At 41.5% G+C, this 60,948-nt stretch overlaps 2 protein-coding genes across 4 annotated transcripts; one reads left to right on the top strand and one right to left on the bottom strand.

The window, feature by feature from the left end:
• Positions 1-9,005: 9,005 nt before the first annotated feature.
• On the top strand, positions 9,006-21,603 carry elapor2a (endosome-lysosome associated apoptosis and autophagy regulator family member 2a). 2 transcript variants are annotated; one of them, XM_029522486.1, is made up of 22 exons: positions 9,006-9,303; positions 10,648-10,768; positions 12,157-12,346; positions 12,428-12,575; positions 13,408-13,497; positions 14,420-14,525; positions 14,622-14,774; positions 15,852-15,940; positions 16,030-16,210; positions 16,325-16,453; positions 16,691-16,781; positions 16,875-16,977; positions 17,068-17,205; positions 18,245-18,508; positions 18,578-18,751; positions 18,868-19,054; positions 19,262-19,358; positions 19,443-19,544; positions 19,645-19,771; positions 20,052-20,230; positions 20,522-20,690; positions 20,786-21,603. In XM_029522486.1, exons 1-22 carry the CDS (start codon positions 9,208-9,210, stop codon positions 20,852-20,854), a joined length of 3,003 nt encoding a protein of 1,000 aa, XP_029378346.1. In that variant the 5' UTR covers positions 9,006-9,207; the 3' UTR covers positions 20,855-21,603. The 2 variants fall into 2 exon arrangements, with proteins under 2 accessions (XP_029378346.1, XP_029378347.1); XM_029522487.1 differs by lacking the exons at positions 9,006-9,303; positions 10,648-10,768 and adding an exon at positions 12,021-12,038.
• Positions 21,604-26,939: 5,336 nt separating this feature from the next.
• On the bottom strand, positions 26,940-45,374 carry grm3 (glutamate receptor, metabotropic 3). 2 transcript variants are annotated; one of them, XM_029522495.1, is made up of 11 exons: positions 45,057-45,374; positions 43,815-43,958; positions 40,489-40,758; positions 39,571-40,180; positions 31,711-31,953; positions 31,390-31,579; positions 30,446-30,755; positions 30,140-30,333; positions 29,804-29,936; positions 27,735-27,916; positions 26,940-27,006 (listed from the first exon to the last, which is right to left on the bottom strand). In XM_029522495.1, exons 1-11 carry the CDS (start codon positions 45,372-45,374, stop codon positions 26,940-26,942), a joined length of 2,661 nt encoding a protein of 886 aa, XP_029378355.1. The 2 variants fall into 2 exon arrangements, with proteins under 2 accessions (XP_029378355.1, XP_029378354.1); XM_029522494.1 differs by having other exon boundaries at positions 26,940-27,016; positions 27,739-27,916.
• Positions 45,375-60,948: the final 15,574 nt, after the last annotated feature.

Here is a 60,948-nt window from a genome sequence, read left to right as displayed (position 1 = left end):
CCTGGACAGGTCGCCAGTCCATTGCAGGGCCAACACACAGCGACAGACAGAGACAAACAACCACTCACACTCACACTCAGACCTACAGACAAATCAGAGTCACCAATTAATCCAAACATGATTATGCTAATTGTGGGACAACAGTGCTAAGAGAATATAACACCACGCTGCCCAAAATGTAAATAATTGGACATAATTTTAGCGCAGTATGACCTACTTCTGAATGACCTACTATGACCTACTTCTGAATGACTGGGAGTCTACACACTTCATTCACCGTGTGCTGAAGTAGTGCCTGTTCAAAGCACGTGTTCAAAGCCTGGGTTAGACTTGAGGTACTTTTTGAAAAAGTGTGTTTTTTAACTGTAAGCCTCAATTTCCTTCTTTCTCTCTTACTTCCCCCAAACTGACTTAATGCATTCTTTCCACTCTACTTTCTCCCACATGTCTGACCCAGCATCAGTTCAGAGCTTATAACCTCAGAGCACTGGTGGAGAAACCACAAGATATAACTGAAAACTGAAGCAATAATTCTGCATGTTTTGGAAGAAATTGCCAATTAGGTCACTGTAAGTTTTTGTGAATTGTCCATATGTGGTTGATTCCATTTGTGCATACCGTAACGAGGGTTTGTGAAAGCTGTTTGAGTGGCTTTAATAAAGCTGGGGGCCTTAAAGAAAATGTGGGCAACAATATCACTGTCAGTCTGTCTATCTCTGAGATGTGTAAAGCAGTTCTTGAGGTAACGTAATGCATTCAGCTTCGTCTGCTTTTCTCTCTTTTCCCCATCAGTGTTCAGACACAGTTCAGTTAATTCAATCACTGCTGGATGACTCACACCAGTGTCCCTCTCTGCACACAAACACAGACACACACATTCCGACACTTGTGTATGCCCCATGGTGGTCGCTGTACGAGATTTGAGACCAGTGCAGCGTCAGCTTCTCAGTACACTTATGAAATGATATGGAGCTCTCAAGCTTCATTAGCCACTTAAACTCTCAGTCTCTGGATTTTATCATCAAGCTTTGGCAAGCTCTTGCTCTCTGTAAATAATTTTATTTGCCACTACTTACTTCCTAAATTTGTTCCTACATTTGACACCATCCCAGATGTTTCTTGCGTCATTAATGTAGCAGGGAGTAATTATGTACAAGTCTGAAATAACAATAATCCTGATGGCAAATACAGTTCATTTTCATAAAACATTTATCCCTACTTTGATTTTTACTTGTTAATCATTTTATCTTCTCATCTGTCTGCCACCAACCATGTGAGCTGAATTTGAGCACAATTCCATTCAATTCACATGAAAAATGATTCACTCAACTATAGCAGATGAATAAATTACAGACTGCATGCAATCTCCTGCATTTGCATGCCAACATGAATCCATGTTTGCATGTGCTTAAACGTCTTGCATGGAAGCACATGCAAAGAGATGAAGATACAGTAATTCAATGGCAGTTCTCGGATATTGTCGCTGAGGCTGTTATTTCTGGTCAAGCCACCCAGATTTATTGAGCATTACTGTATAGAGCCTCTCCACTTAGCCTAATGACTGCCAAGAGAAATGAAAGCAGACGGCTTGGTCATAGTACAGTATGGGATGAAATGTCCACACTTTTTTTTTTTTGAACTAAATTGTGCACACCTTACCCAGTTGTTTTTTCACCTACACCACACACAAAAGATGTTAATGTGTCTCTTGGATATTTGTCTTTGTTGTCCTCTTAAGAATTGATTCATTTCACTGTTCAAAGTATTATGAACACTTTAGATACAAGTGAAGTAATTCATTACTCCCTGAAAAAGCGTTCAGTAGAGGCATGAAAAGCTCTTTTCATATTTGGGAATGTGCACATGTGCAGTGCAAACAAACTCGAATATTTCTTCGCAGAACTACAAGTTCAAAGGTTATATAGAACTTTGAATGCTTCTCTAGTTAATCATGAACAATTAGGGTGCAGAACTGAGGCCTAACGTGGAAGTTGAACAGGTTAGTGTAAATGGGACACAGTACAATGGAGAAACATGTCTGTCTCTTCTAGTGTCTGTCCTCTGTCTGTGTGTCTGTGTGTCTGTCTGTCTGTCTGTCTGTCTGTTTGCATTTTTGTGTGAATAAGCTGAATAAGCGGGATTTCCAACATAGAGAGCAGGAAGGCCCTTCCGCCATAACGCACACACAATGACCGGAGGAAATCAAGGTCAGTGTGACAATTGTTTGCCTGTGTGTGTGTGTTAGGGAGAAAGAGACAGAGGGAGGTCTGTACATTACCCCCTGATGCATCATAAGCTCTCCCATTTTATCTTTGGTGGAGAAGGGTGCCAATGTGTGCCTGTATTGTGTGCAGTTTTCTCACTGGAATAAAGAGAATTATGTTGGAGGGCCTACAGTGCTGATTGTGTTGAACACTACTCAGATAACCACGTGTAAAAGATGCACTTTTGCTACATCTTTATATTTCTCTCTCTCTCTCTTTCTCTTTCTCGCTCTTTGTGCTTATGCTTGTTAATCCTTTAAAAGCATCAGCAGCACTGGGCTGGGTTAGCAAAGCATTAAAGGCTGCACTCTAGTTTGGTTAACCAATTCTGCTTGTTGATCCATCTCAAAAACAAGAGAGGCGAGCTGCCTGGCTTTACCATAAATACTCAAATGTTATAAATATAGGCAATGGAAAAATAACAGGAACACCCTTCAATATAATGCAATCAAATGTAATTCAGAATCCTAAAACTAAAGTTTTTGGTGTGTTGTGTGGCATTAAATTGTATTGTGATATCTGGAGCTATATCATACACATTATTTTTGGGTACTGATTTTAACTTCCAGCCTCCACCTCCAACGTCCATTCAGTAATGTTATCAAAGGGAGTTTGAGAGATTGACTGTTGGTGAAGTAACCTTGGTTTGTGCGTGCGAAGGCTTTGTTACACGCTTTTGTCTGCAGGTCTGCTGGCGCACACTGTTACACACACAATTTACACACCCAATCACATTATTAATCAGCCACTCAACTCAAACCCTTTTACCCATTTGTAGCCATCAAAGCTTTGCCCCAGGACCCATCACCAAGGTAACCGCCAGCACTCACCTCCACCCAGACATCCTGGCAAAGTGAGGAATACGCGCACACAGACACACACAAACACAAAATGCCCATCCTCTCCTGTGGATCAGTATTTATTACAGCTAGACAAAGAGAAGTTTCTCTAATCGCTCATAAGCTGGAAAGTTATGGAACAAAACATTTTTTCATGACATTTAAACACAATGAAGGCAGACCTGTATGGCCTTGATCATTTCCTTACGCGCAGAATACTTTCTTTAAAAAAAATCTAAACAAAACAACAACTCAGCACATAAAAATCAAAGTTGTTTTTCCATCAGACAACTGGAGCCATAATCTTTTCCATTTTCTAATATCTGTGCCCAGCAACTGGCAGCAGCTGGAGGTGGAGAAGGGAGCAGAGAGGAAAGAAGAGGAAGCTTGTGTTGTTTTCTATACCTGATAACCCTCCATCCTCTGACTGTCTCCTGTCCGACCTGTCGGACGCCATTTCCTGGAATTCTGAGTCCTGGGGGGAGTGCATAGGAAGGGAATACAGAGGGATACTTTCAGTGAATGTAAGGTCATCACTGAATAACAAACACATTAATCTAATGTGCATGACAAATAGTAACTAAATCCCTACATGAAGATGAAAGAAAAAAGGTGACGTAATGGGGCATTTAAAAAGGGGGGTTAATTGGGACAGAAGCATCTTCACCAACATTGTGATTTCTTCTACAATAGTGACTCTCAACTTTTCCAACCTTTTCACTTGAAAATCTGAAACAATTGCCAGTGGTCCACATTTGAAGCCCTAACAACATGAAGGCTAACTATAATAACTTAAGGGTCAGCCAGGGATGGAGAATTAGTATCACTGATCTATCAGGACTATAGGCCTTGACGCATTATAGAAAAAAGAAAAGAGACATAAATACATATTTCAATATAACATTTCATCAAGAATACTGATTGAAATATTCATTATTACAGACATTTCTATTATTGATTCATTTTTGTACTGCTCTGGTAAACATTCGCTTAGAGGGCTGCAGCCCAGAGAAAATATCTGGTCTGTACCGTATGTGGTCACACATAAAAGCCTGTAGTCACACACAAGCAATACCTCCTCAGTTTTATTCTCATCTGTGACACGCTGAAACCTGCTTTTACAACCTGACTGTCATGCCATGTGCCAACACAACAGAAAATTACTGTGTAACACTGTATGTAAATACCGTACAGGTGGCAGCTTGTAGCCAGTGTTAGGACAGACAGTTATTGTCCTATAGGCGAATGGTCATGTTCTTAGTTAGCTGTCATCCTGTTTAAACCAACCCCTCTATTTGCCAAAGAACAGTGTTTAGTCATCTTTTATTACTGTGTGTGGCCACGCATATGTGTACTGCAGAGTTTGTCTGATTGTTTTCAGTAAGCCATTCTTTCATGAACCGTGTATGTATGAACCTAGTGATTGTGTTTGTTTGTATGTGTGTGTGTGCATTTGTGTGTGTGTGTGAGTTCAGTTCTGGATAAAAAAAAAAGTGCCTCAATAAACATGTTCACCTTCAAGTGAGGGTTTCAAAGATAAAAGCAACTAGTGTGTTATCACACACTGATACAGACACACACAGACACCAGTGCTCACACAAAGATAAAGCTTCCGGGCTGAGGGTATCAAAGCTACATCTGTTGTGCTGGATATCTCAACAGGACACTGACGAATTACACATTGTGGAATGAGACATAGAACTGACACATAGTGACTCAAAGTCATCTGTTTGTCATCCACAAATACTCATTTTTCTTACTTGACATAGGCAACAAACTTTTCCTATCACGCCTGCCATTTACTGCCATTGTCGTCACATTCATTCCCCTGAGGTCTACAGCTGAGGGGGCATTAATATGTGCCTTGAAGGCAACAGTGACTAAAGCTTTTGACTGTGATTTACAAGTGGTCAGCTGATAAGGGATGGGACAGCTGCAAGGGTTAATGCACATGCTCAGATCATGGCTCTGTTCCCATGGATCGATTATCTCTTTTGAACCAGCTGTCACCATCAGAGTTCAATGAGGAAGTAGTTCTGGGTTTTACACGCTATTAACATTTACTTTGTTAAGGGAAACATTGTGAAACATTTTCTTATTTCACTAAAAGAAGGAAACCTATACTGGTTTCTAAAAAATTATGATGCAGCAGAATTATGGTTGATGATTCTGTACTTCCACGGACAGTATTTTGCTCTTCTGGCCAGTGAGCTGCTCTCTTGTTTTCAGTTTAATTGTGAAACTATAAAAATGTTGTTAAAAAAGCACTTTTACGTTTGAGTGACTGTTATATTTGCCACAATGTTTTACTTTTTTAAGGACTTTAATATTCTTATTCTAAGCTTGTATAAGGCTGCCATGATAAATCCAGGTGTTAAATGCAACATCTCTTATTTAATTCAGCCACATCAGAGTAAATTCTGTACATTTTCTGTCTAAACATCTGTTTTTGAGCTGTCTCCCTTTGGAATAAGTAGTCTGCAGTGTTAACTCCAGTACTGCCATTTAAACCCACCCCTCCTCCCTCTCATTCCTCTGCATTTTCCACCACTGATCAGCATTATTGATCACAAGACAAGCCTTACACAGTCTCTCATCGTCCTCTTTCAGTAAGAAGGAAAATCTTGTGGGTGGACTTTAGGCCAAGACTAAATACAGAGACAACTGTCTCAGCATCCAAAAACACACGTACAAATACACACACACACCAACAGAGAAACCATTGCGTGTCTTGGTGAGGGTTCAGGAAACACAGATCATGTTAAACGGGAACTTAGCACGTTTCACTGACACTCGATCTACAGTCACAAGCCAGACTAACCACAGAGTGTCAGTGGGAGTGAGCACATGTGTGTTTTCAATTCAAAGACAAACAAAGAATCATAGTGTGATGAGGAATAAATGAATTAAATCCAGCCACAGGAACATGAGCCTGCAAATCCTATGAAGAATATCAGAAATAACTTACGATGACTTCTACACCCCCTTGTGGTTACATACATATACTACATGAAATGTAACAGCCAATTGAAAACATAAAAAGGTTTTACCTCAAATTTCATAAATAAAGTTAGAACAGAACTTACCTTTGGTTGTCTGATGATAATGGAGGGTCTTGGGATTTGAGGACATTTTAGCTGCTGCTCTGGGCTACACTCCAGTTCCAGCTGATCATCCTCTGAGCTGTGGGAGATGCTGTGGGAGGGTGGAGGTGACTCAAAGCATGCCTCATCAGCTTCGTCCTGAAGGTGGCAGGTAGAGTTTGAGTTGCTACCATTTATTTTTCTGGATCTGGTGGAGTGGGCGGAGATATGGCTGACAGTCCTCTGTGGCTGTTTGTGCTGCTTATCGTCCTGTGGGGCTTCAGGCTGGGAAATAACTGGATCAGCAGGAAGTCTGTGGTTATTTCTGCTTGGGATGTTTGGCTCCTGAGGAGGAGACTGATCAGTGTTAACATCAGATGGATTCCCAAAACAGTGGCCCAAAGACGAGCAAGGTAGTCCATGCATGCTGGTGGATTTAAAAGTTACTTAGACGGACAATAAAACAAATCCTAATTGGCATTAGGTGGATCTGGGGTCTCCCAGTCTGTGGGGAAACAGTAGGTAGTTAATCTTGTTAAACTTCTTGTGCGCCAGTAAATGCTGGAATAGAGTCTGAGCCTTCCTAATGAGAGATACACATCATTACCTTTGTGTGAGATGAAAGACTTCAAACGTGTACCCAATAAAAAACAATGAGCCAATCTTTTCCATCTTTAAAAAGTGAAAACGTCTCTTCACGCCAGGAGAAAGTTGATGACTCTGATCCATGCCAATAAATATTATGAATAGTTGTCTTTTATTTCAGTAGGTTCCTGTCTGTTTGTCCAACAGCAGCTTGAATCATTAACATCATCAATAACACCGTTCAACTCTGGAGTCTTTCAACATAGCTTGGCCAGCAGGTCAGTCTGTCAGACATTACTCTCCCTTTCTAAAATACATCCCCAGGCAGGCTGCTTCCATGTGGCTTCAAACAGTCTTTCTTTGGTGGCGTTCAGGTGAGGGTCAGTCTCTACTCAGCTCTTCATAGTCCCTCGTGTGCTTCCCTGACATGTTGCATGCGTGTGAGTGTCTCAGGGTTTTTGTACAGTGTGTCACTGCAGGGTGTCTCATTACTTCACCAGGTAGTTCCTGGTCTGTTGTGAGTTTGGAGGCTGGGGTTGGGCCCGGTGATCCAGCAATTCTCCAGTTACCATCTGACCCAGGGTCAGTCGCTAATATGCTTGCCCCCCGCACTTCACCAATGTTAATTAATGAACTCATCTGATCGCAGAGCAGTAGCCTAGAGTGTAAAGGTTACTGCATAGTTACAGATGGTTGAATATGAGAGTTCAAGTTACAGGCAAACACCGTAAGTGATAGGCCTCAGAAGAAAAAGAGAAAGGAACGGAGGGAGAGAGAGAGAAAGACCTGGTTCCCCTCCTCTCAGGATGTGTGAGACTGGAGCTGCCCAGCTCCCCTCATGTGATGCCTACTTAAATATTCATACAATCACATAAAGCAGACTTGCATCTATATTTTATCCAGCCTGGTCTATTGGTGAATATGCTTTTTTCATAATACAATATCAGGTGTAGTGGAAACACTTTGTTATGTTATGTTTGTTCAGGTTTGGACTGGTTCTCTGGGTATTGATCTGGTCTTAACCTGACTGTTTAAAACAACAGTGTTGTTTCTCTGTTTAAACAACGTTTAATAGGCTGAGATGGACTCTTTTTCTATAATTGACATAATATTTAATCAGCAGCTGAGCACATTCTATAAAAACTTGAATTGAAAAATGCTAATATATGTATGCTCCCAGTCTGACGTAAGTCCCTGGGTACTGAAACAAAAATCTAAATTGTATCTAAGCTTGGAGATTGGATTGAAACTTTTACAAATGTTCAAAATGAAGGAGGTAATTTATATAAAAAAAAGGCAAGGCAATCCAGCAACATTATTTATCCTCTTCTGGACATAAACATTGAGAGTCCTTTATTATTTGTTGCACAGTTGAGTTCATTTCTTTGTGCCTTCAGGCAAACCCAAACAGGTATGGGTTGCTCATTGGCACCAACTATTTATGTCTGCTCCATGACAGACCAGGTCCTGGACTTTGTAGCTGAAGATGTTGTGCATGTGGTAACAAATGAGTCATTCTTGCCGATCAAAGTTATTCAGTTTGGACAAGGTAAATAACAGATAAACAGATACCACCCAGAGAAGCTCCCACATGATCATGGAGCAAAGACAATCAGGGCGTAGTAGGACAATGCCTTCCTCTGGTGGCCATTCGTATGCACTACAACAGTAGAAATTCAAGAATAATATGCTGCATTTTCAAGATAAAAATGCAGTTAAATTATTTCGAACCCCCCCCCCCCGTTCTGATCTTAAAGAAAATATTCTGTCAGAGCACAGTTATTAATTGATCTCATAATGTAATCCATAAATTTTACAATCACATCGTGCATCAATAGATTGTTGTTTTGTTACGAGCGCCAGAATTTTTTTTTTCCTGAGTGACGTCACAGGGGGGTGGTGGTGGGGGGGGGGGACCCGGTGGACAAGAGGGAACGCATCTGCGTCAATTGAGCACGTACAGTCGTAAAAAATACTGCTATGCTTTCAAATTAAAACGACCAAAGGGTCCACCTTTGGGAAACCGAGGCCTATCTGCGCACAGTCGATACAGGTGTGGACATACAGTAAATCCCGTGATAATAAACTGGGACATTTTAACGTTAAAAAACAAAACAAAACAAAAAAACAAAGTGGTGACAGATCTTATCCTCACAGGTGCATTGTTTTACTTTGAAAGGCTTTAAAGGAAGCGCTTCTCCGTCGTGTCTGCCTTCAGTGTGACGAGGCAGCAGGAGCGGACAGTCAGGGATAACCGCAGGTGGTGAGGCAGGAAGCGGCGACCTCAGCAGGTGTCGTCCAAGCGGTAATCTGGCTCAGGTTTCTCATCCATTCATCTCTCTTCGATCCAGCTAGCTGTTGTACGTCTTTTTGTTTTGTTTTTGTTTTTTTTTTTTTTTCTTTCTTCTGCCTCCATCCTCCCGTCGATGATCCACGATGCGGTGCCCGGCTTGGTTCGTGGCCAGTTGCGCTCTCATCCTCTGCACGCTCCGGCGGACCGGCGGATCCAGAGAGCAGCGGCAGTGCAGCGAGGTGAGACATAAAAAAACGCGAGGGCGAACATTGTTGCCGTCGATTTAATGTCATCCAGTGACCACGTAAGATACGGTCAAAAATTGATGACACACTTCCGGATGGGTTCATGGTGTGATGTCCAAATGCAATTCCTTTCCAGTTGATTGCAAAACAAAATGAACAGATTTTTTTTTAATGCACCGATTTATTTTTTTGGCCTTTCTTTTAAAGAGGACATGAAACCCTCTCTGATGTGGTGTGGCGTGTCAACCCTCAGCACTCACTCTGCTCCGACTCTTATCAGTTTCCTACATGAACTGGTCCTTTCCTTCCCTCTGGTCCGGCTCAGCTCAACACCTCCTCAGCTCAGGATGGCAGCACAGTCACTCAGGCGGCCCTAAGATAGATGAGCAACATTCCTATGAATTATTGGCTCAATCTCTCTTTACCCCCCCCCCCCCCACACACACACACACACCCCAGCTAAGGACTACAGCACACAGTGTTGGCTTTAGCTTTCTTTCTGGGCTATGATACTCTTGCGGCATTATTATTGAAAGTCTGCCATATCAGTTATTGACCACAGCTCTTATGAGTATGTTAAGACATAATGAGGGTTTTGTCCAGATTCCACTCTCAGTCTATGTAGATGTCAACAGCGTTATTGGCCTCTATCAAGCAGACACACACTAAAACAAACACTGAAGCAAACATAACAAACGCTAAAGAAAATCTTTCCACACCCATGTGCCTTGATGCCAAAATCTGATTTGACTCAAGCAGTGCCATAATGGAAATTGTCAGAATTTAGGCTCCCCTCATTGGTGAACTGGCAGGTAGGGAGAAGTTCTGTGGAAGAGATAATGTCAAGATAATGTTTTTCACTTCACTTCACAGACTACAAATTAAAATGATTATCTGCATTAATCAAGTACCTCAAATACCTAAGTGTTACTCATGGAAAAGGAGAGAGCTGTTGGGGTTTTGTCCCTGCCCACAGCTGTTGTCACCCTTGTCCCCATCGCCGTGGAGATGGTATGTTGTGTATCCAGGGACTAAGAGTAGGTGAAGCTTGAGCGATAACGCTGTAACTGGCCTCCTCGTCAAAGTCTTAGCAGCGGGATGCACACATTAGGTGTAGTATTAGTTTAGTGCTGCTAAGGCAGTAGCCATCCATCTAGTCTGCTTTCATTTGCAGAAATTCTCACTCAGTATGCGATAACTCAGGATTCTGGTCTGGATATAGGCCTTATGTGGTTTGGTCTTTTTTGACCTGCCTCAGGCTCACAATAGTTGAATATTTCGCACACAGACTACGGCGGCAGATTTCTAATGTAGATGTTTTGTGTGTGTGATTGGCAGACAGACTACTACTATGAGTACACGGAGTGTGACAGTACGGGATCTCGGTGGAGAGTGGCCATCCCTCAGAGAGCTGGGTCCTGTACTGGACTGCCAGAGCCAGTACGTGGCACAGAGTGCAGTAAGTATATGCCTTTGTGTGGGCGTGAAAGTTGGTATGTGTCTCCTCTACTTATCAGTCGCCTAGAATTTCCACTACTTCAACCTGACCATCTGTTGAAATACCCTCAAGTGATGCACAGACCAATGCCAAATGCCAATAACGTCTCTTTCCGCCGTCCGTCAGTGCAAGCCGCACCATCAACAGGCCATGTTGTTTTTCAAAACTATTGTATGTCTCCAATATGAGTTGCCAATCTTTTGAGATAGTGAATTCTATTTATTTTCCAGGGAAAACAGATCTGCTAAGTAAGAAGTGACTCACGGGGAGTGTTAAATTCTTCATGTTGTTAGGGGTGGGAGTGAACCCGTGAATGCTGACTGATAGGAAAACGTCGGCTCAGCACAGTGGATTTTAGTTGTGTAAAAACAGACTTGTGCTTACAAGGTGGTTATACAAACTCTTTCTTTGGTAATCTTCCTCTAAAGAGGTTTTCCTTGTGTTTTTTTTATCAGCCTACTTCACTTCCCTGATGAAGTCTGTGTAAGATCATTTTGTTCCCCGAAAGGTCACTCAATTGTAATGTGCATTGATGTTTTCTCTCTCTGAATCTTGACTGAAAGCAAATATTTGCTCACATAGACATGTTGCATATTTAAACCTTTCCAGTTTGAAATAATAACACGAGGAATGCTAATTTCCCTTCATTGTTATACTTCAACAACAATATGGAGAATTCCTTCCACGTAGCACGTGGCCGTTTACAGCATTGTGTTGCATACCTCTGTAAACCTGAACCATCTCAAGAATTAAAGAGACAAAAGAACTCTTATCTCCTTTTGTTTTTTTTTTTCAGTTTCCCTCTTCCTGTTCAAATGTCTCATTTCATTTCATCTAGCTTAATTCAGGTTTTACAGTGGATAGCATTTCGCCATCCATTGCATCCTGTTACATTGCTCAGTTGTCAATAATTTCCCCATGAAAATGAGTGCCACATCTGTCCTTAAATCACATGCACATGTAGTTCGTTTTGTGGAAGCTAACCCACACAATTTACATGCAGCATGGATTGCACTAACCTCATACCCTGGCGCTTTTTTTTTTTTTTTTTTTTTTTGGCTCTGGTTACTTCGAAGTATGCATAGGTAGTCATAAGCAATCTGACTAGATCAGGTATGAGGAAAAGCTGACAGTGTCAAAACTTGAGCAGATACAGAAGGCCCTTGGGTGCAGACAGACACAGTGTGTAACAGGATGTAAGGATTAAATCCCTCAATCACAATGACTACATGTAGGTGAACGTGGCTGAACGCTGCAGTGAGCGTCGATCATCACTGTCATTTTTATTCTGTTCTTCTTTATTCTTATTCTTTCCATCCATTTGTATCTCTTTTGCTTTGCTCCCCAAGCTTTCTCTTGCAAGGCCGGGGAATTCCTGGAGATGTCAGCTCAGGAGTGTACCCAGTGCGCAGCAGGAAGTTACTCCCTTGGTAGCGGCATCCGCTTCGACCAATGGGATTCCATGCCTGCTGGATTTAGTAGCCTGGCAAGTCCCCTGGAAAGCAGCCCCCATGGCGATGGCAGGCTCACCTGTAACAGGTGTGTGTGAGTAAGATGCAAGAGAGACAGTTCAAATTTAAATAAGTCATAAAAATGATTGGTGCATATTTTTCCTCCCAGTTCTTCCTGGGTGCCTCAAGGAAACTACCTGGAGTCCAACAGGGACGAATGCACAGTGTCTCTCATCTACGCCGTCCATCTGAAGAAACAGGGCTCTGTCAGTTTTGATTACCAGTATCCAGACAACAACCTGCTGTTTGAGTTCTTTGTAAGTTTCACAATTTCTTTATCTTTTTACATTTTTGCTATGAATAATCTATGAAGATTATTTGTAGACAAGTTTTGAAGTAAATAGTGATTGTGTTGACATAATCTGTTGGCATATCCGCTGTCAGTAAAATGTCTCTGGCCTGTCGTATGGGTAGCTTCAGTATTTGTCATCATAATGCACTAAAAACTCAATATCCATTATGTTAATGGCAAAAGCTTTTTCTTCCTTTTATTTTTCAGTGTACAACAGCTCCTATATATTTAGTTGTAAGCCGACATCTCCCATGCCACGTTGGACATGTCATAGCAGGAAAAGTGATAACATTATAAATGGCTCTGTTCCATGTGGCTGTATCCTGCTATTGTGCAAACCCACCGGCACGGGTTACTGTGGGGATAGTGACTTGGAATAGAGCCACAGTTAGATTACCTGTGTACCTTTCCAACTGTGGTAAATGAGTCCTAATAAAGGCTTAACTGAAGACAGACGTGACGATTAAGAGTTTGTGCTTTCTACTACATGTATGAATAGCAAAAGAGAAGAAAATGTCAGCATGAATCTGTACCGCAGTTCAAATAATAATATAAAATCAAAAAAGAAAACAACCATTATTAGATATACAGTTCAGGGGTGGATTACATGGACTGGTTGAGGTAGAATTAAGGACTTCTGTCTGTAGTAATTTTGTGTTATGATAAAATTACTTATGGGTGTATGATCTAAAGGTGGATATTGCCGTTACACGTCTATCCTGTATCAGTGCAGGATTGCACATTATAAATGTTGAAATGAGTATCAGCTAATGGACAATTCAATTGTGCGCACCCAGATCCAGAATGACCAGTGTCAGGAGATGGATCAGTCAACTGATACCAAGTGGCTCAAGCTCACTAATCATGGTGAATGGGCAACCCATACAGTAAGTACTGCATGCTGTCAGATGAACTGGTTTACATCAGCAATAAATTTGTTGGGTTCACAGCGAGCAGCAAGAAATGGGCGGATAAAACCAGGAAACGTCCTGCAGAAATGGCGTTGTTTATTGCTGTCTGCTGTATTTTTCCAGACGCCTTATGAAATTATATGTGTCCTATTTTATGGGAAAAAATACACATAGCTGTAACATGGTGGAGGCAGATGGCTGCCCACCCTGAGCCTGGTTGTGTCTGAGGTTTCTGCCTTTTTAAAGGAAGTTGGATTTTTTTCCCTTGCCACTGTCGCCAAGTTCTTGCTCAGTAGGGGTTTTGTTGGGTCTCTTTAAATAATCCAATTAGAGTTTTGTCTAGACCTGCTCTATATGCAGAGTGGCTTGATGTGACTGTGCTATGATTTGGCATTATTTAAATAAGTTTGATTTGATGCCAGGAGGAATCTGTGGATCCTTTCTGAGAGTATATAATCAAATTTTTTTATTTTTTTTTTTTTTGAGCTTCATAAAGTTAAAAAAAGGCTTTGTTGTTGGCAAAAGTTTGAGCAATTTAACTTGCAATAGGTTTCCAATGACATAACATGTTTTACAGTAGCTTGATTTAGTTTCAGCGAGATGTCATTTCTTTTACAAGCAATAAGATTTACAACATAGACTAATAAAATTTACCATATAAACTTAAACTACTTGTAATTTATTTATCTGTTTTCAGATAATGGAAACGCAATTTCCTTCATCCTCATTAGTTTTTTTTTTTTTTTTTTTTTTTTGTCTGAATTATTGGAGGCCTCAACTCTTCACATTCAGCTTTAAAATTAATCTCGCTGTATCAAGTTTTATTTTGACTCACTTTGTGTGATTTGTATTTGTTTCATAGCATGACTGATGATACACAAAATGACGTTTTTACTAGGTGGACTTGAAATCTGGCACCAACATCCTGTACTGGAGGACAGGAGGAGTCTTGATGGGGGCCAAAGTGGTGAAACCCGTTCTACTGAAAAATGTCCAAATAGAAGGTCAGTCTCATGTTCTCATCTTTTTTTCAGTAATTTCTAATTTAAGTAGTCAGTGACTTATTGATGCATGAATTCTCTGTAATTTCCTTCTACCAGGAGTTGCCTATACATCAGAATGTTTTCCATGTAAGCCGGGAACATTTAGTCGAGTCCCAGGCTCCTCCACATGTGAAGCCTGTCCTCGGGACACCTATTCTGGCCACGGTGCCAGCTCCTGCACCCCATGTAACAAAACTACTCAGTATGCAGGTGGGAACATGCTCTGACACACAGGAAAAAAAGGTGCATGCAAATTGTAGTATTCAGTATAGCTTAGGCAGCCAGTTCATAACATGCTTGTGAGTTGATTGTGTTTGTGTGATCATAAGAGATGTTTTTCCAAACTGCTATATATCTTCCATCCATCCATCTTCTACCGCTTTTCTGTTTCCGGGTCACAGGCGCTATATTTCTTACTTTTAACAAATAATCTTTGCATGCTATTCATGAGGATGAAAGAAATGTAGCTTTTTTAAAATTTTCTCATAAGGGAGAACGAAAACAACTGATATACTAAAGCTGTAGAAAGTCTTTGACCTTTAAATAATAGATCCGCTAACTTGACTTGGAGATGGTGAAATGACTCGAGATTTGCTTGTGACTCGAATTCCGATGACTTGAAATAAATCGCAATATTTATTGCTGATGTAAACCGGTTGCAATCACAAAAATATCTTTTATTGATCTTTTGTCTGCTCTACTGCGCTCTTTGACCAGAGCTCACTGCTACACAAAGGCATCAATAAATGTTCCCAGGGCCATTGCCTTTGGTTTAAAAGATTTCAACACAGAGAACCACAAGAAAACAGCAGATTTCTTCCTCAATTTGTTTTCATTCAAGAAAATATGGGTAGCTATAGCCCTGTGTAAACCACGTTGAGTGTTCTGAAAGGTGTACTATAAATAAAATTTTGTTAATTACTATAAATCTAATGAATCATTCAAAGAGGTTATTTGAATTATTTCTAAATCTTACTGGTATTTAAATATCTAAAAATAAACTTGACTTAACTTGACCCGACTGGATTCTCTTCTCTTCCAACTCTGCTCAAAGTATTGTGGAGACTTTTTTCTGGCCCTTTTATCCTTAATTTAAATTCACATCTTGTTTTGCAGAGTAGTTTATTAGAATTTTTGTCTTATAATGAGTTAGATGTCCTTTTACAGGGGGGTTTTGTCATTTTTCATCATTCTTTAATTTACTAAAATATTTGAGTGATAATTTTCTAATGATTTCCTTTTTTTTTTTTTTTTTTTTTTTCCTTGCTCTATCACCACTTATTTAAGACGAGGGAGCAGCTATGTGTAAGCAGAGACCTCCGTGCTCCAAGAAGGACTATTTCCAGATCCATACAGCATGTGATCACGAAGGGAAGGTGAGAGAAAGGCCAGAGCATTCCGAGGAACTCCCATCCTTTAATCACAGCGTCCACTCAATTCTGTCACCTTCTGTCTCTAATTTCAGACACAGGTCATATATAAGTGGATGGAGCCTAAGATCTGTCTGGAGAACGTGGCTGGAGCTGAGACTTTGCCTCCAAGTGGAGAGCGAGAGCAGTGCCCCCCTTGTAACCCTGGTTTCTATAACAATGACACAGCCACCTGCTCCCCCTGCCCACCTGGGACGTTCTCTGATGGGATAAAATGTACTGAGAACTTGAGTTTTTGTTTTTTGTTTTTTTTCCTCTCTGCCATTTCGATTCTGTTACTTCTTAGCCCTTCTCTGTATTGTTGTGTTAATACTTCTTGATATCCTCCAGCTTGTGCGCCATGTCCAGCAGGCACTGAGCCCACGTTGGGCTACGAGTATAAATGGTGGAATGTTCTTCCTACAAACATGAAGACGTCATGTTTCAATGTGGGCAACTCCAAATGTGATTACATGAATGGTGGGTGTTTGTTCATCTCAAATTATAGCATGTTAGGTCGTGCTTGCTTTCCGAATCTTGGTCTTTTACGTCTCTCTTGAAAGAATAGGGAAACATTCTTATAGATATCCTTATTTGTTAGTTGAGAAGATTAAAAGCAGTCTTATTTCTTTACGATAGATTTGAAGTTACCAACAGCCAATGATCTATATTGGATTATATAATGAAAGAGTATTATGGATTTGCTCTGTCCTTCAGGCTGGGAGGTGGCAGGTGATCACATCCAGAGTGGAGCAGGAAGCTCAGATAACGACTACCTTATCCTGAACATCCATGTTCCCGGCTTCAAGTGTGTAGAGTCATGCTATGTCTCCGTTGCTCTTGCCACATTTTCTTTCCAACATCCTCACCTTCTCCTTTCTCTGTTTGCATGCTGTGTCAGGCTCCCTACATCGATGTCAGGCCACTCGGGGACAGAATTCGGTCGCATCACGTTTGAGTTTGAAACTTTGTGCACAGCTGATTGTGAACTTTACTTCATGATGGTGAGAGCAGCTCCTTACATATTTTCCACTACATAATTCCTTAAGTATACAGATTCTTTGATGGAAAACAAGTTGAATTAATCTTCTCAGGATGTAAACAGGAAGAGTACCACAGTTGTGGAGTCGTGGGAGAAAACCAAAGTAAGGCAGACCTACACCCATGTAATGAAAAAGAATGCCTCAGTTTCCTACACATGGGCTTTCCAAAGGACTAACCAGCCTTCAGATGTAAGTGCGACACATTATATACAGATAGTAAACGCATTACTATGTGAACACCATGTTGAACTCTGATAATTTATGACCGATCATAAAGCTGTTGTCGGATTGTCATTAGAACAGAAATTATTGTGTGACACATCTCCTAGACACTAAATAATGTCTCTAGTCACACAGTTTTCTTAAACCAACCTGCACACTGTAAAGTCATGTTTATATCAGTGTTTTGTGTTCTAAAAAGAGATACAAAGCGCTGTGAACGTGTTTTTAATCTTCTTAAAACACGGTGTCCTTTCTATGAATGACTTAAATACCACCTTCACCGCTGGTATATGGATGTTATCGAGGCTTTACACAATGAACAGCAGTTTAAAAGGCTTTGTGCACTGGGTGAGCTGAGAGAGCATACGTTAGTCTGGGAGCCATTGGTAGTTTTCTCTTGAGGTTTAAACCAATATATCTTTGTATTGTTGCTCTGCTGGTGCGCTGTTGGGCTTCATAAACTCAGGGAACCTGTCGACCTTTGGTTGAACCCTCATGTTTGTCATGTTATGTCCAGAAACAGGAAAGCTCTGAGAAACTTCCTGACGGTTTTATCACCCTCACTCAGTGTTGAGGAGGGTGCCCCACACTGGCACCCTCAATAAAAGACTCCCTTCACTTAGGTTTTAAAGATAATTGCTGACGTGGTACTTAAGATATGAACCTTAATCTTAATCAAACAAAGTGACTTTATTATTGTGGGCACCAAGTACTTAAAATAATATGAGAACAATACGCAAACATTTTATAGGGTAGGGCATTCAAACCTGGAGGCTTCCAATGTCACTTGCAGTCACAGAACTGAGACTTGAATGATTAACTTGCTTCCTTAAACCACATATTTTGCAGGAATGTCAGACTGTGAGGGTAGGGCTGGCTTCATCTTGTGTAAAATAAATAAATAAAAATAAACGAATAAATAAAATAAAAAATTGCATGCTGCTATTTACGTGTGAGAATGATATTGGTATAAAAGCTTCTGAAAAACTCTTTTTCTGTCCTTCAGGTGCGTCGGTTCGTTAATGACGTGGCGCGAATCTATTCCATTTCTGTGAGTAATGCTGTGGATGGAGTGTCTTCTGAGTGTCGGGCATGTGCCCTCAGCACCCAACCGTCCAGCTCTACCTGTGTGCCTTGCCCACCTGGACACTACATAGACACGGAGACCAGCCAGTGCACAGAGTGTCCACGCAACACATACCTCGTCTCTCATGACGCACCAGGTCCTGATGCCTGCAAACCCTGTGGACCAGCCAGCAAGAGTGACAAGGTTTGTTTCTGTTATCAAAAATGTTTCTTTTGTATGACACGCACTAATATGTGTTTGTGTTTCTTGCAGAACCATGGTTTATGTTACAGTGACTGTCACTTCACCCACACGGAGGGCAACACCACTCTGACTTTTGACCTCAGCCTCCTTGGGCCTGTAGGATCACTGATGAACGGTCCGAGCTTTACCTCGAAAGGAACTAAGTACTTCCGCCAGTTCAATATCAGCTTGTGTGGAGGACAGGTGTGAAGAGATGGAAACACACTCAGACACGAGAAATACTGCACTTTTAAAGTTTCTCTGGGCACAGGCATTGTCATACACACACACACACAAATTTTTTTTTTTTTTTATTCAAGGGTCGGATGGCAGTATGCACAGACAACGTAACAGACATATCCATCACAGACTCCCTGAGAGAGAAAGGAGAGGGGGCCAACGCTGTCAAGACCTTCATCTGCCAGTCAACAATAATCCCGGCTAGTGGACACGGCTTCCACACAGCACTCTCATCACAGTCCATAAACCTGGCGGACACCTTCCTTGGTTAGATGGAAATTGACCTGCCATGTGAAATCATTGTTAAGGCAAAGAGCTGAATTTAGTGTTTTTGATATCCTCCTGTTTTTCTCTTAATGGCCAATCAATGATACAGGGGAGACGAGACAAAACAGAAAAGATGTAATTCTTTACATAAATTGCCAACACACACACCCACACTGAGCTGACTTTTCTTTGAATGTATCTGAACAGGAGCAACAGTAGATGAAACACTTGATGGAATAAGGGCTAGACTAGACCATTATCCCAAGGCCTACACGAAAGTCCCTGATATCAACCTCTACTACAGGTACCTCTACCATCCTAGATACTTAAAAAAAAAAAAAAAAAAAAAAATGTTCTTAGGTCTCTTTGCTTTCTTTTTGTTAATAAGGTCCTTGGAGGCAACTCAATCTTGTGAATCTGGCCGCAGCGCCGTGGTGACACTTCGCTGTAACCCAGAGAAGGGGACTGAAGGAGAGCTCTCGGTTCCCAGGTGCTACATTTACTATCTACTATCAGTGTTCCTTCTGTTTCCCATGTGAAAAATGTATGTTATGTGTTGAAGTGACAATGTTTGTGTTTGACTGTTACAGTCAGTGCCCTGCAGGGACATGTGATGGCTGCACTTTCCACTTCTTATGGGAGAGCTCTGGGGCTTGTCCCACATGCACTGAGAGAGACTACCATCAGATAGAGGGCGCCTGCAAGGGAGGACACCAGGTTTGTTTGGACATGAGTTTAGTCCACAAGAGTTCGGGGAAAGATTTTAAATGCAACAAAAAACACAAATTCACAAAAATTTGAAGGTGTTGTTTTCTTTTTCTTTTTTTTTCTTTTTTTTTTCTTTTTTGATTTGATTTCTTTTTGGCTTTGTTTAAATCCAAAGGGCCTATATATAATCACCCCCAAGCACCAAAGGGTTTTTTGCATTCACCCACTGTGGATGTAAACTGTATGGTCCTATCCTGCCTCATTCTTATTTAATGCTTTGTATATTCAGGATTTGCTGTATGTCTGGACTGAACCCAAGCTGTGCATGGGAGGTGTGACCTTGCCTGAAAAGAAATCTGTGCTATGTGAGGGTATGGAGTTCTGGATACGGCTCGGTGCAGGCCTGGGAGCTTTCACTGCGGTGCTGCTCGTGTCCCTCACCTGCTACTTCTGGAAGAAGAACAAAAGGTGCCATTCCCTCACTCTGTGTGTTTTCTCCTGCTTTCCTCGATAACTTTCTTTGTTAAACTATTCTCTCACTTTCTTTTTTCTTCTTCCTATTCCACTTATTTTTGTGCTCCCTTCTTGTGCTTGGCTTGTCTACTCCTTGCTCTTTTTTTTTCCCCTTCTTTCCTGGCATTCCCCTTCTTTTCCCCCTTTCCTTTCTGCTTTGTCCCATCTGTCTCAGTGTTTAGTTTTGCTTTTCTTTTTCTTTTTCTCCTTGTTCAGTATTGATTCTGTCACTTGTCTCTTTGCTAGGTTGGAATATAAGTACTCTCGGCTGGTGATGTCTGCCAATAAGGAGTGCGAGATGCCAGGAGCTGACAGCTGTGCTGTGATGGAGGGCGAGAACGAGGGAGATATTGAGGATGAAGTTGTCTACACGAAGCCTTCTTTACTTGGCAAACTGAAAGCCATAGCATCCAAGGTTAGAGTTACAGCATGGAAAATCTGGTTTAGCTAAAAGCCTTTCAAGTTGTTGTGAGTGATATTTTTTATTTATGTATTTTTTCTGAATTTTAGGGAAACGGAGAGAAGTATGAAAATGTGCAGCTAAACTCATCTCATTCGAAAGCACTGGTGTGGAGCTAGGATAGTGGTAAAGTGAGTGGGGGTGCGACCAGACCTTTGAGACCTTCCACTGATGGACCCCTTTAATCAACCACCCCCCTTTATGAGCTTCGGTACCTGGAATACCAGCTGTGTGTACAATTGTGCACATCAGGCACATGGAGCCATGTTCAGAGAAGTCAAACTAACATGCTGGCCTTAAGCTTGGTACGACAGAGCTGTCCAACTCAAAGCATAGTGCAGTGAAGCAGGTATGTGTGTGGTAAACACTTCCTAGTAATGGTCTGATTCAAACTGATGTCAGAATGGCTGTTATAGAAGAGCTCAGGGTAAGAAGAGGACCTATGTGAGATGTTCTGTTCATATTTATTTCACTCTGTATAGAGTCTAATATTTCTTTAGACAGCCATGGTGTATTTTACAATCAGAATCACCATGGTCAGTGTGTGCGTGTGTTTGCATCTCCCATAAATGTTTACATAAAAGGTTATATCTTCTCATCTGTTTGTTCTTTTTCTTTTTTGAAATCACTGCGTTGAAATCTGCTGACAATGAAAAAAATTAAGATGTCATATTAGGCAGATGAGGTTATAGGACTGTAAATGTGTGTTAAAATAAATGATGTATTTGTGTATAAGTCGACCCACTTTGATGAATTAAATTTTCAGTTACTTGTTTTGAGAAAATCACCAGAGGGCTTGGAGACGTGGGTTTAAACTGTATCTGGGCTACAATCTGAAAATAATAATCATAATAAAAATAATAAACAAAAAAGTGTCTTTTGTAAATCCAAGGTAACTGAGTTCTCTTAAAGGAAAAAGATGGTTCACACTGTGTTTAAATGCCAGATATGCAAAATGAGATCATTTTGACATAGAGCTAACAGTGTGAAATCAATGTCTTAACTCTCAGTATGACAAACAGTTGTGTTATAAAATTGTAAATTCAGAGGACTGAGTTGTGAATCTTGAATAAGCTGTGCACTCAGCCAGCTTTATTTCCCTGTAAACATTCATTTGTTCAAAGATTTGGGTCTTGTGTGGCCAAATAGTATTCAGTGTGTTAAAATTCTCTGTCACTGTGCTTACAAAATCCTTCATCAAACCGTAGAGCTTTGGACTGCCTTTCTGTAACAGCTGATTTCCACTTCCACGTCTAAAATGAGCTAATCCCTGATTATGATATCCTAAGAGATTTTGTCACATATTATTTGAACATGATAGATTACCTTCAAAACAACCATAACACAAATTGCACCACCAGTTCTGGATAAGACCTGGCTGCCCTTGAAGGGGGCAGAAACTTAACTGCTTTGTGATAAATGGGCTTGCGATGTAGTAAATTTTTGTGTTCTGCAATCCTGATCTGCCTGGTGTTAGAGTTATTGGTACGACATGTTTCATCACTCCACTGGGTGGAAAACTGGCACAAGTTTCCAGTGTGTTTCATTTGGGCTCAAATAACCTTAGACAATGTGAATTTAATCACGTCACATCTGAGGAGAACTTTATTGTGATTATCCAAAAGATGTGTTAACCACAGTTTAAATCTTTTGTGACCCCTGTTAAACCAAGGAATTAGCTTTCTCCCCCCTTTGTTTTTCTAATATTAAGTAATATTACGGACTTAAAAAATGTAAGTAATGTGGTCAGGTTTTGTGTTGGTATTTTTGTGTTATGTAATTTTCATTTTATTTAATTTTTTAAAGATTGGAGCCTCTGTAGCGCCATGCTCCTGAAATCTCCTGTAGAGGGCAGTGGTCAACTGAGAGATGATGAAAAACAACCCATTGGATTTTCTTCTCTCTCTTTTTACCTTTTTGTTTTCTTTTGAGCCTAAATCATGAATATGAATACTCACAAACAACAACTGGTATTTGTTGCCCACACGTTTAATGGGGATGAAAATTCCTGCTGAAAGCGTAGAATTTCCATGTCTAATGGCCCGAAGTTACCACCAGAGGGCAATAAGTGCTATGCTACAAAAACAGTAAACATGCAGCTCTGCAAAATAATAACTATGGATGTTATGATGCAGTGGGGGCAAAAAAAAAATAAATGGAATGGTCTGCAAGTATTTAAAGCATTTTAACAGCAACTTGTCATGCCTCTTGCTTTCTAAAAACTGACTCCAGCAACCGTTGCTCAGGGCAGCATTGAGCAGAAAACTCTTGACAGACTGTCTTATCTTTAGCTTTCATTCTTTTTGTTTATTTCAGTCAGCTTTTTTTTTTTTTTTTTTTTGAGATAGCGGGCTTCCACACTGGAGTGCCTTGTCCTGAGGCAGTGAGCACTCGGCTAGTTTAATTGGAGTGCCATCACTTAAGGAACAGATTAGGCAGGAGTGTTAAAGACATCTTTCAACATTTGCCAGCACACACTATGAATAGAGTCTGTGTGTGTGTGTGTGTGTGTGTGTGTGTGTGTGTGTGTTAATGTTGCTAAAGAGACAAATTTATCTGCCCTTACTTGCAGGACAGAATTTTTCTGACTCAACGGGGGGTTCCCTACTTTTTTCTTTTTTTGCGTGATAAGGATAGACCAGAAACAGAAGGATGAGAAGACAACACCAGCTGTTTGTTTGTTATTTATTATGATGTCATCACAGCCTCATTATTGCACGTATCATAAACACTGAACTATTGCTTTGTGACTGGCCAGTCCCAGAGTTCAGCTCGACCTCAGCTTCTTTTCACCACAGGTATCATGACATTTTTCAAAGCCCAGAGGCCAAGGACTTGCTCTGTTATATAGCAGGGGGGGCTACAGCACCGAGCACTTTGTAGAGCGCATGGCAGTTGGCAGAGGGTGAATAGAAGGACATGTCTGTGGTTGCTGGCTGCTTGTTTGAAAGGGATATTCATGGCTAAAAACTAATTAAAGATTCCTGGGTGGGTTAGCTGGTGCATGAGATAGTAAACTGTGTAGTGTAGTGAGAAAGGTGATGTATTTTCTTTAAATTCAAATTCCATTTCCATCTTCTCACACGCTCACATCTCTTTATCTTTATCCCTTTTCCAACCTCCTCAGAATATACTGCAGTGGGCAGCCAGATCTGAGTGCTTCAGTTTCCATGTGAGCTACCAATCTATTGATGCGGCTTAGGTTGTCCTGGCTGAGACCAACGCAGCAGCAAGTTTCACACATAGAGTCGAGATGAGGCAGCGGGGGAAAGGTTGCAGGGGTGAGGCGGATTGAGAAGGAGAGGGTCAGTGGGAGAGTGTGGGACTGTTATACTAGAGTAGTCTCTGGACTAAGTGAGAAAAGAATCAGGGTTAAGTGCTCTATTTGTGTGGCCATTAAAAGCTGGGAGTAGAGTCCCGGGCCTTGCTGAGCCAAATCTCATCAGTTACTGCCAATTTGAATCAGAACCAACAACCCGTTTTTCCTCTTTCTGTTCCTCTTCTTTTGCCCTCTCCTCACCCCCCCTCCCCCCTCCCACTCTCCTCTCCATGCAGACATACACACATTTCAGCAGCGGATGTGGTGGTGGTTGTCCATAGCAACCTGCCATGTGGGGTGTATCTTGTGGGAGCAGGACCATTGAGTGAATGGCTAAGCCATCTGCTAACAAAGACTGTGAATCTTTGAGATGCTTTGAGCTTCCATAGAAGCACTGTGACTTCTGGGCTGTGGGAGTGCTTTACATAATCCAGGGGCAGCTCCGTTCTGTGCCGCCACATCGGTCTTTCCTCCTGCTGTCTGTACCTAACACACACACACACACACCAGTGTTGGTCGGTTTCTTCTTGCAGCCTCTAAAATGATTCCAAATGTATCATTTAATGTGATAATATCAGGGCTCTTTTGGCTGTATGAAGATGTCGTCTGATCAGGAGATGGATGCTCATTGGTGCTGCCTCTGCCTACTTTATGATTATTAATACAGAGATAGATGGAAATAGATTTAGAATGCATGCCAACAGGATCAAATAACTGATTCTGCTCACATATTTTGATTGAAATATCAAATATAACAGTCATACTTTATTTTAGACAATGCGTTATAGAATATAACCATTTAACCATCTCAATAATAATTTACTCCAATTTACATCCTAAATGTATAAATTCTTGCTTGATAAGTGACTCTTTATAATAATATCAAATGCAAAATTAGCCCCCTATTTTAGGCTATTCACATTTACGTAAAACAATTTGTTCTTATTTCTTTCTCACCCCACCTCAAGTATGTCACCCAGATGAGATTTTGTCCCATTTCCAGCCAGAAACAGAGCATTTGTGGAGTATAAATGTTTTAATAAATCCTCTGTATGTTATGCATATGAGTTCTACTCTAAAATCCTTTTGTTAACTGGGATCTGCCAGCAGCTGACACCATGTGCTCTGCCTCCTCTTATGAACCTCTCTGGGACTGCTGAAGCCAGCTGCTCCACTGTGGCTATCAACGTCAACACATTTAACACAGGCATGTAAACCGCACACTTGAATAAGTTGATGAGTCGGAGACTTCATCTTAATGGTATATGAGCTTTTCTCCCCCTTCCTGCTTTTATTTGAACTACTAAGCTATAAAAACATAAAATCAATGTGGCGGATGTCTATCCGAAATATCCATTCATTTTTTTTAAGACTGAAAATTTCTTTTTCCACGAGACTGGAGAAAGATGGGGGAATAGAGAAAGTCGTTTTAACCTAGCAATTGCTCAGAGTCACTGTTTCAACACTTCAGGTAAACAATCAATGCGAGAAGGCTTGATAGGGAATAAAACTTACTGTCGTGTTGTTGCCCTGAAACATATATGCTTCACTGAGGTCACTTTTACATTTACCAAACAGAAATTTGCAGCTGGTAATGTAAAACTGACCTTTTACAAACTCTGCTTGGAGCGTTATCAAACATTACTTTAAGGCACATCGCCATTTTCAAAACGTCACCACTTATTGTATCAGTGGGGCACAAAAACGTAAGCTACTACTCCCCTGTAATTGGTAAAATTCAACATGTGTTCATCAAAGCATCCAATTTTCCCTTTGTTAATGTTTGAATTGCTCTAGTAAAAATACATAAAAACTGGTGGGATGCCCATTTGTTGAAAGAATTATCCCATGCGTTGACAATTTTTAGAAAAAAAAAACAAAAAACAAAAGCAAAACATTGGCTGTACTTTTCAGTCCTGCTATTAGTTATTATTCGCTATCCATTATACCACTGCTCTGAAGAAACGGCAGTCTGAGAGTGGGAGTGAACATAGTGTTGCTTTGGTGAACACATGTCCGAAAATATGGCCATTTAGGTAAAGGGATTCCATGATCGCAAATAGAAAAATGAACATTTTTGTATCAAAAGCAAAACCCACTTTCCTCCAAAAACAGCCCAAATGGGTTCTTTATACAGACCTAGGGTGGACATAGATGGATAAAATAAGAAAAGGTGTTCTGACACAGTCTGTAACTCAACTAGTTAGATGGATTTGGATGTTCATTCCAGCTGCTATATCTTATCCAGTTTACGCTTCTGTCCACATTCATTCTAGAGTTACAAGAGTGTAACATTGTGCTGTTTGAACCATCAGTAGTATAATATACAAATGTACAGATACACAATAGAAATGCATACATAATTGGTTATTACAATGAGACCTACAAAAAAACATGAGAATAAAAATTCTGTGGGATATTGCAGGTGAGGCAAGCATAGCCACAAATGTGTATCCAGACTGAAGGACACACACACTTTCCTAACATGATTAAGCACGTGTCTATGTACACCGCATCATAACAAAGCTATCAAAAACAAAGGCTCCAAAAGTTCCTCCGAAAAAAAAAAAAAAAACACCTTTTTTTTTTTGTTCTTTTGTTTCTCTACTTACAATGTCGATTTCATGTATGTACATCCCTAGAAAATAATTTAATTATAGTTACACACTTTCTACATTTGTGAAACAATACAGTTCTAGTCCACAAGGAAGATTGTGTGTTTGTCTGTGCGTGTATTTGTTTGTCTGTGTACATATGTATGCATGTTTTTGTATGCGTGAATAAGTTGTGTGCATGAAGTGGGGCAAATTGTTGAGGAGAATAATGTTCATGGTAAGGTTGGCTAACAGTCGCAGGGGCAGGTTTAGCGATCGGCCTGTACGTGGTCACAGAGATGAAGTAGTGGAGTCAACTATTTCTCTTCCGTTGCACACGGTTGGGACGTAGTGGGCACTGACAGAGGCTAGGGCAAGAAGTGGGGCAAAGAAAGGAAAGATAAATAGACAGACTGACAGAAGTGAAGCATTCAATTTATACAGTGTAAAAACTTGATGTCGAATCATGTACACTGATCATAAGTGATGGAGTGTACGGTATTTGTGCCTCTGAAAAAAACATAAATGCCTGTTAGGAATGGGCACCAACTCAGTGGTACAAGCCACAACCCTGCAGTAATGAACGGCATATTTTATTTGGTGAAAGTTGACCAGAGCTTTAAATGCAGTAAAATTTGAGTAGTGGCACACAGTAAATGTAGACTAACCATGGCATCAAAAAAACAAACAAACGAAAAACAAGCCAGAAAAGACATTGATCTTTTTAGTCAAGTTCAGTCAATAAAACAATGTTTACTCCTCATAAAGTTATTTTTTCTTTTGTTTTTAAATATGTTGTTTAATGTGTTCACTTCCGGAGTGAACACATCGTAATGCTGAATGCTACGGCTCTGGCAGTACGATGCACATGAGCCAAACAGTCGCTGATACTGGCAGACTTATCAGCCTTTTTTGTTCTTCGGCTGTTCTGCAGTAACAAAATACGCACAAAACAAACCCCTAAAGACTTTTTGTACACCCAGTGGTGGAGTGTGAGACAAACTGCTGTTGGATATTGAATTTTGGCACAGGCAGAGTGCTCTCCTCAAACCCTGTCTCTTCAAAAATGTGGTAATTTCATGTAACTTACCATGAGAAGCGTATGTGGTGGCTGCCCCGCTGACACTGAAGCGGTTCAGGTTAAGCCTGTGGCTGGTTACATTCTTCTGAGGCTGGAACATGATGATATGGACCTTTGGCGCGAACATGCAGCCCAACACCACAAAGCCACTCAAGCTGACTGAGATACACATGGTCGTAGTCTGAACCTGCAGAGGAAATGAAGCGAAAGAGGAAACTTTTAAATCTTCTACAAATATAGAACAAAGTAATTGCCATTAAGAGCCAATTTGATGATTATAATCTATAATAATGATAATTTTTCAAAGATATGTTCTCAATGAATATTACAAAGACGGAAAATAAAACAATAATAAATTAGAGCCGGTTTGTGAAACTGTTGCGAAACAGAGCACAGAATGCCTGAACTAAAGATCTAATCTCTATATGTACATGAAGCCAACGAGGCCTGTGGTGTTAGGGTTAGGGGAGTACAGCTCTTGATTGGCAGACTTTGTAACTTTGCAAAAGTCCAGAGGAGAACAATTACAGAACGGATCAATAGAAGACTTCATCCACACAGACCACTGAGGCCAAACTTAACAGTATACCAATGATAGCTTTCATCTCTGATTTACTATATGAAAGCAGTGATAAATCCAATCTCATGCTTCCTGTGAATTCCGATCAAAAGGCTCGCTACTATGCCTAACTTTTTGTAAGTATAAGTGGTAAAATCAAGGTAACAAGACAGCAAATGTACAGAGACGCACATCAGTAATAAACACTTCAATATTGCCTGAATTTTGTGTACATAAAATGCTTATGTGCGTGTGTGTGTGTTTGTGTGTGTGAGTGGGTGGGTGGTTGTCTATGCTGTTGATGTTTTCCTCCTACCGAACTAATCTGAAAGTCAGATTACAAGGCCAAAGAAATGCATATTTCCAGAAAGAGAGAGCGAGAGAGAGAGAGAGAGAGAGGGTGCAGCGGGGTGTGAGGGTGCTGGTGGGGGGATCAAATGAACAGCCCTGACATCAGCACTCTTCTCTTATGCCCTTTGATACAGTGCTCTCGTTATCTGCGTGTGTGTGTGTGTGTGTGTGTGTGTGCGTTTGTGGAAGTGTGTGCTTAAAGTGTGTATTTAAAGATTTGTATGGATCAGGTGAACACTCACTCCCTTTGCTCTTAAATCTGAACATGTGTCAGCAGTTTGATGGAGTCTGTCTGTTTGTCATCCCAGCACTGCAGAGCTGGGGCATTTGCCGACAGGAGAACTTGTTTAAACCCTCACTCCACCTGTGTACTTGTTTTGTGTATTGAGTGCTTGTTATGATAAATGTTCATGAGACGAAAACATTGCTTGCATTAATATTATCAGGATAGCTCTTGACTTGATGGGAATAGTTTATAATATCATCGGTTTTCAGTTGTCTCCGCTGTAAGTGGCTTCATATTTGGTGTATGTTTATTATATTAATATATAGTATTTTCAAACATTTCCTGATTAGTGTAATGGGGTTATATGTACTTTCGACTGGTAGTGCATATTGTTCGCTCTGGTCTGAATCAGTTCAGTTTACAAATGAGGTATATTTTTGCACTCACTCTTCACATGCAGCGCTCAGTGAGCCAAAATTCATCACTATAAACCAGAATGTACACTATACTTAATGATCAGATTAATCTGCGTGGAGAATGAATACAAGAAGAAGGTTTTGTGTTTTGGACTTCTGCACCTTTCAGTGAGAGAAACGTGAAGATACTATGCATGTCTTGTTACATCCCAGAATGCAAAGCAAAACCTAACAACAGAAACCATACATCTGGTTGGATCGAGGGAAGTTCGGGTTAGTGAGCATTCAGGACTGGACAGAAACCGCTCTCTCTTTTTCCCACTTTGTATCTCTCTCTCTCTCTCTCTCTCTCTCTCTCTTCCTTTTGTTCTGTTTAACAATGACTAAACACCTGCCCAAACAATTAACGCTCAGGGGGAAAACTAACCAGGTTCCGCTTTAATCATCTAAAACAGAGCCTCCAAAAGCAAAAAAACTGTATTTTAGCTTGTGTGTGTGTGTGTGTGTGTGTGTTGAAGATACCCTGTAGTCACTTGATGTAACATAAAAGATGGGAAGAAAGGCCAGCCAAATTATACAGGTGGTGTACATGGTGAATCCAATAAACTTGGCCTCGTTGAAGTTCTCTGGGCACTTCCTGGTTTTGAAGGCATACCTACAGGGAGAGAGTCACGTTTCAGATTAGACAGATGCCATCTGGAAAAACAGCTAATGGCATATAATACTTTGCTAGCAAATCAAAAATAATTGTAAATCTGAAGGAAAAAATGTGAAAAATTTTAAATAGACATTAGTACATCATTTGGAGCTTTGTCACGTTATGTACTCGGCAAATTGAACCAGCTACAATATACCTACACAGTACACAGGATGACCAGGAGCATGTCATATCCCAACGACAGCAGCATGCTGGAGTCGCGCACATTACACTTGAGGATGACAGTCTGCCGTCGTTCCGGCAGCGTGAATCGTCGCGTCCCCGGTACCTCCAGCAGCAGCCACACTGACACCATCACTAACTGGACGGATATTAGACTCAGACAGATGAACACCTGAAAAAAGACGTGATGAAAGAATGATAAGCTCATAAAGACCAACTGCATATCTGTCCATGTGTCCGTATGATTGATGTAGATGGATGGACACGATGCAGCGGTCTCTCACCTGAGAGGACGGGCTAATGAAGCGTGGCCTTGCTGCACCCGCTCCATCTTTCACGCCGCTGAAAATCCTGGCGATTCTGTTGGTTTTGGTGAGGAGGGCAGAGTAGCAGACAGCGAATGAAGTGCCCAGGCCGAGGCGGCGCAGGGCACAGATGGCAGGGGAGGGTTTGGCCAAGAAGAGGAAAGTCATGGCGTAGGACATGAAGACTCCTGAGAGGAGAATGTAACATAGCTCCCTGCCTGACGCTTTCACCAGTGGTGTGTTGTTATGTCGGATAAACACCCAGAACACCAGGCCGGTACACATGAACCTAGGGACGAGAGATAATACAGACAATCAGCCAAGTTTCATGAAGTCACAGTTTTGAAAGAAAGAAAAGAAGCAGTATTGTCTCTGCAAATCAGCTCTATCATTACAGAACAGAATGCGATGAGGATCAGACAATCAGACTGTCAACAATACCTTAAACTCCAAGATGATCAGGACCGGCTACCACAGTGAGGAGATACTGCACAGTGAATGTGCTTGTTAGTAACAAACTTTTTGCTTGACATGACCTGTGAAGCTTTAAACTATGTGAGGTACACTTGTTGGCCTCATATATATGGCTTTACTGTCGGCACTAATTAAACATTACTTTAGCAAGTTAGCTGCTCTTTCAGTGCATATTGTCTTGATCAGAAGCAGATAAGGTGGCTGAGAAAAATCATTGCGCTACCGACCTGCCATGGTGGGGTGATTGGGAAGCCCTGATTGGATAATCACTATTTCAGAGGAGGGACATGAACTTTCTCAGCTTCTGAAGTGGCACGTGGATGAGAAAGTTTGAGGACCTCTGCCTTAAGGCAACCCAGCATTCATGCAACCCGCACACACATGCAGGCACACAAACCTCTCAGGACAGGTCAGACACTGACACTGCCTTGACAGCTCTTATCACTCACCCTACACAGGCAATAGTAATTGGACCAATGGCCCAGGCATCTTCCCACATAATATAGTCCTCTGGGAGGTCATAACAGGAAGTCAGATCATCTGTGGGCCACTGGCCAGGAGCACATGGTGAGCAGGTGAACTCATCAGCCAGGTATTCATGAGGCTCACAGGCTGTGCAGATCCAGCAGCAGTATTCACCTGGGAAACAGGAATATGAGCAGCAGAGTGTGACAGCCAGAGATTTTTCAAAAGGCGCTGCTGCTTGATATGGTATGTCGTTATGACCGAAAAAAAAAAAAAAAAAGCATTGTTGAATTTCACTCTCCTACCTGCCTGCATTTTCTTCATCTCATTACGTTCACAGGGGTCGCTGCACTGTGAGGTGGGCACCACTTCTCTGGGCCAGCGAATGAGGTCGCTGCTCAGACTCAGCGTTTCTGCCCATTCACCCACTGGCACGTAACCGTAACGATCGCCAGAGTGCTGGTAGCTGAAGATATTGTATCGGCCCATGCCGTCCCCCTGGGAATCAAACTTCACGACTGTCTCACTGCCTGGTGGAGCGAAAGGAGCTGAAGGGAGTAAAAAGAAGAGGTACAAAGAATGGAAATGAAAGAGATAAGACGAGTGGAAAGAGGAGATTAAAGCAAAGCAATCACAAACAATCATCCTATTGATGTCTCATTGATGCTTCTTAAAAGCAGCAGTGAGGACGAGGACAATACGCCATAGTCAGTCAAGCCTTAGGAGGCTCCTGCAGCCAGTGAAGGGCATTACAATAGTGTTTTCATGAAGATCAGCCAGTTACAAAAGTATTTGCTAGGAGGCTGTAAATGCCTGGTATGCTTGGTGATGTCCGCTTGTATCAATGGTCCCCCATCCTTCCCCAGGGTCACATAGGGACACAAATGGTGCTCTAAATTCCAATCTGACAAAGTTTATTACCAAATGCATCATTAACAAACTGCCCATAAAGTCATACAGGCATGAATACAGAGGACTGAATCCCCGGGCAGTGCTGCAGCTACCCACACATTGATAGAATTAGCCTTTGGGTCTCTTATGTGAGGGAAGTACACTGCTGAAACTGCCAAATTGGTTTGTATACAAGTTGTTATGAAAGGATTACCATCTACCCCGAGGATGTGGGAACAGAAGAGATTTTGAAATTGGCAGGATGCTGAAACCATAAAAAAGCAACCACCTAAAAACAAGGAGAAAAGTGCCCGTGAAGTGGGAAAAAAGTCATATTTTGATGTGCTGCACGTAGCGTCGGACCTGACAGCGCTGACGCTGGCGTTGTTTTGACTCAGACAAAGTGGATGTCACTCCTACAGTGTCAGTGCCTGTCCTTACAGCAGCACAATCAACTCTGTGCTGCTGACACACTGCACTGGGCCGTACGTTACACGCTGCTGCCCCTCCTGTCAAATGATGGCTGGGAGTAATGCAGTGCTCCCTGGGCTTATAAAGCATCACTCTTCAATCTATAACAAGGCTGTTGGTCTTCAGAGCACAGCAGCGTTGATGGCACTTTGCTGCCTGCTTTATATCTCTGTCATTGGATAACTTAAGAAATCACGGGTCAGAGTCCTTCTCTAAACATACAGCTTGGGATCGCTGGAATGAATCAGAACACAGATTGTGAACAAGCTGTGGGGCTGGAAAATGTCTATGTATGTGTGAGGATGTGTGCGCACGCAGCTGCCTGTGTGGAAGCTCCATTAGGTTTTACTTTACAGTGTGATGGTTAAGGTATTGCTCTGAGCACTGTGGGAGACTGTGCTGACAGAACCGAAGCTCTGACCCTGCTGTTAGTGTGTGTGTGTGTGTGTGTGTGTGCGTACAAATGTGTGTGTACGTCTATGCAACACTGGGAAGGGCTAAAGCTGTGCTTTTGTTGTGAAAGCTCAGTGTGTTTGGAGAAAAATTCCGTGTCAGATGACAGCAGAAGAGGTTAGGGTTTATGAAATCCATAAATCACAGAGACAGCGCAACCTTTTATCGTTCCTCGCTCTCTCTTTCTCTCTGTCACAGGAAATTTTAAGTGTCAAATCTTTTCTGGAAACTGGAGCAAAATTTTTAGGTAAGAGCTAAATGAAAATGATTTCAATAAGAAGCTACTGATAATATCTTCGGCAAAGAAGAGATATTAATCCATTATACTGCAAGTTGGCAGATAATAAAGTCTGCTAATAACACCAAGCAATAAGACAAGCCGGGTGCCTCCTCTCAGACACACACACACACACACACACACAGTCACTCATAGAAACACTTTGCCACAAGCTAATTATCATAACTGCACCTTATTAGGACCTTAGATGTGTGCTGAAGCCTAATTAGCTGTATGTGGCAATTATGTTTAATACAGACTAAAGAGATAACAGCAGTATCCTGCAGACCCATTTGAAGGCGTTGTATTGTCCTTGAGTTCCTGTTAACAGCTCCCGTTCAGAGAGCAATAGACTCAGAGGACTTGCGATGCCTTCCTACAACCAACATCAGTGACCTTGCTGACATGACAGAGAAGCTTAATATGAAAGTGTATGAGGGTGAAAGAGCTGGCGAAGGCCACCAAGACTCCTCTGGCGACTGCAGAGAGCTGAGACATGTTGTCCAAGTCCTTGGCTCGCCACTCTCTCACATTGACATAGGATACATGCATGCTTGTGGTGATGTGCAGCCAGCATACCAATATCCAGCAGGTAAATTTACCATCTTTGTTTAGCCCTTCTTGCTCAAGGCCCACTTGAAAATCTAAAAAAGGTTTGCAGCCCATATGCCATTTAATATTAATCTCAATGAGTTTTAATCTTAAATCTTCATGATATTGACTAAATATTCAGGATGGAACTGAAAAGTAGAGAAGCTACATTTTGTTTATTTTTATTTTGAAGGGAAAATCAATTTTGTTTCACTCTTTCCTTTCAATCTTCCTGTTACAAATCAGCTATTGGCTTTATCGTAAGTTTTTATCATGGATTTAATCTTTGAGCACACATACTTAGATAGCAAACAAGTTTATAGATTGATGTAGCTGGTGACAAGAACTTCCCATCATTGGCTTGTTACAGTGATATGTCTCTGTTATAATCACATCTTTTTACCAAAACGGTCCTGTTTTACAAAAGATTTGTTGACTGACTTGCAATACCTTCATGCCCCACCAGGTTGGGAGCAACTGACTCAAGGGATTAACATTGAATTTCAAGGCGAAGCAGCATTTAGTAGTGCTAGAGGAAAGGTCAGGAGACCAGCAAAATCAGTGAGATTCATCTTCTGGGAACCATGAATGGCTGGACAAAATGTTTATTTTATTGTTAGACATCACTATAGACTGACAGCTGCAGGAAAAGATGAGAAGATCACCAAAAGCAGTGTGTCCAGTAATTCCCTGGACACCATGATTATCCGTACCAAATTTTACAATCTATAGCAGCTGATAATATTTTTCACTTTTAACCAAAGACAGAGTGCCCTTTTAACTGACATTTCTTTGTGATGCAACTTTGATGAACCATGAGCAGACCCAAATTCGATAAATTTGAGATTTGAATGTGGCCTAACAGCCGAGGGCTTTCCTGCAGTGTCTTAACAGATTCTATAATACAGTTTAAGCCCTGAAATAGTGATTATTCAGTTTTTGTGTCATTTCATCCATACAGTACTTTAAACTAACCCAGTCCCGTGAGCTGCAGCCGGCATTCATGGATGGACTACGCCTTCTCAGTGACGTTGTCCCCAAATCACCCTTCCCCTATAGCTGTACGCAAAAAAATTGGTGTTTGTATGGACTAACTGAAAGATTTAATTGCATGGAAATCCAAATTTTGTGTCATCTTTGCGTATGCAGCAACAAACAGCTGGGGTTTCAATATCAAGCAAATAACAGTACAGTAAACAAACAAGCAAAAAACTAATGAATAAAGTTAGACGAGACAAACTGCTGAGCTGGACCGTATTCCTCATTTTTGCGAGACACTTTAGCATTCTCGCTAACTTGAGAAACACCTTATTATTCTAACTTAATTAGAAGCACGGAGAAAACAGGCTTTTCATTCAGATCCTGGGAAATTAATTATGTTCTTGACCATGTCGGGCTAAAGCGAAGCCCAAGGGGGATTGTGGGTATTAAAGGCAGTGAGCGAGAGAGAGGAGGCAAAGGGGCTTGGGAGGAATAAGTGGGAATAAGTATTCTAAAAGTGGAGAGTGAGAGATAAAGGCATAAAGGCTGATGGAAAGAAGGGGTTCTTTTCTTTGTCTGAGTGTGTGACAGAAAATTCAAAAGCTGGCTGCTGATCAGTTGTTGTTCAGGGAATCCAGAGGTGTGTCTCCAAAACATCACTTTAGCTTAATTCTGATTTAATCTTGACAAATTGCGTCAAGAGTGCTGCGTTTAAATTCTGAGGTAAAATTGACACATACAACAGCTCCGCACTCTCTATAGTGTGATGAGCGTGGCTTGTCCCCTGTTTCTTCCAATGGAGAATTTATGACCTTGCACATCTGTGCCCACAGAGAGAAGAGCAGGGCAACACACACACACACATCCATGAGCATACACAGTAATGAACACAGAGATGCTCTTGCATTTCATAAACACACACACAAACAGATTATATTAGCTATATTTGTTCTCCCTGTAGATTTTCTTTTAACAGCAGTGCTGCTTTGGCCATGGAGCAACAGGCCACGGGAGAGTAGAAGAAAGATAAGGTGAAGGGAAGGGTGTCTGCTGTACAACGAGGATGCAAAATGTACAGCAAGCAAGCAAGCGAAGTTTATTTATATAGCACCTATCACAGACACGCAAATACAAACAGGATGAAGTCCATAAAAAGCCACTAACAACACCAAGACCGAGACAAGGCTATAAAACGAGAATACACACAAAATTACAGTTACAAAGTGACGAAGAAAGTAGCTGTCGAAAAAGGTGCGTCTTAAGCTGCTTTTTAAATAAAGTAAAAGAACTTGCAGCTCTGAGGAGGCAAAGCACTCCATAATCTATCGATCACTGTTTCAAAAGCTCTGTCTTTGTTCTTAATTCTCTTAGTTTTCAAACCAGTACAGTGACAGCAAGTAAGCCCTCATCTGAGGATCTCAAAGCCCTGCTAGCAGCTGTAACCAATCACTAATATAGGTGGTTTTTGCTAACCAGAATCCTGAAATGCATTCAAAAATGGACAGAAACCTGTGCAAAGAGGCAAAGGTAGAGATGATGTGACTTGACCTACTGGATTCATTTAGAAGCCCAGCGGCGGCATTCTGAATCAATTGTAGTCGGTGAATGGATATAGAAGAAGTGCCGCAGGAGAAGGCTGAGGCTTGACTGAAAGAAACGTGGTGAGATAGAGGAGACAAAAGAATGAAGCGGCAGGCCAAAAGCAGGAGGTGCTGGGACAGAGGATGACCAACGAGACAAGATAAGGGCAAAGAAGGGAGGGGAGTGACAAGGGAGGAGTGGGAGAAGAATACAAGATAAAAGGAAAGGAGATAGCAAAAGAAAATAGCAAGAAACTGATGGCGGCAGAGATATAGGTGGATGGAGGAAAGCCTTTAGATGGTGAAATCAATATAAAAAAAAAAGGTGAAGGATGGATGAACCGATGAGCAAAGTGAGGGAGCAGAGAAACAAACCGGAGCAGAGAGGCGGAGGAGGAAGAAGAGCAGCCTTGTGAAGTCTGAGTGGGATGTGCTGTTTTTGAATGTAAAGAGAGTAGGACTTCTTTCTGGGTGAGTAAGAGAAAGGAGACGGAGCGATGTGGAGCAATAGCGTGATGAAGAGTGAGAATAAGGGAACCAAAAAGATAGAGTGACAGCAACGGTGAGACGGAGGAAGAGAGGGAAGAGAAAATGAGAGAGAAGGAGTGAAGGTTGTTCTCTAGTATCTAAACGTTGCAGTAAGCTCTCTGCTCAATATGGCCCTGAAGGCACACCGCCTCTGCTAACACAGACATATCACACACACACACACACACACACAGTGCAGAGGAGAGGGGGGAATATCACATCTATCACCACTGTTTGAACAGAAGACTGCCTGCATGTGTGTGTATATACTGATCTGTTTGCTGCAGATCGGAGAGGTGGGTGGTTGGGAGTTGAATGATGGCATTGAGAACTGTGTGGGTCGGGGGTGTCTGCAATTTCATACTGGTTAAAAAAAACAAGCTTTTCTAAAAAGAAAAAAAAAAGCTGAATATTTGGAATGTTTTTGTGTATGCGTCATTAATGCATCTCTGGCGTGTACTTTCTGAGTGTGTGTTCTAAATATGTCGCGAGACCTGCTCAAATGCGCCCCTGTGAGCAGTTCCTGTGATCTACCAGATCACTTCAACAATGGACAATAGTGTCCGCTTTATTACCATAGCAACTAGATAGATGAGGCTAGATGAAGGGAGCAGCATATGAGCATATGAACACTCTCCTAACTACAAAACATACTGCTTCAGCGCACAACATACGCCGTCAGTAACACATAACACAACAACGCCATCACAGCTAAAGGCAGCCTGCTCCGTTCGGAATGTGATGTGAACGGGGGGAGACCGAGGGGAGACCAGCTGAGTGCTATTGGGAGGCATGAAGATCTGAGTGAGATCAAACTTCTAATGAACACGCACGTCTAAGAGAAAGAGATGGGAGCGCGATAGAGAGAGCTGAACAGTGTCGACTTTCCGTTCGCTTCGGTTCAGACTGAGAGCACTGCGGATGGTGATGCTGCAGTATTTATACCCCACATCCAGCCTCAGCTCACCTCGCCTCTTTCCCTCAATACTGTATATGTACAGCGACAGTGAGTCATTCAAGACGAACCAAAACTCCAAAAAACAAACAGCTGTCACAGTTCCACCGCCTTCAGCCTCCTAACTTTTTTTTTTTTTTTTTAACAGATGAAGCTGTATGACATGCTGTCACCATTGTCAAAGATACTGAGCACAGAGACGATAGGCAGAGTGGGAGAAGGGAACGTGAAGGAGGAAGATGATGGTACGTAGAGATGTAGGGAAGATAAATTTTCCTCTCCTTGCTCTGAAACTTGTTCCGCCACCTTTTTTTAAACTTTATACATGTGTAACTCTCCATATCTATTCTGTCCCTTTCTGTATGCATGCTATAAAGGAGTGGTTATCTACTCTGCCAAATGGAGGCTGCAACTGCAATCTCCTTGGCTATATCCCTCCACTCCTTCTTCCTCTCTAGCTCACTCACAGCCTTCCTTTCTGTCTGCCTCCTCTCAGACTGAAATGCTCCAAGTCCTTTGATTTGTAGCAGAAATGAAGATGGGGAATTTCAAAGAGAATCCTCTTCTTCTGCTGACGCACACAGTCCCACTCCGGCATTGCCTCAGCGCTGCCTTGTTTCTTCCCTCCCTCTCTCCTTATCTCTTTCTCTGTCTTACTCTCTTTTACCTTACCTCAAACTCTCTTTATCACCTTCGTCTGCCAGTCACTCTTATCCGTTAGCTTCCCTCTCCCTCCTGCCACATGTGATGCCAATGTTTTGCACTCTGCACATTCCTCCTGCACTCTAGCCAAAGCCTCCTGTGGTAAAGCTGCTGTGCTAGTGCTGTTTCTGTGGATGTGTTGATGTCTGCTTCTGGTCACGGTTGGTAGAGGAATAAGCACCTCTAAACCTGTGTCAGTCCCCAAGACATAGCAGTTTATTAATACCTCTTCCTTTGTACGCCATCTGTCAGTCAAGCCAAGCCTCTATGTCTTCTCTCCCAACTCTACAGAGACTGACAGACAGACCGGCAGGCTGCTATAGGTGCTGTGATAACACACACAGACACAATCTCATTAGTGAAAGAGAGAAGAATATGGCTGACAGATTAACTCAAACGCTCTCTCCTCAAAGCAACTTTGTAGTACTGTATCAATTACGCATATGTGATAGGTGTCAATGGCAAGCTGGCTCTGACAATACGTAGCAATTAAGCAGATTTGTCTCTGTACTTTTTATGTTCTGTTGCTTGGCTGCTTGTGAGACGAAGGAAAAGGACAACATCCTTGTCGTTCATGAGAGGACTGTTAACCAGGAACAGAGCTCCTCACATACTGTCTATTTTTTTCTCTCTCCTTCTCCATTTCTCCCCTTCCTTGCCAATATTCACTTTGTTTCACTCTTCTTCCACCTTGAATTTCTTATCTTGGACTCTTGCAAAACTCTCGCTGTCTTACCTGTGAAGCTGACATTAAGGATGTAATCTCTGTAGAGTCTGCGCCCGTCCAAGGCCTTCATGCTGTCGCACAACTTGGTGGTGTTAAAGCACAGACTCCGTTGCATGTTATGCAGTGCATGAGCCATGGCGTACACTGCATTCACCACAAACATGATCTTTGACTCTGGTTCAAAGTTACTCTTGTCCATTGACAAGTCATTTTCGCACGGTGGGAGTAGGGATGTCTCCCCTCCACCTCCTCCTGTTCCTCCACCGCCTAAGGAGCACTGGAACCGCTGCTCCCAGAATTCCTTGTACCAGGGATTACGATGGTTTTTGACCGGGTTCAAACTGAGGAAGTAGCGATTGAATTCTGGCACAGGATTGGCTGCCAGCTCAAGTGTGATGGCTCCTTCAGCGGTGACCTCATTTCCCTTGATAATGCTTTCCTGTGCGCCCCAGCCATCGCTGGCCACCCAGATGAAGGAGGTGTTCAGCCTGGCAGCGGCTGCCAGCAGCTCTCTGGCATCGTCGCTGCGCAGGAAGAGGACAGCCACTCGGGCATTTGGCTTCTGCAGGAGCTGACGAATCACAGCTTCATAGGATTTCTTGGCGTTGGAACGTCCTACCTGGACACAAAGAGGACATTGAAGCACGAACAGTTCTACTGTAAATGAGATGACTAAGATAGGCTTTCAGTTTCTGGTTCCTAAATTGATAACACCAATGTAGTACAAACCCCAGTTTTTCACAAGACAAGATAAGACCAGTGGCAAACTTTTACCAGCTCACAAATTTTGGACCGTGTTAATTGTTAATTGTTACAGGCCATATATTATTGTGAAACTGTGGATTAACCTTCTATCTCATTGGTATTTGTTTTAGAGCAATGGTTGCTTATATTCATGCAAAGTCAACCACAAAAACAGCATCATACCTTCTCTGAGGTGGCGATACAGATGTTCCTCATACGTGCTTCTTGCTCAAAGGCCTCTATACCAGTTTCACCATAATCACCCTCCGATGCGACTGTGGATACGTATGTCCAGTTGAAGAACCGCAGTATCTCTGCCATGGCTTTGGCCTGATAGAAGTCAGGGGGCACCGTGCGGGCAAAGTAATCGTAACGTGTTTTATCACTAAGCTTTGCACTTGTCGACGCATAGCTTATCTGAGGAATCTGGAAGAGCCTGAGTAGATTGGCCACCTGAGGGGGAAAAAAACAGAAAAAAATGTGTGTTAACAAACTCATGCCTGTAATCATTTAAAAAATGTATAGGAACCTTTATTGCCTGATGAGTATATTTCTGCCTCTGATAAAATGATAAGTATAATAGGTGTGATTTGGTTTGAGAGGAAACTATTTTAAGTGGAATTATACAAAAAAGATATATTTTAATTAGAGACATGAACAAGATTCTCCACCTGAAAACTCACCGGCTAATTCCCATTATTTTATTTGAAATTAATCAAATCCTCAGAATTGCAAAAAAGCTGTTTTTGCGTGTACTAAACAGGATGCCAAAAGTACTTTGGTGGAAAATCTGGACTCAGAAATTAATTAGGCCACTAAAATAAATCTTTTCTCTGGTATCTGCTACTATTTAATTGCTTGAGAAGTGTGCAACCACTGCAGAGTTTCACCTTTTTCAACTGATGAAATGAATGATTGTGGTTAGCGCTGTTGCCCTACAACAAGAAGGTTGCACGTTCAGTTCTCCCGGGTACTCCGGTTTCCTCCCACCGTCCAAAGACATCATGTTTGGATTAACTGGTGAATCTAAATTGTTTGAGTGTGAGTGGTTGTTGGTCCCGCAACCCGGGCGGAACGGAAAAGTGATAGAATGAATGAATGAATGAATCAAACTTGTATTAAAAACAAGTTTTCTGCTGCTCTGGAAACTGACACTGCTGAATATGATTGATAAAATAGTGATTCTGCATTGTAATACATAATATACTCCAAATGGACAGAAGCAGATCAGAAAAAGAAAGCCCCAAAGCATCTAAAACGAATTATCAGATTTGCAGCACACCAGAAATTGTAAAAATCTTACGTATGTAAAAGATCTTCGTGGTGGCTGCCAGATAAAGGTTAACCCTAACCTTAACCCAAGGACATAACCCATGTCAAAAAATCTTGACAAACTATTTTTAAGTGAAATAAAATTCATCAGCTGCAGCTAAAGAGGTAAATAACTGCAGGGTTTGTGTTCCAGGGTGTTCACATTTGTGTTTAAAGCTCTTCAGTTTACTAACCAATTAAATTTTGATCAGAAATGATGGCACATAGACAAAAGCTTCGAAATGAGAACCACGAAAATATCTACAAGGATCTTATTTCTATCTTCATCCAAGAAAAAAAGAAAAAAGAAAAAACATCTTTAGAAGGTTTTGCTGATAGGAAAAGCTTCATGGATAATCCGATTATTTAAAGATAAAAGACAATGCAGCAAGTGTAGGAATGTACATTTTATGGACGCATGCACACACACACACAAAGAGAAGCTCAATAAATCACTGACTCATGCATTAGTGATGGACATCATCTGGGGTCTACTGATGTCCATATAATATTCCCTTTTACTAGTGATTCTGGTTCAGTCATGTTCGCTTCATTAGGATTTTAGTCACAGACCCAACACAAAGAGTGAAAATATAATTACTACACACAATCATACGTAGAAAAAACACGCAAACATACACAATCAAACAAGTGCACGTACATAAATAAACACAGACTACACAGCCATTCTGTTCTTGCAGCAGTTAAATCCTGTTAGAGCGCATCACTCTGGGCTTTTCTATATTTCCTTCACAGCTCAGTTGAGCTGTTTTGACAACAGAATCTCATTAGACTAATAATGTCGACGATTAGAAAACATACTCACATACACATGCCAATGTGCACAAGGACAGGTCAACACATTCACCTGTGCTGACACACAGACACACACACAGGAACAGACTGCTTACAGTATTTTGGGGAGGTTTTATGGTTTTAAAATGGCAGTTGACTTAAATGTCAGGGAAGGTCACGCTGCAAAATGTAACCGCATTGCTCCATTACCTGCCACTGAACAATGGCCACAGCTAGAACAGAGACCTGTCTGTGGGGACCCAGGGAATTTTCTCTGTTAGTGAAAGCTGCTCCCTTCCTCTGAGAGTGGGAAGGGAGATGTACTGTAGGATCAGGCTGAATATGAAAGACGAGTAAAGAAAAAAAAATGAAAGGGAAGGAGGAAAAAATTGGTGCAGTGGAGGGGTGCTGTGTGTTTTCTGCTTGGAATGCAAGTCACACATGCACACAGACACACAGAGGCATGCACACACACACACACACACACACATATGTACGAGTGGAGGGAGAAATTATGCCTGCTATGTAAATGCCTTCAAAGTGTTGGAGTTTAGCTGTGCACGGTTAAACATAAAATAATTCCCAATTTATTCATTTAAAGGCAACTGACAGGCTGGTCAAACGAAGGAGTAGTTGGATTAGCTTTACTGGCATCAGATCAGAGAGAAGAGCGGAGTTCACAAACAGAGCTGCCCTCGGAAAAACAACAGCAATGGCAAGCTGCAAGAAAGCAAAGGGATAATTGTGTTTAATGAAGGACAAGATACATAACAGATGTGTTAACAATGGGCGCCCCAGGAAGGATGAGGAGAAGAAGAAGGGGGCTGAGTCCAGCACACTCTGAGCTCTACCCAAATAGCCAAGAGGGATGCCTCTGAATGCATGTAAAGAGGGAGAAAAAAGAAAAGCAGGCAGTGATGAGAAGGAGGAGCGCGATGATTTAAGGAATGAACAGAGGGAGGAAAAAAAAAAAAAACCCCAAACATAAAATGGGAGAGAGAGAGAAGACGAGAGGTTAAAAAAGAAAGACAGAGAGACAGTTGCAGAGATCAAGGATTTAAGGAGGCTTTTGTGCAGTCACAGAGGAGTAAGGCAGAGGAGGTTTTATGCTAAACTATGCTAATTACCCAGCGCTGTGACAAGAGCTACAAGAGCCGGTGAAACACACACTAACACACCAGTGGAATTTGATTCTAAACAAGTGCACACGGACACAACACACATGCAGGTACATACACTTGACATACTGGCAGTCAGTGTTTGCACTCTTAGCCATAGAGTTTGCACAAGGATGAGTAGAAGAGGAGAGAAGAAGCTGCCAAGGAGGTGAATAATAGAGGTAGACGTGAAATATATTTTTATGACTTTTGGATTTGGTCTGCGTGTGTGAAGGTGGGAGGTACCTGAATGGACACGCTGCTGAACGATCCTCCTATGACCCCAGCGATGGCGAGCGGGCTGTCGTCCTGCAAAGCGTAAGACCCGTCTGGACAGATGAACTCTGTGTCGTCCACCTTGGTGAGGGAGGCTCTTACAAACTCCAGAGCCTAGCCAGCATAAGCACAAATAAACACAGTTCACCACACTGTGCAGCACATGGTTTATAATATTAATTCATCCACAATCTGCCTTTGGGTTATGTTCTTTGTGAGATATACGCTACTTAAAGACTAATTTATAGTTTCTTTTTTATACTGAATTTCAAATTTTTTTGGCAGGACATTAAAAGGCCAATCCTTTACACTAGTGTGTCTTAAATCCAATTTTTATTCTTGTCACTGGACAAACAGCCAACAAATCTGCCACAAACTTTGGAAACCCCTACTGTCAAGAATCCGGATTTACAATATCTGAGAGCTCAGTGTACAAAAGCACAAGATGATCAACAATACAACACAATCATCTTTTTAAAGATAGCAACCCCATGTGGGTGAAGGCGCTGTTTTTTGAAATAATTTATCTTCATATCCAGCTCATTTCTCACAACCCTAATAACTTCACTTTCTATTTCTTATTATCATTTGGGGCAGAATCCCTTTCCTTGGACTGGGCGTAATAAAATTTCAAGGTATATTTATTTAACTTCAATATGATTTTTTAATGAGACCTTATAGTTTCACCTGATCTAAAATGGAAACATTGCACTTTTTACTTCTGACACCACAACTTACTTTCTCTGCAGAGCAACTTTTTAAATAGAAAATGTAGCAAAAGCTAGAACCACCCGGCAGCACAAGAGAAAAACCAGCTAATTGTATCTAAATTGCACTCTGTCTAAAGGGTTGTATCAGCAATCAAAGGTAACTGAACGCTCTAGAGCACAGAAAAAGGAAACTGTCTGGGAGAATAAAGGCTCTTCACTGAGCTGTAATTACATACACACAACTAGAGCTTCAAGTAGTTTGTTATAATTTAGTAAGAACAAACAGCACATCTTCAGCATGTGTGCTCTCATAAGGCATCTTTGAGTTCAAGTAAACAGCCTCTTCTGCAAATCGAACATTCGATGATTTTCATTTACATATCTAAGATGGTTCTCTACAAACATGATGTGAACAGAGATTTAAGTGGATGGCACAGGCTTAAATTGAGAAGAGTATCATCTCTGAATCAGTGCTGAGCGAGACGTGATTACACTCATTTACCTGCTCCAGTGCATAGGTATCTCTGGAGCACGTGTCCAGGATGTGGACCCCTAGGGAGACCCCAGGCAACAGAGTGCTGTCCATGTTGATTCGGTCTATGGCGAACAGCATGGCCTCCAACCTCTGGATCCCTCTGTCCTCATTCACACGGCCACACTCCTCCATCCCAGCACCTTTTTCATGCACAGGGAACAAGCCGCCCAGCACCAGGTCGCCCTCAATGCGGATCTCTCGACGGGATTGAGGTGGATCTCCCACAGACAGCAAGACACCCCGACACATCATGACCAGGACCAGAGCGGGAATGTGGGCCACCATGTTGGGCTCAGGGAAAGTGATGATTGTCAAAACGGAGAGGCAAGAGAGAGTGAAACAGAGGGCGGCGAGTGGCTGAGGGTGAGGGTCAGGGGTGAGGGGTTAAGGGTGAGGTATGCAGTGTGCGCTGGGTTTGAGTCAAGCAGCCGTGGACACTCGGGTGGGTTTGTGGCCCATGAAACGCTCAGGGAGAGCTGAACTGAACTGCACATGGAGGGGCACACCATCTGGACATCAGTCCTGCTTGGAGAGAAGAGAGGGGGAGACAACGGAGACATGATTCAGGAAGACATGTAAGAACAAATCAAAAAGCTGTCAGAGGCTTTACAATGGAATACTTTTGTAACTGTTCCCATGGAGTTTAAACACAGCAAAGCAGACCTTTGTTGGGCTTGGGGACACTGGTAACAAGGGCTCAAAGTCATTTCCACTTCACAGCCAGCCAGCCAACGCCAGGCCACGACTACAAGGGATAAGGAGCTGTTTGGAGATTTTACCCCGCTGTTCTCTAACCTCACCGTCTCTTACATCACCCTGTAAACTTTCTTCTCGAAAGTATCTGTGTGTATGTGTGTGTAGTTGTGTGTAGTTGTGTGTTTGCCCCTGGTCGTACCAGGATTAGCCAGTTTAGATGGCTGGTTGATACAGGAGCCCAGCCTTCTCATGCCACAGATCAGAAAAGCTTCTCTAATCTGATCTCTGTTCCAACAATTCTCTGCTCGTCCATTCTCGGCTGGTCGAGTTTATACCCCTAAGTATGTGTGCGCACGTGTGTGTGTGTGTCCATGTGCCTGTGTGTATTATCAGATTTATTGCTCCCCCTCTCACCTGTGTAATTACAGTGTGAAGACTGAATGTATCTTACCATGAAAGAAACTAACTGACAACAATGAGGCCAACAACAGCTGATGCTGCTTATCATAGCTTACAACTCAATTAAAGTTATCACCCTGTGTTTTGATTTCATTCACTAATGTACTCCTCCTCCACTACTGCTGGAGACAGCCTAACCCGCTTCGTGCAGCTACTGAATTTGCCAACAAACCAGTCAAGGAAAATGACGCTCCACTTATTTTTCAAGTCGTCTGTGGACAGCATGAAAACAGGGATTTAGATTAATCTGTCAGGTGAATTTTAGGGCCCATTGGCATTATCTGTCTGTCTATTAGCCGCCACTTTAATATATTTATTGTCATTGCAAATTTCCCCATTGAAGGGATTAATATAGGATTATGATCTTCATTTTGATTTGGATGGACATTTTTTTTTCTTTTTTCTTTTTTCTTTTTTTAATAATTACAGCTATGAACACTTTTACACTTGGATAAAATAGCTGCTTCCAATTTGTCAATATATTTATTGTATCAGTCCCTATTGAACTTTAACATTCACCCTTTATGACATGACAGTATGCTTTGCTGGAGAAGTTGGCATAACCATGTGGTTAGTGCAGTTGGTTCTGCAAAAATGGGGCCAAACTTTGTCGATTAACTTCCACCTAGTTGAGATCCGGTTATAATAGTTTGTCTGAATGTGCTGTCTATTACGTTATACACTGCGTGTTAACCAGATGACTTATCCAAACGTATTTTATGTTAATACCTGGTGGAACTGAATATCAAAGCCACCATATTGTCCGCTTTGCTCTATTGTTATTTTTTTTTTTTGGTTTGTTTTTTTATCTGTAAGACATTACATATAATCTTTTCTCAACATAGTCTTGTTCTTTTTTGTTTATATCTTTTAAACTGTCTAGTTAATGCAAACTCTGTAAAAAGCCTAAGTGGAAAAAAGCTTTCTTCTTTTAAATTCTCTCATGTCTCTTCGGTCCTTTGGCGAGATAAAACAGAAGTTGAAGTTTTCACTATGAAGAGCAATCTAAAACAAGTCTCAGACTTTTTACTGAAATTTCTGTTGATTGCTGGCATCTCCATCCTAAACGGCAATTTGTGTGTGCTAAAGAAAGAGAGTCTGTGTGTGTGTGTGTGCGTGTGTCCCGTCTTTGGCGAGCAGGTAGGAGGATGAAAGCTTCTCTTAGATGCAGGCAGCTGAGATTTTTCTGAAGGCGGCTGCCATACCTTTGACACTGCTCTATGACACACATCGAGACAAGCATGCACACGCGAGCACTCAAGCTCATACACTTGCACAAACACACACCTGAGAAACACACTGAGGGGTTGACCTAAAAGCAGATTATTTCTACATTTTATCTCCCATCTCTCTCAATCAAGAGATCTAAATTAAAAGAGCTGGGCTGCATGATAAAAGATAATGATAGGAAGAACCGGATTGCCAACGCACTTTTTGAACCACAAGTAAAATATGTATGATGTTCCTAAATATATTCTTTTACCTCAAGAACTTGCTCCCTGTCAACATCCCAGAGGAGACCACCCGACATTTGACAGACATATAATTTCACTTAACGTCTGTTTTTGGGTCCATACATGAATAGTGTCAATGAAATATTTATGTCTATTCCCAAAGCTGATGCACATACTTGATATGTGTCTGTCCCCTGCATGTTTTCATGTAAAAAAAAAAGAAAAAAGAAGATCCCTTTGAATTGATTCCCTGCATTCCACCAAAAATAGCTGCAAGGCCTGGAAATGAACTCTAAACAAACTTACATCATTATTAGTGGGAACTTTGAAAATAACTCAGAGGTCAACTTTGTGATGAGTTCACTTATGAGTACGGCAGTGTAACAAGACGTGTCTGTGTATGTGTGTGCTTTTTGTGTAGCGTAGACAACGAATTTTGCTCGATGCCTTACTTTGACACTATGCTTTAACGCAATTGGCAGCTCTTGAAGTCAATTTTCTAGAAACGTGCCAAATAATATCTCCCAGCAGCTCGACACTGTTCTCATGGTGTCCACTGAAAATGAATGTTTGCTTCATTATAACCTCTTGGAAAGTGCCCAAACCCAGCTTCCTGTCTCAAGAGCAACTGTGCAAGCAAAACACACACTGTGAAACAGACAATATTGCACTTTCTGTCCCTTCTTGTTTCATTACCAAAAATATTGCCAAGGACAAGATGTTGTTTTTAAGTTATTAATGCACTACACACATTTGAAATATCACAGTCTTGTATTCAGCATATTTTCCACATCAGACATCAGACCGATGATTTACTTTTCCTCTCATTCCACGTAGCCAGTGGCTACAGGCCGTGGAACTTTATACACAGTAAATAAAACTGCTGGGATTATCTGTCCGTCAAAGTAATATTACTGTTTCAAATTTTAGTCTAAGCAATGAAATATTAAGCTGAAGAACAGTGTCACATTCACAAGTTATGCAATCATGGAATCAAACCAGGCAACCGTAGAGACTGTAAAAGGATAATGCAAAATTCAGAAAGCCTCTTACATTTAAAGGTATCTTGTTGGCGGCAAAACACAGCTTTTCATCAGGGCTGCATGGTGCCTACGCATTTGCTTGCTCATCGTTATCATTGTTCTTCATTTAATTTCATTCATAACTTGAAACATTTTCAAGCAGAGAAGGGAAACGTACCCAAAAATATTGTCTGTACAACCAGATCTTTATGTAAAACGGTTGCTGTGGAGAGCGCTGGCAAACCCAAAAATCCCATGTGGTGTACCCACTGCAGTGTAATATGACCTTGATTACCCATAACCCTGTGTGTGATGTGTAATCAACGCAACACAGTTTGTACAGATATAAAAGGTTTTTTCGCTTTCCTGCTGAGAGTTAAATGAGCGCACTGCTACCAACATCAGAGAGGTCAGTAACTCATATATATAGTCATACTCCATGACATAACCTATAAAACTCTTTTCATTGGGTCATTGTTCGTTGGTTTGAATGAACTTTAAAAGTGCCGGTGTGGATTTTGTTACCTTTGGACAGAGCCCTGTCAGTCATCACACTTCACTGTATGTAAATGTAAGTTAATCAACTGCTGGGGAGCTGTTTTGATTTTCTCTGATCCTTTTCCAAAGTGTCAACAATTTACTGATACAGTATATATTCACTTAGCCAAATAAGTAAAAAAAAAAAAAAAACAGAGGAAGTAGATGTCTTACCTGAATTAAGGATGGGAGCAGATGGCAGCTGGGACATGGCAACATCACCACAGACACCTATTAAAGAGAGATGGGAGACATGAGGTGAGTAAACAGGAGCCAGAAAGCAACCTGACGGTCAATAGAAGAGGAGGAGAGAGACTCAGAGACTCGGGGGGGGGACCTGTCTCCCTGGAAGCTATGATGCAGTGTACCATCTGACAGACAACCACATTTCACATCTGACCCTGTTCAACTCTGAAGCCAGAGAGCAGACTGCATATGCACCAGCACACTCCTTTTTTGCTGGGCACATGTCACCCTCTCCCACCCTCTGCATGCTCATCCCCCACCATATTTCCAACTTCCTCACAGCCTTCACAACCCTCGCTCTTCCCCTAACAGGTAGGGCTGCTGTGGATGACACGTACCCAGCTGAGAGCGTCCATGCAGGGTCGATGGACTGCAGTACACCGAGAGGAGTGATAGCTCCCCAACGCTGCCCCATGTTTGTGTGTATGTGTGTGTGTGTGTGTTTTCTCTGTGCGTGTTCGTGTTAGGTGCTTGTTTATCTGTCTATTGAGCGCTTCATGGAAGCGCAGCTGCATCAGTGATGTGACTCCCACAGCAGGGGGAGACACCATATATGAGCTTCTATTTTTTTTTTTTTTTTTTTTGGTTTGGTTTGTTTTTGTTTTATTTGAAGAAAAAAGGAGATGGGAGGTGAGCTGTCAGAAGCTTTGCTGTTACAGAACAACAGACCCCTTACACATGCACGCTGTCAGGCTTATAAATTAACATTATGAATTGCTTTGTGTGTTTCGTTAATCCTACTTTTCCCTGTCTGTTCCAGAGTTTAAGGCCAAATAAGAAAAGTGCAACTCATTAACGCTGTGGGAGTGCAAACTAAAAGCCCATGAATTGTTCAAAACACCATTCACAATGTGTGAAAGGTATCCCCACATAACAATCACCCGCAAGTGCACGTGTATGTGTGTTTAAACATAGCATCCTGACAGTCATACTGCTGCGAGGGCTTCTGACCATGAATTATTGACAGTGTGTTTTAGACAGAGATGAAGGATGATCCAGAAACAGGACAGAAAGTCCCGAACGTGGTATAATAATGAAAGGAAGACTTGTTTATGTCTGTCCATTCGTGGAAGCAAATATGAACCATTTAATCCAACCAAACAGGTGAAAGTTTCTGATAAACTCACTGCCACCTGATCTCAAACTGACCGTGTGTATCGAGAAAGGCTAACTGTGGACAAATGGGTGCATCTGTGTCAGGGGAAATGGGTTAAACTCCAGTTTATCACCATTTATCAATGAAAATCAATCATCAGTTACTCTGACCTCAGATGACAAATGATGTTTCGTTCCCACCGTCACACAGAAACCCCCGCTGTTCTTGTATTGATTAGCCAGTCTGTTTTTTGACCCGCGTTGAGTTCAAAGGTTAAAGGCTGCGTCACATTAGGAGACAGAGAAATGGATTTCTTGGACCTTAAGGACAACTGAAATTGAAAAGATTAGAAGGAATGACCATCGATCTTTGCTTAACAACAGAACTGCAGTTCCAGTGCACAATCAACATGCTGCAGATAAAGAAGTGCATTTATAATAAAAATCGGATTAACCCATGCAAGAAGTGGTGAGCTTCAGAGGGACACACTCTAAACTGTACTCTCATGTTGGTACTCCAAAGGGATTCTACACCAAAAGAGCTTTTAACCTTTGAACACCACACAAACTCCACAGTGGGAGTGCTCAGCATTGATGGATGATTTTCCGGGGGCATATTAATGAGGCCTGGAACATTAGCAATTATTTCTGACTATTAAAATTGGCAGAAAATGATTTTCCCTCCACTTTCCTTTTAAGTCATATGTCAAAAACAAAGGCTCAACAGCTGCTGATTCCAACATTTCAAAAATATGATTTTACTACTTTCCTACATATTTTTCATATGTATATCACTGTAGACATGTTTAGTTTTAGTGCCGTCGGTATTACAAGCCATCACTTTTGGTTTGGAGACATTGTTATTGAAATTTTTTAGAGGTTTTTAATGTGTTTTACAAACTAAAATATAGGAATAACCAAGGCATTCGTCTACAGTATTTGATAAATAATCGTTCGTTGAATCTGTAGATCCGGATCATTCATGTCTTCCCACTTTGGCAGTTGTGCCTGTCCTCAAATTCGTTACATTTTATTTTTAGTCAGTAATGGAGCTTCACAACTCCTCTGACATGGCCTGATTAAAAATCAGCCTGTTCCATCCAAAAAAGAAGACCAGGACTCGGAGAATGTGTGAAAACATTCATCAGATCCGCATTTCATCACTGTGGAGGGTGGCAAGTCTGTCAGTGGGAGAATTACCCCTCTGTCGATGGTATCTATCAACTTAACTGTCATGTAATGACCCTGGGAGTCATCATGGCGCATCAGTCAAGCCTGCTGTGGCATAAGTGCTGCTGCATCCTACTTAATTCATGTTCACGCCCTGTCTGTCCGCCTTGGCTGCAGTCAATACATGAGTTGTACAGAGTGTTACAATGGACAGGTACGAAGGATTGGGGAATATGGACCGTAGTAGAACTCTGGAGAATAAATACAATTTTGTTGGACAGAGACGCAGGACTTTTGGATAGAAATAATGTTATTTAGCATTTGTTGGGTGATGGTGGTCATGTGCAGAAACAAATTACTGCAGTCAGAGTTTAAATGAGAGATAAATAAAGAGATTACTCCCAATGCAGCACAGCAGTCTACTGTGGAGTAACATCCCATCAAGCGTGGCATGTTGCAGACAGTATGGATATGTTGTACCGAAATAATAGGATTTTTGGTATGTTTGACTTGACTTCCGTATTCCAAACCACGACAACTCTATAACTATATCGTGCTGAACTGAAAGTTTACTGAATGAGGGCGAATCAAGCGCCAACTTGAAAGAACGAAGAAAAAACTTGCTTGAGTGAACTTCTCAGGAAAGGATCAAGTTTAACTGTTGCATAAATCACACTAATGCAAAGATTATGTGATAACTGAATGATCATTTTTTTACAGATTGCCAGAACAGCCTATGTGACAGTCACAGGTTTGCATCTAATAACAATGATAAGATCAGTAATAATAAAGGTAATTCAAACTTAATTCTCCGAACTGTTAATTATTTCACACTGACGTTCACAGCTCACATGTAGCTCCCAAGTGTGAGGCAGATGCCCACAAAACAGTGAGCAAGGAAAGCAGTGTAATTGCATTAAAAAGTTGGGCTAAATATCTAATGTAGAAAACTGCAGAAATGAATGCAGTGGCTGTGTCCATAATGCAATCAATTCTGGCTTTCAATGAAAACATTGCATATTGTCAAACTACTTTTAAAATGCATGGCAACTCTGTCATTCTAATGGTGTAAATATATTTTCTGTTTGCATTAACAGCTGTTTTGCTTTTTTTCTCCCCACTCTTAACTAAAAACATATGTGGTATGGAGCAATGATTTGTTTTCTTGTCAACGTGAACGCCAACTGCCGGAAGGATTTATTCGTGTTGAATACTATTGCTTGTCATGTAATCCCTTGTGTGATGGGCCATTTCAGTGGTTACGACACAAAATTAGTGAAACACATTCATCAGTTCATGCAACAATTATTCAGTATTTTAACTGTAATGGGTAGATCTATTTAACAGGTGACACCACCGACTTTTGACAGTGGTAAAAAAAAAGGTTGTGGCGCCTCTAGTATTGGCATTTGCAATAGCCACTGATTTATTGATGTGCCTTGCCAAATACATAACAAATTGGGATACGACTGAAAAATGCTCATCCTTGACTTATTCAAGTCAATATAACCCATCATCCACACAGCATACGGAACTTGAACTTGCATAGGTTTCTATGGCTCCTTTAAATTTTGCATCTTATTATCAGGTCATAATCACACTGACATGATAAAACTATAAATATTTAGCCATATTAGCTGTTGAAACGCATCTGTTAAAACAGCTGTCGGGAGAATCACGGAGTCACGGGTTACCTTTACTCTGTGACTTTCTGCGTGCCGCTAATTACCACAGCATGATCAGAAAACCACCTCTCACTATCCATCTCACATACACTCACGCACATCACTCCCATCTTCGAGTTCATCATTTATTAAAGAGTCTGATCTTTCTCCGAGACACACCATCACAGTTGTACATCCCGCTGCCCTTTAACTGCCTCATCCCATGAGTTTACATGTATGTGTGTGTGCGTGCATGCTGGGGGAAGGGGTAAGTCCTTGTGTGCGTGTGCAGTTAAGTGTGTGGCGTGACGGGTGATTCTGATGAAAGTTAAGCTGTGGGATTCAGCAGACCCTTCCCTGTTTCTTCGATGAAGCATAACAGCGTGAGAAGCATGTGGAGTGGAGCAGCAGCAGGACATCAGGTCGTATAGTGCCCACAAACTTAAAATATGAAAACATGTCAATACGATTTCAGAATTGAATGACTTTTCAAAAGTTTCCGTGGTTTTATGGTTTGATCAGTTTCCCTCCATCTAATATCCATGATGCCCACTTTAGCCTAAACCTTTATTGTTGGACCTAGCTTGTAGTTATCATAAGCAGACTATTGGCACCTGTTGCTTTGAATGAAAATGCTAGAAGTGCAAACAGGATTTTCACCAGTAAGATACTTTGGCACCCTGAACTTCTGCACTTGCAGGTAGTGATAATGAGCCTTAGCCCTTAGTTCAATCCATTTGCGTTTGAACTGTGAATAAGCCTTGATGATATTTTCTTCTCAAGATTTAAATACTCAGTTTATTCAGGCATAAAAAGATTAAATAACAGTAATCAGTTCAGTTCAAACAATTAATGAAACATGAATGTGCTGACAGTGACATGCCAAATGCTGCGGGATCAGAGTGCCTTTAATGGCTGTTTGATTAGGAAAAACAGACGCTTATTTTAAAATACAGGATTAAGGTGTTGTTGCTCTCTGCAGCAATGACATACAACTCTATTAATCCTATTGCTGGCAGAAGCTTGCTGAAGCTCTTTAAAGAGGTAAAAGCCTGCAATCAAACCATCAATGATTATCAAGGAAGAGGAAATAGATACTCACAAAACTAAATGACAGATTACAACACAACGAAGCTACGCTTCAAAAAATCTGGTACATAAGCATTCACACAATTATTCAGGTTAGGAATAGCAGTTGAACCTTTTGTCTCTTAACTCTTTTTGTCATTTCTGTCACTATGAGATGTAACTTAAGTCGCTGTTCCTAAGAATATATCACAATGAACTATTTAATGATCCTTGTCTTACATCTACCTTTGTGCACAAATTAGTATGTTATTTTTAGTATTCATAAAAATACATATTTTGTGAATTTGTTGGTTCATCACACTTGGTTCAGTTTTTGTAAGAAACAAACAGTTATTTTGCTACCTACCTGTCTTATTAGTTTGTTAGACTTCTCTTTACTGAGATTAGATGTCATGTTTCCATCTCCATGTGTTTAGCATTGGACACATGAAAAGGGAAAAAAATGGAATGAAAGAGGATTTTTATTTTTACACTGCATTTGGTTTTACTGTTGTAAGTGTATTGTTTTTTGTTGGTGTTAAAGACATTACAAATAATTAACAAATAGTAAAATATGTAGTTACCAAAAAATATCAGCACCATGGACAGCAACAATAAAAAGGTTTTAAAATGTTGCCTGAAATATATGGAGAGCATCACGGCCATTTTTTTTTTTTAAACAGAACTACGCAGAACTGACTGCAAATTAGATATAATTATTGATAGAAATTTCCATAAATAATTCATTATCAGTGAATATCAAATTACAATATTCACCGGAATATTACTGCTGTTTGATAGATAAAGATCAAAGAAAAGCCAGGTGGTACAGAGAGTAAAAATGTCAGGCTCTGGTGACCCCATGGCAGCAAAATATACATAATACCAGGTTTAATATAAAACATGTTCAGTCAGAGCGACTTAAAATGCGACACACGCAGGCAGAAAATAAAGTTGTAGTCCTATGCAGGTACTTTGGAAAATAAAATACCACAACTCAATGAAAGTTTGATGCATTTAGTGCATATCTATTTTTTTATGAATGTGCTTATACCTTAATCCTATTAATGACTCCCACACTGTATGATCGTAGAATATAATAGAAGTAGCAGAATATAGATGCAGTTTTTGCATAATTTCATCTGATTGATACGTGGCTTTCCTGACCACGCTTTGAATCATCACCAAAGCCTTGATTAAGGAATCTATACTCTCCTTGTAAAGCAACGCAGGACGGACCCTCCTCAGTTCAGTGTGTACAAACTAAAGTGCTACCTGTGGCCAAAAAAAAGAAAACAACCAAAGATGAATGAAAAAATATGATTTAGTGATATCTCTTAGCAATGAAGGGGTCTCTGTGGAGTTTTGTGGGTGTGTATCCTCATGACTGAAGCTTCTGCCGCTTAGAATCAATTCAGAAACTGACAAAATGTCTCATGATCTTCAGAACGCACGCTCACCACATCAGAATCAGTTTTTTTTTTGTTGTGAACTGTAACTCTCAGGACTTACTGTGTGTGGTTGAGCACACTTTAATCTTGGTCCTCATACTTAATCATGTCATCCTGGTACAAGCAGATGTAGCTGCACATGTCAGAGTCCCTTACAGTGCGAATGGATGGAATGCAAAGAGGTGTGTTTTTCTGGGCTGTCAGAAATTTCCATGGACATTTTAATGCTTTTTTTTTTTTTTTTTTTTTACTCTTTGCAGTGATATTGGATTTCACTGCGTTTGGCACGAATCACAGTTAACCTGACCTGCTACAATTTATGCTTTATCTATTATGAAACAACAAACTTTATACAACTGCTTTTCAAACTCAAGGATTTGATAAGAAGGTAAGGCTGAAGATGACCTGACTTTTACACACACACACACACCCACAAATATATATACGTTGACTTAGAGATGACTTATTTCTTTATCTCTTTACTCCATATATTTAATTCTATGATTCTATGATCAGGATTTTAATTGCAGCTCTGTGAAATGAATAAAACATCGGACTATCAGAAAACTCCAGCTTCTCCAATCAGCATGGCTTGCACGGCGGAAGCCTGTCACAACACATAGATCTGCGTGTGACTCCTCTGCCAAGTCACATCTCTTTCAAAAACCAGAGAACATCCCTGTTGCTTATTCTATGCACTGTGCTACAACCGTGCTGATGAATAGATTCTGTACTGCTTGCAGTCAAGAAAGCGGTGCTGTGTGGAAGTTACAAGGCCATTTATGCACACACATGCACACAAAGATGCACAAACACAAAGTCATGTGAGCACATTTACCAACACAGGAGTGCTGAAACTCAAGGCCAAGTCCATTCAATGACAGACTTGCTCACAGTTACATATTCACCAAACACGTGTACCCTTCCAAACACAAACACACGGATAAAATTAAGCATGTATGCATGTCCTTAAGATCGAAGAAGGCTGCCGAGTGCCCACCCACACTTGCGATCTGCTTCTACACCATGTTTGACCCTGCAGCACACACTGACTAATGTACAGACTGTAGAGATTCTAAGTGTGAATGAACACATGTATGATGTTGCTCTAATTATGCAACAAGTTTGACAAACATTCAGTCTTACACAGAAAATGCTGCACTGTATCAGTAAACACCAGAGACAAACCAGTGGAACAAAGCTATTTTGAAATTGTAAAATATAAGAATGTATAATCATTAATACCCCAGAGATGTAATTCTGTGAGAGGTGAGTAAATGTTTAATACAAGTGCATTGACACACATATGTTGACCCCACCCTTAAAAAATGTCTAACATTTTAATTATTCAGTGTCTTCATTCATTACTGCCAAGAGGGAAATATTTTTTACTCTTGTTATTATTGGTTTTGTGCATTTAAAATTCTCATTAGTCCTACTGTAGTCCACTCATCTTCTGATTCCAATCCTAATACTGCTACGGAAACAATACTTATCATATAGGAAAATAGTTCCATGATTTTATAATACAATGTGAGTACCAGTTTTCAATGCACAGTTCATCACGTCATTTTGACAGGGATTCACCTTTTCATTTAAGAAAAGAGAAACAAGCCTCATTCTAGCCAAGTCTGAGGAATTCATTGACTAAGAATGAACTGAGCTCTATGTATAAAAAGCTGAGGTCAGTTTTCTGCTCACCGTGAAGTGGTACAGACACACCTGCTCTGCAGGAATTCAGCCTGTGAGCCGAATTCACGCTTGTCCTCCAAAAGCCTCGTTATTCTGACTTGGAGTGGGAGGTAAAAGCATTTGGAGAAGGCAAGCTACAATGGTTAAATAGAAACATATTCATTCAGGGAATAAATTCAAGTTCTGTCACACCTTGAAGCTGGATGGAATTGCGGGGAGATCAGGGAGAATCAGATCTGATGTTAAGATGGACACTTTCCTGCTGCCGTACCTTCAGCCCAGGTCCGTCCTCCTCTGCTGATAAACAGTGATCCACCTGTATGCCCTGTTTCCACAGGCTCCCTACACGCCCATCTCTCTCCCAGCCTGCCTCCAGAAAGCCTCCAGCCTCGGTGCGGTCCGCCTGAACCCGAATAACTTCTCCTGCACGCAGCGGAGCTCATATACGCAACTGCAGATACTCTTTGTTTCACCTTCTGTGTCTTTATCGCGCATCATCTGCTGCAGAGATTTTTTTTTTCCTTTGTCCTAACCTCCCAATCTGGAGGAGCATCACAACAAATGCACATGAAGCAGCTTTATCAAACACATTTGGGTGTTCAAGTGCTGCGCAAAGTTCAAAGCAAATAGCTCAGCAAGCACCGTATCGGCTGACGGTCCCGGACTGACTGGTTCCACTGCACTCTGTCGCCTGAGCCGTCATCTAAGACTGCAACATAATTTACCTGCCGGTGGACAATCTGTTGTATTTGACCTACCTTGACCATTCCGATCCTTCAGAGGTTGCGCACAAAATCTTGAGCTGCTGGAAGTTTGACTTAGTCTACTCCTGATCCCTCCGAGGAGTCGCACTGAGAGAGGATGGGCGCCACTGCTTTGACCGCCAGCTTCGTTTTGTGTGTGTGTGTGTGTACGTGTAGGTGTGTGTGTGTGTGTGTGTGTGTAAGTGTGTGAATGAGCGTGCATGTGAGAGAGAAAGAGAGAGGGAGATGGACGGAGAGAGATGGAGAGGGAAACAACAGACGTGGAGAGCTGTAGCCCCTTTCCAAAGGATGCTTCAGTCTCCTAGCAACAACAATCGATCTGGCAAGGAGACATTTTTATTGGATAAAAAGAAAACTTAGCCACCACCCCCCCTTCCCCCCAAACCTCCCTTTGGCACATGTTTACCACTCAGAATAACAACTCCGGCTTTAGTGAGGGAAGGGAAGAGAGAGTGAGAGAGAGAGACTCTCAGATGAATGTTTTACATGTGTTTGAGATGCAGGAAGATGGACAGAATTCATTTACATCCATCTGCCCTGCCAGCCGACTCTAAACACACATGGTGCAGCACATTGCCTTTTTATTCCGAGCACCAATAAAGCACCAATAAATGTTTCAGCTCAGTATCAGACACCTGTAATGTCAGCGACAGAGACACACCAGGAGAGGAGGACCGATCAAGTCGGCCATGCCTCACTTTGTTCAGCGATATTTGAGAAATCTGGTATTGGCTCCATAGTTCAGTCAGACGTAGCCCATCCAGACCTGAAGACCTTCACAGAAGGTCTAGAAGTCTGCATCGAGAGCCTTGAACACACATCGCTCACATGATGCATTTTAAACACATATATATCTGCACAAACACACACAGAGACAGAGACACTGTGTTTTCTACAAGTTGACTGCCTCTCTCTCTCTCTTTTCCTGTCTCACCCTCTTTTTCTTGTGCACCCAGTGGTACCGGTGTGTGCGCGTGTTGGAGCATGTGTAAAGCATACACATATATATGTGCATGTGTAGTTGCCTGCATTATTATGCACATGGATTCATTAGAATGCAAGTATGCAAGTGTGCAATTCCTATTGAACAGAAAATCCTCTTCATGCATGATTGAGTCACAGAGCGTCGCTCTCTCTTCTCCCTCGCTCTCTCTCTCTGTAACACAAATGCACACACACACACACACACACACACACACACAGGCCTGATTTCTGTATTGTAAAGTTAGTCAAGTGGATAGAGATACACTGTCCGAGGGCTTGCTTAAAGCAGCTTGTGATTGCAGCTACAGGCTTCAGCATGTTTTTTCCTGCTTTATATGCAGATCATTGATGACAAGAGGGTGAAGTTTTTGACTCGCTCATATATTTTCCATGTCTGTCCTGTGTGACACCATATGGCACGAGAAAACTGTCTCTGAGGATAAGCCTCAGATGGGTAGAGATTGATTAGTTGACTGAAGAAGCAAGGATAAGAGCATCCACTTCACACTTCTGTGACACACATGCACGCACGGGCATGAGGTGGTAAGTGAGCGCACGCAGACACTCACACAGAGAAACACACAGAAACACACACACTAGCGCCTAGTGTCAGTCACAGCTTTCGCGGACTTCATCCCTCATTCTTGCTGCCCAAGCTGGGAGATGCTGGCCACTCTAATAAAGGCCTCATTGTCTGCATGGCATGCATATATGCAGAAAGCCCAGAAAGCCAGCTTTGTCCCATAAGGGTCCCTCAGCGAGAGAGCTTTGTGCCGGGCCTTTCCCCTCAGACCAACAGCTGAAAAGCAGAAAGAAAGAAAGAACGAAAAAGAGGAAAGGTGAAAATTACTGGGGTTGAGAAATAGACGGCAGTGTGATAGATGGTGAATTGGACCAGCTGAACCAAACTATATAAAACCATCTCCAGGCCTGTGTGTGAAAAACTTATGTTCAGGAATTCATCGTTTTGCCTGATCATGCTGATCCAGCTCATGCTGCAGGAAGTGGGTCCACTGGGATTATGTTTCCTTCTTCTTTGATTTCACACTGATTGTTTGTGTCCCCACGCTAATAGAATTATCCATGCTTCATTTCCCATGGTCTTCTGTCCTGCCTTGGCCTCGTGATGGATGGAGTTTCACACAGAGGAGTGAGTGTGCTAAGAAGTGTGCCCAGTGTTGGTTAGACAACAGGGCTAGTTACAACCACAACCTTCCATTTGCTTTGGTCATTGTCGTCACTTGTGATCTGGCCAAGTGGACAAAAAGGCTTCTAATGTAACTAATGTGGAGCTTTGAGCCAGCGTGGCATTAGCACAATTTCAGGCCGTTCCTCGTTTCTTTGGCACATGATAAAGAAACAGGTTAAAATATTCCATTGATGTTGAAACAAATTAGAAATATTACTTTTTCTAGTAGATTGTTTGTGTGTTCTTTAGTGACCAGATTACAGATGATAGAAGAAAACATACCCCATCCAGGATGGTTTGTCCAACGGTAGATACAATTCCTATATTGCAGATGAGTTAAGTGCAGCAAAACTTGTTTGTATTAAACA

The sequence above is a fragment of the Echeneis naucrates genome, chromosome 16, assembly GCF_900963305.1.
Source record: "Echeneis naucrates chromosome 16, fEcheNa1.1, whole genome shotgun sequence".
Lineage (NCBI taxonomy): Eukaryota > Metazoa > Chordata > Actinopteri > Carangiformes > Echeneidae > Echeneis > Echeneis naucrates.
The sequence above is the reverse complement of the archived record's forward strand: the minus strand, read 5'-3'. Positions and strand labels throughout refer to the sequence as shown.

What these genes read in the sequence shown, in the direction of transcription:
- grm3 (XM_029522494.1), bottom strand. Translation starts at nt 45,374, where the DNA reads ATGGTGGCCCACATTCCCGCTCTGGTCCTGGTCATGATGTGTCGGGGT. An exon ending in TCAGCAGCGTGTCCATTCAG is followed by an intron (nt 40,759 to 43,814) that starts GTACCTCCCACC and finishes TTTCCCCCTCAG; the next exon opens with GTGGCCAATCTACTCAGGCT. An exon ending in TCATTAGCCCGTCCTCTCAG is followed by an intron (nt 30,334 to 30,445) that starts GTGAGAGACCGC and finishes GTCTTTTTTCAG; the next exon opens with GTGTTCATCTGTCTGAGTCT.
- elapor2a (XM_029522486.1), top strand. Translation starts at nt 9,208, where the DNA reads ATGCGGTGCCCGGCTTGGTTCGTGGCCAGTTGCGCTCTCATCCTCTGC. An exon ending in GTTCTCTGATGGGATAAAAT is followed by an intron (nt 16,211 to 16,324) that starts GTACTGAGAACT and finishes GATATCCTCCAG; the next exon opens with CTTGTGCGCCATGTCCAGCA. An exon ending in CCTGGCGGACACCTTCCTTG is followed by an intron (nt 19,055 to 19,261) that starts GTTAGATGGAAA and finishes GTATCTGAACAG; the next exon opens with GAGCAACAGTAGATGAAACA.